A 58803-nucleotide genomic window follows, 5' to 3' on the forward strand; every position below is an offset into this window, starting at 1 on the left:
GGGTAGCCTGGGAGTTCCAAGGGAACAAGACGCTGAGAGGAAACAATAGCACAAGGAAGAAATGATTTGGAGGCAAGAAGCAGGGTCTCTTAAGAAGTAAGGCTGAAGCAGCCTCAAACCTGCCAGCAGCTGCTGCTGGAGCTCCTTCCCGCACAGCTCCCAGGGAGGAAGGGATCACTCACCTGCAGCAGACGCTGCCCACATGCGACAGCCTGGCACACTTCCCTGCTCCAGGCTGGCAGCAGTACTTTTCCCAGGCTTTCCTTCCACTGGATCCAGCTAACGAGGGAGCCCACGGGGAAAATCTCTTCCCTTCCTCTTGCAAGTGCCTGCCAAGACCCAGGTGCGGCTCCCCTTCGCGGTGCCGCGGCAGCACCGAGGTCCGGCGGCAGCGCTCCCCTCCTGCCCGGGCAGGTGCATTCCCCAGCTGGGTGGCGGCTCAGCAATCCTGCTGCTGCTCTTGGAGACGCTCCAGAGCCGCGCCGCTGAGCAGGTGATACCCCTCCCTCCTCGGGCAGGATCTGGCCTCTGGCCACACACCGATCCTGGAAGATGGCTCATTTCCTCCCAGCTGGAGGTGAAGGGGTGCCAGAGCCGGGGAGCAACTCCCAGGCAGTAAGGGACAGTGCTAGGGGACACTTGACACACTCAGCAAGCATTTGGTATTAAATAAAGTAGCTCCTGCTCTACTGTATAGGTTAGGGCCATCCAGTCATATCAGAGCCTCTTCCTGTGGCAGAAGTTCAGGCGAGCACTCAAGTCAGGCCAGATGTCACCGTCACATCTTCCCACCAAAAGCTGCAGAGCCCCCTCCCTGGGAGACAGCAATACCAGCAGAGTGTACCATGCTGCAGAAGAACTGATTTCCTGGTGGGGAAAAAAGGGTAGCTATTTTGAGAGAAATCAGGGAAACAGAAAAGCATTCATTTAAGAGTTGAAGAATAACAAAAGGGAGTAGCAGGAATGCTGAAGTCAGTAGGGGAATAGGATTCCCTGACTGATCAATGTCCCTTCCTTCCTGGCTAGGTTTCATGATAGCAGAAGGGATCATTACCGTTAGTCTGATCAGCTGGAAAATCTCCAGGGAAATGCAGGAAGAAGAGAACGGGACTGAACAACAGCTCTTGCCTGGCTAATGGAAAGGAAGGCTCAGTTATTAAGTCACATGTTACTTTTTTATCAGGCGGTGAGAAGGGAAGCTTAGGATATACTAATCAAATAGAAACCAAGTAGTATGACAGGTTCAGGAGAAAAATCCGATATGTCTTTTGAGACTTGTGAAATATCATCAGTCCAAAGGATGTTGTCCTACATATAAAAAAACAAATGGTATGTGATAGGTTTTCCTATACAAACACCTTTGAACAATGAGCTTAACCCTATCCAGAAAAACCTGGTTTTTTAGTTGGCCCAGTAAGCAAAGAAGTCATCTAAGGGGAAACCTTATTCAGATAGCCATATAGTAATTTTAAAATTAAAGTTGTAGCTTTATAAGAGCATGAAATGCTTACCAGCTCCTCTAGGGAGGTACCAGTAGGAGAAACAGAACAATGAAGGTCAAGAGAGGAGGAAAGCAGAAAATTATTTTGCACCCTGAGAGAATTCAGAAGACTATTAGCACACAAAACAAGAATCCAGTTACAGCTTAGTTCTAAAACATTTATAGAGTTTGTGTGTGGGAGTTTCACCTTGGCCTGCTTTTCCCACTATAGAAGGGGATTGTACATCTATTTTGCTTCCAGCAGGTCTGCTGTAACACTCCGCTGTGCCTGATGTTTAATTTTCCCCTATACAAGCAATGTTTTAGCTGCCCCTTAGCCACTAAGATCAAGTTCACAATCCTCTTCAGCCTAGTCTGGCAGCTGAAGCTACCTATGTTCATCTGACAGGCTGTGTATTGCCTTTAAAATTTGCTAACAAGGGTGACATGGGGCATATTTTTAAGCGTATCAGTCACCATTTAGAAATAATTCACTATCCATATAGGCATATTAGGAAAAAGATTCTTATTCAGAAAAGCTGATTGCATTTCTCTAAACCACAACTATTAAAGCAGTGTGTTGTATGATTCCAGCACTCAATTTGTCCTGACAGAGAGAGGGGAAAATTATACCACACGAGAGCCTAGCCAATTAAAATGGGTGTGTTCTGAAAATTTTAGAGGGAACTAGTTTCTAAAATATTTACTAATTACATTAATTACATCCTATTTCTGTACAGGAAGTATCAAAATAATTATATGGGGAGGGGAGGAGGAAGAAAGGGTGTTAAGCTAGCCCATTAACAGAACATTAACTTCTTCCTTTTGCTCCTGTGAAACCTATGCCCCATACAGGTTAAAGATGCAAAATGAAAAAAAAAAAAAAAAAAAACCACGAAATAAACTTAATTCCACATTCATGGACAAAGCACTCAGCTGAAGTCTCCAAAATCATTGGAGCTCATGGAACCATCTATTTTGCCATGGTATTGCCCTGGAAATGAGTCTAGTATTCCTGATGGTAATGCAGCTTACATGTTACCCAGCCCTGGCACCACCTTCCTCTGTATATTAGGAGTATATTAAAAGCATTTATCACTTTTTGACAACTCAGGATAGGAAATGAAACAGCAATATACTGGCTGCTGTAATACCATATAGTTCCATGCTCAACCAGTAGCTCAAACTTCTGATAGATGTGAAATACTCCTCAGTGGGACAGTGTGTCATGCAGTGACAACAAAAGATGAAAAATTTAGGGGTTCCCCTCCCATTATTAAAGAAATTACTCCCTGCCTTTTTCTATGTATGAGTACTTTGCAGAGTGACTTATTAGGAGAATTTAATGGAAAAACTGAACTAAAGGGATGTTGAAAAAAAAGACAAACACAAATCATTTTATCAAAGTTATAAGAGTTACAACATAAGGTTTGGACTTTATTCCAGATTTTGGGAATTTGAAACTGGGCTGCCTTTTTTGTCCTGATGAAATTATTGTAGCAGATGAGGCAACACATCTCTAGACAGAAAGCCGAGGCCTCTAAAGACTCTAGCTCGGGTGTGCTTGAGTCAAAGGTTGCCCTTACAAGGTAATTGATTGCTAATCTGTGACTGGATACCTGCTTACAATAACGATGTCATTGGTCTTAAGAGCAGCAGTCCTTTGTATGGACATAGGCAGTTTAATACTGGAAAATAAAAGGCTGATGTTGTACTTTGCAGCACAATGACACCAAATTAGAATTCTAGCAGAAAAGGTTTACAGGTTGACCAGCTCTTCTGAGTTAGGACACATTAATTCTCAAGAGAAATATGAGTACCTAGCATGAAGGCACAAAGATTAGTCTTACACTAACATGAATTTATTTTTTTTTCTTCTTGCTACTAAGTCTCATGAAAAGGGCAGATTTCAGGAAAGTAGAAGAAGTGCTTAGAAGACCGATTGTTTCATAAATGCTTCTAGTGGAAGAGTATAGGATCATGTAAGTCTGCTCTATGCTCTTGCATTTCTGATCTTGCCAGGAGGATATAATAATATGAGGCATTCTTGAACCACGTCAGTGTTGCTGTGTCTTGTGGCTTCTTCCCAGATTCAGGTCAGGAAGATTTCGGACTGAAAGAGACTGAACCTGGACAGTTCAGGGCTTGCTCCATCTCCTGGATTTGGTCTCGCAGATACTGAATTTCTAGCTGCTGCATTTCTATGATTTTTTCACTTTCCATCTGTGGATTCAACCTCAGGACAGCTGGGCTGGACAGAAGTTCACTGGAGGGAGCTAGAAGATAAAATAGAGAGGACACAGTGCAGTAACAGAAGTCCAGCTAATGCAGTTCTTTGGCATGGACAAAGGAAAGCATCTTTCAGGGTTGAAGAAGTAGATCTAAATAGTAAGAATCTGCAGAATTTAGCAGGTTCTACAATTAACATTAAAATTAACAGGTACCACCAGGCAGACAAGCTAGAAAGAAACACAAACAGTAACAGAGTTGTTCACCAAGGACAAAAAGAAATTCTGCCATGAGTACTGACAATATGGAAAATACACAAGAACTATTCACCTGTGTCTTGAATTGACTTTTTGTTCTTGTTTAATCTCAGTGCTGACTGGAGGTCGTGCACCTGTGCGTTGGCCACCCTCAGTTCTTGCCTCAAGTCATTAATTTCCTTAATCAGACTCATATTTTCCTGCAAAAACAACATGCTCTATAAGGAAAGGCACAGGTACTATCTGGCTGGGCAATATGAATCTTCGTATCTTTGAGAAAGACACTGGAAAGTTTAGAATCAGTATCACAAGCAGAAGGTACCAGGCAATCAGGAGAGTACACAACATTTCAGGAAAGATCACATTAGATGTGACTCAGAACATGACAGTATTCAAACCACATTAGCTCAAAAAACTAATATTTGTTTTGCTTTTCTGATTGCAGCCGCACTCCAAGGTATTATGTTCCTTGCCAATTCCAAAGGGAAGCTCAGGGCTTTCCTAAATGGATCCAGTTAATTCAGAATTAATGCAAAGAATTCCCATCTCTCCCTCCAGTGTGTATTATTTTGCTTTTCATTTGTCACTGTGTATTTGTTCACTTAAATTATCTTTATCTCCTTGGAATTACTCAAAGCCCTCTTCATTAATTCTGACAGACATTACTTTTCCACACTCCTTCCAAATTATTGGGAAATATATAAAGCATGTGGAGACTTGAGGTACCTACTGCTATCATGCTGTTATAAGGAAAAGTTAGCAATGTATTCATATTTTGTTCTTTCTTTTTTTTCTTAGTCTGTTTTTAGTCTATAAAAGTTCAATCCTCTAACTTTTTAGTAGCCTACCATGAAGCATCTTCCTGAAGGAGCTGTGAAAGTGCCAGTGAATGTAATTTGCCCATTGTTGCAACAGATTTTTAAAGACTTCAGCAAAACCAGTATGGGTTAATACTATTTAAGGATGATAACACTGCTGCTCATGATTTAGAAACAGGAGCACCATTAACTAAATATTTCTTTTCTGTATTCAAGAGAGTGAAGTGGAATTGTATATTTGCCTCTTACAAGGACAGTGAAATACCTTACAACATCAATAACTAGGGCAAATGTTAAATGGCTCCCATCATACTTGAACCAAGAACAGCAACTATTTCAGCTACCTGTGGTGTGTTTTTTAGAACTTTTGGAACACACTTGGCAATATTTAAAAAAGATAGATGTCAAAAAGGCATGTTTAGGGTATCTCACAATACCAGTCTCAAGCAGTAGGGAACCCACTGAAACAACAGGAGATAAGAACAAGGATTAATGAAATTTTCCCATTAAAATCGTGTCTTCAAATCTTGCTTTCTACATTTGTTTTAATGATAATTTTGGTTGATAGAGATAATTATGTTGCCACAAAAGATTGTGCAAAGCATACAGCTCAGTTCTTTTGAGTATACTTATAAAAGTGTTGGCACCACACAGCTGCAGGCTGGTCAGAAGTGAAGTACAAAGCTCACTGCACCTCTCAGTATGTGGCTGCACTCAGAGTGTTCAAGTTGGCAGCAATAGCTCAGGGCATGTGTGTGGAAGGATTATCAAGATTTTACACTAAGGCAAGTGCAGAAGCTGTGCTTTAGTTTCTCCTCAGCTGAAAGTCACTGACTGGAGGAAGAGTGTGGTATTCATTAGGATCTGAACTTGTTGGGCAAGAAGAGTCACTCTTGCAGTGGTTATGTTGGGCTATAAATGCAGCAGGAGTTGGTGTGCTCAGGCAGCTCTGGAACTGTAATATTTTCTTGTGTCTCACTTGTCTAGTGCAAGCCTTTAAATACAGATGAAATTCGACTCTATGCATTTATTCCAGAGCTTGATCCTGAAAGAACACATGAAGAGGGTAACTTCCAATAATCAGTCAAAGTAATTTTCTGTTGACCAGCTTTCAGGGTTGGGTCATAGCATTTGCCTGTAGGTGTACTTTAGTCAGAAGCACCTTCATATGTTCAGTCCAAGAGATTACCTGCTGCTGTCAAATGAAGATCTTGCTTTTGGTCTATCAGAAAATATAATACAGAGTATCTTGTCTGAAGCAATCTGGTCTATGTAGAAATGTCTTGTTTGGTTTGCTTGGTGCTAAAAGACTGTTGGTTGACACTGATAATATTTTCCTGAAGAGGCCTTCTCTCCAGAGAGATTAGCCTTTAATTCAATATTTGCATTCTGACAGAATGCTTGCACTGCAATGCAACATCACAGAATGGATATATAAAATAAATGTTCATGGGAAAGCTCATTGTCACGGGATGTGGCAAAGAACCAATTGTTTCAGAAAAGGGACTGATCAAAGCACAGATAATGAAGCCATCAGGTACAATGACACGTCATATGGATACAATCTACAGTCTAGGAAGTCCCTACAGTGCTGATTGTCAGAGACAGGTAGGACATAGAGAAAATTTAATCCTATATGGGCTTCAACTACTTCAAGGTTATTCAGTGTCTCTGTTTTTATGTATCCAAAGAAGCCATTACATATACAGAAGGCTGGAGGAAAAACTAATAGCTGAATAACAGGCAACTTGTCAACTGGTAAGAATAACTAAAATTATCTTGACAGTTCTAGTCATCTGTTGCAGCAGTGTACCTATGAGTAATCTCTCAAAGAGGAGGGCATAACTCTGAAAATGTAAGCACAACTCAAGAATAATAGGAATACAGAGCTAGAAGACTGTCAAGATGTCATTTGCTTTTTCAAAGCAAATCCTCACAGAAGTTTGTCTAAACTAGTCTTAAAAGCCCCTGTGAAAGACTGGAAGGCCATGATAATTCCTGCTGGTTGTAAAACCTCATTAATCTACTGGACTTCAGAGAACTGCTTTTTCTTTGAAGGAACCAGGCTGGTTAGAATCTTTGATATCTTCATCTTCCAGATGTTTTATTAATTTGGTTTTAATCATCATTTCATGTTAGGCTTACTGATCCAAGACATCATCAAGTATTATCATTATGAACACCATCTGTCACCCTATTCCAGTAAGGAAATTCTTTGGGTTATTTTCTGAACCCATCTCATTTTGTGCCAAAGGAAACATCTAACTCACAGAAAGAGTAAAAAAAAAAAAATTAAAATAGCATCAGGGAAGAAGATTGTTGTCTAGCCCTGAAGAAGCAAATGATGAATAAATAGCAAACAACAGATGACTTAGGAGGAGATGAGATTTAATGATCCTGAGGAAGCATAATAAAGTAACAATGTAGAAAGGGCTATTGAGGGGAAAAGGAAGTGCTGACTGAGCAGAAGGAGAGCATGTTAAGAAGAGACTAGAAAAGCTGTCCTCCTAAGATGTCTGGTGTGGAGCTCTAGGTCCTCCCACTCCAGATAAAAACAAATTGGATCTTTGACCCCAGTAGTCACCAGTTTACTTTGCCTTGTAAGAAACAAGGATTCTGAGCAAAAGATCTTAGTACAAATAGACAAATTCTCCATGTATTTCTGAACTTCCTTGGAAATTTTGGATGTGAAAAGCAGAAAGTTCTTCTGAATTCACACCAGTAGGCATGGGACTGTGTGGACAAAGAATGTTTTTTTTCCTTTTTCTTCCTCCAAAATTACTTCCTAAACATTACTACACAGCAAATACAGCTTGACACCCAAACAAGGGCAAATTGACTATAATGGCATTTATAAATACTGTTTAAAAATAAAAATAGGTACATTAATTTCTTTAAAAGCATCCTTGCAAACAGAAGTTCCCCATCTCCTTTCAGGGAATGGGAAATAAACAAAAGGCATTTCTGACTTCTGAGATCTTGCTCTTTTTGTTCAAAATAGTTAATGGAAACACTTGAAAAATGTAGAAATTTCTGGCAAGAAAGCCAAACAAAAGTATTTCAAAGTCCTAAGAAACCATAACAGAAAGATTAATAAAGTCTCTTTTGTGCAGCCACTTCCTTTGTTTCCATTCCATACCACAAGGAAAAGGCTTATTACCTGCATGATACGCATGTAAGCAGTGTGGTGCATTTCCTTATCCTTCATACCCTTCTTCCTTAAAACTGCCAAATTCCTCTCATTATACTCTTGCTGTTTCTTGTACTGCTGCTGCAAATCTCCATCTTCTGCTTGAGCCTCCACCTGAGAGGGCACAGAATGTTGTCTCAGTTATTCCACTACTTGACAAAGTCATGGGCAAGGAGAAGGCAAGGGTCCTGACTCACCATGCCTGGCTGATGTACATACTTGGTGTAGAGCTCATGGATACCATCTTTCATTTTTTTGGAATCGTTAATGAATCTCACACAATTAAGAAGATCTGCCTTAAATCGTTTGATGAGGGTTTCCATATTTTGTTTCTGCAAGAATGATGTAGTCACATTCTTATTTGGTCCATTAGAACAATCCATCGTGCAATTCTCTAGAAAGTCTAGTGGAACTGGTGAAAACTCTCATATACTTCCTTCCACTTCATTAAAACAAAATTAATTAACAACTCACAGGGAATGTGAGCACTATGTGTTGAACAGCTGTCATAGATTTTAAGAATAATAATAAACCAAGATACTTTTATTAGGTAATATCAGTGACAACCTGCAAAGATGACAACTGAAAAACAGTGGCTCATTCCCAAACACAGAATCACAGAATATGCTAAGTTGGAAGAGACCCACCAGGATCATTGAGTCCAACTCAGCCCTGCACAGGACATCCCCAGGAGCCACATCATGTGTCTGAGAGCATTGTCCAAGTGCTGTCCTGCCTTCTTGTTTAGAAACAACACACCAACAGTTAAGGAGAGAAGGCAAGGGGCAAAACATATCAGACACATGCACAGTTTGCTGATTTCACATCAAGCCTGCCTTCTCATTCTCTCTTGGTTTCTGCAAGGCCTCTCTACCTGTTTCCTCACTTATGCACTGCCTGCTACGCCCCTCCACCTTCACCTGCAGTCCCTTTTCGTCCCTCATGTCTGATATGCCTTCAAACAAGAGGTCCTCGACTCCTCCATTAATGAAACCTTCCTCTCTGCTATCCTGCTAATGTAGGTGGTATCCTACATGCTGCTCCTGTTTAGGCCAAGTGTCCCCAAATTTCAGACTTGGGCAGGAACAAGTAGTTCAGCATTCACCTCACTGTTCTCTTAAATTGTCTCTTCAGGACAATATGTGTTGACTCATAATAACTGGATTTTTTTTTTAATATGAAAGCTCCAAGCTGGTTTCAGGCTTTGAAGTTTGTGTCTTTGTCCCCACTGACCAGAGACTCTCTTGGTCCTTGGACACAGCACCCCTGAAGTAACTGCTTGCTCAGATTAATGCTTCACCAGTGTTCTGTCCCCATCGATGTCATTCTGTAGGATCTGCATGGTGGGAGTATCCCATACCTTTTCCATCTCTTTGTGCACCTCACCAGCAGTTGCCTTCTGTTTCTGTTGCAGTTGTGTGATGGTCAGCTTCAGCTCTACGCTCTCCTTGCGGAATTGTTCCAGCTGCTCCTCCATCTGAAAGGAAGCAGAAGGAGGAAATCAGGGCTAAAAGGAGATGTGAAAAAACAACACATAACAGGAAAACCAGAGGCTGGAAATACAGTCTTGAGGGAATAGGTCCCCCTTCAGGTTGAATGACAACATGAGAAATGTCAATTTTGTAACAAGACTGCCCTCTGGCAGACTATACAGAAACCACACAAATGAATGTGCAACTCCTTTTGAGTCACATTAATTTAAATCATGTGATACCCTCTAAATTCATTGAGCTGAGCGGGAGCTCTACTGCTCCACCTGAATAAAAATGGATGAGGGGGAAATGTACAGCATAAGGGCTACAATAACTAGGCCCTGATACTGAAAAGAAACAAATGGATTGAAAACTGTGGGTATATTTGCAGAAAACACAGGAAAAAACAATAAGGGTACTACAGCATTTACTTATGGCACAAGATGGTGACCAGAAAAGACAACAGAGATTTAATCTTGCTACTCTGAAATACATACAAATTGTTCATTAGTTTGCATTTTATTTAAAAGACTATGTCACCATAGTCCTAGTTTGGTTGAGCTAAGGATACATCTGTGCAGAAATCATAGTAAGCTTCTATCATAAATAAGTCCCTCAAAGAATTTGCTACATGCTAACTATAAATATGTTCAAATTTCCCATTTATCAACTGATGAATATAATTTGTCATGTATCTAACCCCTAGCAGAGCTATATTTGCATAAATCTGCAACATTTCTGAGAGAAGAAATTTACTGTCTTCTGCCAGATCAGTAAAAGCAGTGTCTTGCAAATGCTATAGGGCACATGGAGGGCAACCACATAAGGATAAGATTTATTTTTAAGCAAAATTTAGAATTACATACAGGAACTTAAATAGCTATGTTGATCACTGGTAGTATGTGATAGAAAATTAAATACTTATTTTCTACCGATATTTTTATTAGCTGCACAGACATTGAATCAGTGCTATGAATGCTTGAAAGAAGTCAAGGAACAACCAGGGTGAACTTTCATGGACTTGTTGGGTCATGTTTGTATTTAGACATGGCCACATGAGAGTGTTACTCACCTCATGGATCTGTTTCTTCATTGTCTCAATATCATTTTCACGTGACTCTATTTGCTTCTTAAACTCCTCTATTCTGTTACTCAGTACAAACTTGAAATTTTGCAGTTCCTGATTTTTCATTTTTAGATCATATACATGCTTCTCCTGGAAGAAATGGTTACAGAGATCTGAATCAGATCTAGCACTCTCACATAGATCCCTAGAACAAGACACAAATATGGAAGAGAACAAACCAGCAGTCACAGATCTTGTGGAACTCCAGTAGCAAACCTACAGGTTAGACGTGAAGGGGCAAAAAATGCTGATTCATCTACAGATCCCAGAACAGGGGATGAGAAAGTCAACATCCTGAACTTGAGCTCCCCAAGAAAAGCTTAGAATGCCAAGCAGAAACCAAAATCCCAAACTGGAGATCACAAATTCCTTAAGTTGAAATCGAGTGTCCAGTCATGGGATATTATCACAACATATACTATTAAAATAAATATCTCTATTCAATTAAGGGAGGTGATTTTTACCTCATCCAATTGTCCACTTTCTCACCTTCTCTAGAATAGTTTCAGTTCTCTCTTTAACATCTGTCTTTAGTGCCAAGATGTCCTTTTCCAGTGATTTAATGATGTCTTGCAGCTTCTGCTGTTCCAGTCTCATTTCCTCAATATCCCTGTTTCGGTCCTTGAGCTCTTTCTGTAGGCTGTTCAACTAGAGAGGCAAACTAGTAAGAACTTAACAGTCTCCAAAAGCTTGGTCCTCCTATTCTGTAGGATACTTTGTAGACAGTGTGGGATAAAGGATATCAAATTAAGATATGATGAAGGAGCAGCAAGCACATCAGGTGAATGCCTCTAACTCAAAAGGGGGTTGAGTATCCATTTTTGCTTTTTCTGTATATTCTGACAAGGATACCTGCTGCACTAGAAGGAAGGAAGGAAGGAAATTGCATCCAGCAGCAAGAAGGGTATGGATATTATACCTAAGCATCAGCTGCAGCTAACACTCAGTCCATGGAATATTCTGATGAGGTGAAGGCAATACATCTCTAAAGATGCAAGACTAGAAGGGTGCCCAGTTCATAGCTCTTGGGTACCCTCAAAATCCGTGCCTCAGTACTAAGATCTGCAAAACCAAGGAAGCCGGAACCAATGAATGGCGCTGGACAAACTGTAAGGACACATGCAGAAATACCCAAGGTCTAAAAGACAAACTAAAGACAGTACCATGATAGCAGAGGGTTTGAAAAGAACCTCTGTCTCCAGATAGATACTGGAGAAAATGAAAAAGAAAAAATGTCTCTCTAACATCCTTAGGCAAATGTAATACCCAGAAAATAAAAGAGGTAAAATATTTTATATCTCCTTAAAACTCCCATTAAAGCCAAAAAAAAAGATGATGCAAACAAAACACAGGGATAATTGCATCTAATGAAGCAGTAGAAGTATTTAACTAATAAAGGAAAGTATTCAATGATAGAAAAATTAAAAGTTCATTTCTTTCCTGTCATAGGATGCACAATATTATTTATAGTTTAAAACTATGTAGATCAGATAAAGCGTACTAATAAAAACATACCTCCTTTATCATCTATCTCTAATTATATCAGCAATGCAATCAGCAGACAGCTTCTTCTTCTGCCCAAATACTCTAAACATTCAAATTAACCTATGATGGGGCTATTGTTCTCATATGAAATACCACATATTTACAGACTAGATTAACGGACTAAATTGACATGCCATTAATCACATTCAATCCTCAGTTACAGGTCTTCTTGTGCATGTCTGATACTAGCACAGAATAAAAGATACCCTTTTATTCATGACTCCTATTTCTCCTTTCAGTTGCATGTTGGACTCCTTTTCTTCCAAGAGCTGTTTCTCATACTTGTCTTTGAGTTCTGAGATTTCTTTGTCTCCATCTTCATAAATTTGTTTCTCCATTTCTTCATGTGCTTCAATCTGCTTCCTTATATTCTCCTTTGCCTGCAGTTAAGGAAAACAAACATGAGAGAAGGCAAGTGTAAGAGACCAATAAAGGAGAGAAGTAAAATGTTATTTGTAACTGTGTTTCTCCTGGGAGAATCTATGTTTAATGGAACAATTAATTGCAGCAATATCATCTAAGATAACTTTTTAGTGGATTAAACTAACTTTAGAAATTGGTAACATACACATTGCAGTTCTTTTTTTTTTTTTTTTAATAATTCTTAAGACTTGAAAGCTTCAAGTTAGGAATCTAGCCCAAATACTAACATCAGCAAATTTGTTAGGGCTGTAGAAATCACAAACCAGTATCACTTAGGATCTTTTAAAATTGCTGTTTCTAATGCAATCAAAATTGCTGTTTCTTCCAGGCTGTGTGCAAATCAAGCTTCCTACCTCTTCCAGCAGAACAGATTTATGTTTAAGTTTTTTCTCATAATGTTCTTTCAGCTCTGCCACAGCCCTGATTTTGCTTTCCTCCAACTTGTGCAATTGTTTCTCATATTCCTCCTCCATCTTCTGAGATTTCACCTGAAGCTCCTGGTATTTCTCACTTTCCATTGAGAGTTTCTGACTACTGTCAGATTCTGTTAACAGGAATCATGGAATGGATAAAATTAATAGAAAAGAGGAGTGAATCCTATCCTTCTGCAGCTATCACTGCCTTATTATTTACTATCTTTTTGGCAGCTGGTTGCAATAAATTACAAGTATTTGTAATTTGGAAGTATTTAATCACTTTCTTCATCAGTTATACAGGGACTTTAGACTGTAGCTATGCAAAATTGACAACTAATTTAGGCATTTCCTTGGGATGATAACCATGGCAGAGCTGTATGAGCTCAAGTGCTACAAAGTATGAGTAGGCAATGCAATTATTTATGGAGGGACTCCTTGGTACTAATCTGCAGTATTTTTATCTTGCTTACAAATTTGGAGTCCAGGTATTTCCAGGCTGTACCTTCTTGCTGAATGGAATAACTGCACTGTTATTCCACAGTCAGCTGTGCATAAAATAAATGAAGACATTACTAATGTCAAGAACCTCTAAGATACAAGGCCCACATGCATGTTCTCATCATGGGCATGTGCATGGTGAAGTTTAGACAACCATTTGGTCTGCACCAAATACCTACATGACATACATCCATTTTTCTTTATACTTCTGCTCTAGTAATCCCTCCCTGTCACATCATTTGCTATCAATACAGCATTTTCCTCAGTTTCTATTTACAAACATTTCTTATAGTCTAACCTAGCTGTTGCACCTCCCTGGCCTGTTTATCCATCATCTCAGACAGTTGAACCTCGTATTGTAGCTGCTGTTTTTCTTTCTCTTCCTGTAAAATCTGTGGGAAGAAAAAAAAAGAAAAATACATTTTAATTTGAAACTGGACAAAGCAATGTCGAAATTGTTTGTGCTCTTGCCCCTGGTGAGGCATACACGACAGAAATATGTTTGAAATCTCTTACCAAAACTGAGGTGCCATGTGTTACTAAAACAAGTTTTCCCACATATTAGTTTGTTTTGACAAGTTAAGCTAAGGAAAAGCAGCAAACAGCATTCATATAATACAAGGTACTGATCTTAATCTAAAAAGTTAAGTTTGTGAGCTACAAAAGCCTCCACTCCTTTATGTATGCCTGCCTGAGGAGAATTTGCAGTTCCATAAATTATTGTCCAGATATTAAAGTTCAAGCTGCTTCCTGTCTCACTTGAAGCAATTTTGAGGTCTTAAAATGCTGACATTTGCATAGTATGACATAAACCTATGCAAGAGTGAATTTTAAATGCCATTCACTTGAAATGTCAGCCTACCACTATAAATTACTTAATCTTCTTAAAAAACACAAAGAACTGGAGCAAGAAAACAGCTGAGAAATTTCACAGAGATGCTAGGAATTGTACCATAGTTATATTGTTTTCACCTTCTTATTGCAACAACTGCATGGGTCTTGCATAAGCAGAAATATTCCATTTGTCTGATGAATACAACTAGAAAGTTTAGCCCTTTCAGTCTGAAGTTGTTATTCAGTTTAATCTTAACATGTACTGATACTTGGACAGGCAGTCCAACTTGCCTGCCTAGAGAATTATATTCATCTTCAAAGGCATTTGTTTGTAAGGCTATAATCAACAACTCTAAAGAATTTTCAGTGTAGCTGGGATTATTATAAATCTATAGCCAAGCACTACTTATCAAAAGACCTGAAGAACCACAGAAAAAAAAACAGCAGAGATAAAAAAGAGGTATAGGAATCCACAAGAAATTAAATGGCTTTCTTGTACAAGGTTAGGTTCTACAAAAGAGAGGAAAAGTAGAAAGGTTAGAACTCAGCTTATTTAGATAAAAAAGCCCACAATGAGACAAGCCAAAGAATCTGAATAAATACTTGAAGAAAACATTAAAATGAATAATTAAACCTCCTCAAAAAATGAATATCAAAAACCTACTGAAACAATTGTAGGGCCAAAAAGAGCACTTGAAAATTAGAAACCTGTAAAATACTACAACTAGTAAGTCACTTGGTAAGCTTTCATACTAAACTCCTTTATGTGGAGTCAAACAGAAATACCGTTTGAAGGGACTATGCACAACTTGACAAAATAAGCAGTAACAAATCACCAGAACAGGACAATATTCACCCAAAAGCTCAAAAAGAACATGAGTTTGACAGGATTGAATCATGTGATATATAATCCCTTACTTTTGAGCTGTTTTACTGCCAGAGAAATTACTACTGAATCCCTTGCCTTCTACATCTAAAAGAATTCCAGAAATATAACAAATTACAGGTCAGAAACCCAGTGTGTGCACCAAACAGATGGACAGAATAGCATTATCAGACACAGATAAATAGGACACTGGGAAGAATTATCATAGCCTTTGCTTTTCAGGGGAGCCCTACTTCATAACCACGAAGAAATCAATAAGCACACAAACAGAAGACATGCAGGGAATATATTTTACCTTTCTTTTCAAAAAACATACAAGAAACCTCAGCAGATGTTCTTAAAAATCTAAGCAGACAGGACATAAAGAAGGCAGTATGAAGGAGAATAATTGTTAGATCCTGCAGCAGCTGCAGCCTTATATGGAAAGGAGCTTTTAGGGCACAGTGCCATTTCTACTACTGATCCTCAGGCTCAGGCAGCATTTATTGTGCTGGTTTTATGTGAAGATACTTACAGGCTACCTAGGAGAGCTCTTGCATTCCCTTGTACTATAAGATACTTGACACAAAGATAGTTTCATGCTTTATAAATATCAAGAACATCTTAAATTGGAAAGGAATTATTTTAGATGCTGTATGGCATTTCTACATATGTAATGCAAGCTTGAATTCAACTCTTCAGTGAATGATTTCTTAGTATTTGGTTCTGCAACATGAATCATACCTGGTGCTTAGTTTTAAGGGAGTCTATTTCCTGAGCGAAATTCTCTTCCAATGCTTTTATTTTTCCTTCACAGTACATGTCCTTGAGACGTAGCTCGTAATCACTTTCTGTCTTTAGATCTCTCACAAAAATCTGCAGGTCTAGTATTGCCTGACTCTGTCAGGACAGATGAGAAAACAGTTTTAAGAGAGAGCATATTTGCTGTTAGCAACAGCTTGTTAAGGATGTTTTATTTACATGCACATATTTATGAAAACAGCCTTTACAAAGAATCTTCAGACAGACGACCAAGAACTTCTAGAAGTAAAGTTTCTTTGCTCAGAAGATAGTTTATAGAAATTCATCTTCTGACTTCTCTACTCCATTAGAAGTGTTTTCAAGAGATTGGGGAAAGTATTAGAGAAAAATCTAATCCGCAGTTGCTGTTTGTACAATGCTGTTTGCATATTGACAAGCCACTGCAGCAACTTTCTGTAACATCTTTGACCAAAGCCATATAGGACTGGCTGGTAACAAGCATTATGAAAATGCAATTCACAGAAATCCCGTGGTTTATGTTCACAAGTTGCTCCTCCTACCTTCTCGTCTATATCTGATCTCATGATCAACACTTCCTCAGCATACTCAAATTCCTGCTCTCCTTTAACTGCCCCACCTTCTTTATCATACACTTTCCAGATAAATACACAGCCATCCTCTGAGGCAGTCAGTAGAAATTGGTCATCACTTGTTATTGTCATCTTAGAAGGAAGAGACAACAAAATAATGGATGAGACATGGAAGAATGGAGACACAGTTTTATTTTACACCACATTTTTCTCCCCACCCCCATATTCTCTTTATTTCTACCCCAGAAAGTCAACTGTGGAAATAATAACACAGTCCCACTACCAACATTTTGATTATGTCTCCTACTCCTGTTCCACTCTGGTTGAAACAACAAAGGGAAGGAAAAGAATATATGTAGATACTGGATCTGCTTTTTTTAAAAATCATAGGAGGATTTTTAAAAACCTGAAACAGAAAAGACCTTCTAGACAATTATAGCACAGACAGGCAATTTACATGACAATTCCAAAGGACTCTAGTGTTTTTCTTTGAGAAGTTGCATGAGCACAGATGGCTAAATGCTTTCTTTTGAAGGTACAACTACGCTCAGCAAGAACTATGTAGTAGTAACTGCTGTCACCTCCTCCAGACCTCCTGTGGCTGCCTGATCTGGCATAGGGTACCTGGGAGCTGATACAGCTTACAGCTGAGGTGAAAGTAGAGTTACAGTAACTGAAGTTCATATTTTAATGTTGGACTGTGCAAGGATAAGTCAAGGTGCTGTAGTTGACAGTGGCACTCAAAATACCAAAATTATGACCAGTTTTAACAACACAGAACATGTGGCTTCCTGGAGAATGGGGACCTACCAAAGCACACTGAGGGAGCGGGCAGAAGTGCCCACTGGGCCATTTCAGTCATTTGGCAGCAGTACTGGCTCACTAGAGAAGTCTCAGCTGTCTGGAAATGGGTGAATGTGATGCCCCTCACAAGAGAAAGTGGTGCAGGAACCATCCCTGGAGATATTTAAGAGATGTGTAGATGTGGTGCTTGAGGACATGGTTTACTGTAGACTTGGCAGTGGTGGGTTAACAGTTGCACTTCGTGACCTAAAAGCTCTTTTCCAACCTAAAAGATTCTATGACAAAATTACCTTTCTCTTTCCAAAAGGAGCTGTATCAAAGTTCTCCATCCAATATGCCCTGTTTTGTAATCTGGTGCAAGCCACTTTTTAGTCAACAGCTTATTCTCTGACACATCTAGAGACAGGACTCCTATGAATGCTTTGATATTCATTCTCCATGTGCAGACTCAGCCTTAATTTTAACATATTATGCTATGAATTGAGAAGGAGGAACAGCCCTAAAGGAGCTGGTGGTGCAGCTGGCACCACAGGGAAAAGAAAGAACTCTGTGCTACCTTTGTAACAGCACCTGCATGGGCCTGGAACTCGCTGAAATCCTTCTTCAGAGTTAATGGGTACTTCATAGCTCGAATTGTCCCCAGGGAGGTACCAACAAATATCACGCGCCCAGAACGAGAGACAGCGACAGTCGTATAAACAACGTCGTAGGCAGGCACCTCGTGCTGGATCTACAACACAAACCAACACACAAACCACCACACAAACCCTGTATTACAGTAACTATTCCATTATGTATTGCATGAACAATAGTTATACCACTGCCTGCAGCACATAATGCAGTTAAAAGAATCTATATGTCCATAGAAATATAGCCCCAACAGGAAATAGTATTAAGTTTTATACATTTTTTTAAAAATTTAGATTTAGAAGAAATACTTAGATATAAATCTCTATATTTGTTATAGTTACCAGTGATCTAAAAGATCTAATGGTTATCACAATTTACTACTTTTCTGGAAAAAAATGCATGTAGATATAGTGACAGATGTGATACACTTGCATTTCAGCAGAACAGCTGATACAATATTGCCTAGTTAGTTTGTTAGCTGGATTAGAAGATTTCTAGGTAAATGAAAGTAAAATTACAAAAATATAAAACTATGACAAAATTTTAAGTTTCATTGTAAAGGACATAAGAACACAAAAGTGTCAGTAAATATCACAGCTTTCAAAACCAGACTGATTCCTGGTTACCAAATGGATGCTAAGGAAAGCAAAGCACCAGTACCCTCCCCAGAGAATGTAGCAAAATCCAGGAGTATTTGTTAGCTCACCAAAGATTCTGAAATTTCTTTGAGAGTTTGGTCAGATCCAACAGCAAAGATAATTTTGGCATCATAAGTCAGGGAAATGCTGCTGTACATGCAGGTCTTGAGCACACACTCTGATTCCTTTTTACCTGTCGACAAATTCCACTCATAGACAGCACCATGTGTGTCACAGGAGACAAATTTACTGTCATCTGCACTCCATTTAATTGCATGTACCTGGCAAAAGCAAAACATACCAAGGAGCTTGATATGTAGATCATAGACACACAGGATAGAGTCATTGTAGTGGTAAAGCTATGACAACTTCAGAACCATACTTCAAAGTCTTACTAAAAAACCTCTGGCTATTTCTCAACCAATTCTATTTTAGCATTAGAAAAAACCAAAACCAGTAAGAACTACTTTATGAACACACTATCAGGAAAAAGTTCATTTCAATATGGAGTAGTAGATTTTATTTTTATAATATATTACTGGGATATTTCATTTTCTTCAGCCAGCTGCCAATCGTTCACCTCCAATTTAAGGGGCACGCTTTTCAGGTGTATCTAGTGCATGAACATTTTGCCTTCTGACCAATGAAAACTGAGTTTTCTATTTCTGTTTTTACTTTTTGGGGCCATCTCAAGATCCAAAATTGTACTTTACTTCTTCAAAATGCATTTTATCAACTAGTTAATATGTTAATAAGTTGTACTGTATAAGATTTGTTTACTAACCTTCCCAGTATGTCCTTTTAGATTAGTAACATTCTCAAAGGTGATGCTGGAATAAATTTGAATCACATTTCCATTTACTGCAGCAAAAAGATGGCCTCCATTACTGAACGAGCACTACGAAAAGAACATAACCATCCATTACTCTAGATGGAATGGATAAAAACATTCATGCATTGAATTTCAATTATATCCTTTAATATCAAATTGTTGTATGAAAAGAAAACTCCACGACATAATTAGCCACTTAAGAGTTTTGTTAATCAATGCTTTCCCCTGTAAAATTCAGTTCTGGAGTATTTCTGAGCAAATTATCCCTTCTGCTGCTTCATAGATACACACTTACACATCAGCCTCTGGGCCTGTTCTCCAATAGTCAGAATCAATATCTCTAAGCTTTGATATACAACATCCAATATCCTATTAGGATGTATTGGAGAAGTTTTTATTTTCTGTCATGTTCTTCAGCACTCTGTTCTCCGTAACTCCCCAATTTCATTTTTGCACTGCTCCTTACCTCTCTACACTTTTTCACAGCAAACTCCTTCAAAACATGCATATCCTCATACAGGAGACTTATAAATCGTAGTTTGTCAGAAAACCCAACCAAACAGAAAAGGCCAGTGGGATGAAGTGATACTGTGTATGCTTCCTCCTGATATTCCTTACACAGCTGCAAAGTGCTGAAAGAGAAAACCATTGAGCAGTATGGAACAGAACAAACTCCCCATTGCACACTTGACAGGATATTATCCGGCCCAGCAAGGACGTCTGCAGCTAAAATCAGACTCTGCCTTGCTCTTGAGGAAGTGTGTTGTTATTCAGTTAAGTAATGATCACAGAGATGTTACATGAAACAAAAGAAAATTTGACTTTCTGGTTCACAGAGAAGGTGTGGAAGGTGCAAGAGCAAATCTTTGTGTACTGTAATATAATGAAGAAGGTAAGTGAATTTCTGATTGCAATCCTACACAAGCATCTCTTGAGATTTGTTTTTCCCTCCAGGGAACCTCAAGAGCTGGAGTAATTTTGCTTAAGATCTAGGCCTAAGAAGTGGGATATGGGGCAACAGTATCTTAACACAAAGCTGAATGAAGGAGTTTTTCCCAAAACACAAGAAGTCTGACACAAAAATAACTTAATAGAAAAGGTTTTGTATTCTTTTGGCACCAGTTTTAAAGGCACTGCATATTCACACTCCCCAAATCATGTTAGTAATACCATTTACATCCCACACCACACAAGAATTTTACCAGAACAACACTCTCATTCATATGAGATTGCTGCTGTTGCCTCCTAAATACAATATACAAAAAAGTAAGAGGTAATAACAAATACAAACAACTCTTTACTTTGTCTTGTAATTCCAGATGCGGACAGATCTATCCAGGGAACACGTAGCAAGAATAGGTTTCCAAATACACATGTCCAGACCAGTGACTGAATTAGAATGCAATGGGAAATTCATATATGCAAAATAAGATATCTTCTCCTGAGAAGGAATGAGAACATGAAGAAATCACAAATATTTCATTGCAGGCAGTAAGGCAGATTAAAAAAAAAAAAAAATCTATCATGGGTCTTTGCATACAGTTGTAGAATAGATTTGAGGGAACCACCTAATCCTTTCACTGCACTGGTCTGAACACAACAATGCTAAAAGCCTAACAATGTCAGTTTTAAGTTTATAACTAATAATCAAGAAAAGTGATGCAGGGCAGAGCAGTGAGAGCAGAACATAATTGTAGGTATATAAAAAAAGGCAAATTAGATAAATAAATAAAACTGGACCTGAAAAAATTCAGTTAATACCTTCTGGTCAGGCAGATACTTTAAAAAAATCAAGTGCTAGTGATAGAAAACTTCACTAGGATGTCTAGCTACCACATGCTGGAAGTGAAGCACCAATAAAATTTTAGGCTGCATGTGGAAACAGAACTCCTAACTACAACTCCTATTCCTGTAAAGATTTTTCTGTATGCCTGTACACAGGTTAGGTATACTCAATTACATAAAAGTCTATTTCAAGATAATACATTTTTCACTTATCTTTGTGTTATTTAATTCCTTCAGAGTAGGGAAGGTTTTCATTATGTTTGTATTTCATAGAGAGGTTTCACTTCTAGCTAAGACTTCAATAACTATCATTTTGGAGTAAAAGAAGATTCCCATGGCTGTTCCAGCTTTATCATTGCAATAAAGTTTGTGCATATTACAGTGGAGCATGAACCACAGAGTTACATTGAGGATATCTCAGTTAAAGCCTGAGTGAAGTGGTTCAGCAGTAACAGGCACCCTTTAATGGTCTTAAGTGTTCTCTGTCATTCTGCTGAAAAGCTTCAGATGTTCACAGGGAAAGAGGCTTGAGCAAGGGGCTAAAAAACACTGCCCTCAGAGAAGCACACAGAGCACTTCAGATCTTGAGCTTTAAGGGTCCATTTGAAGGATTTAATGAGAATGCATCACAGAAAACAATACTGACAGGCCTGTATCATTACAATACTGGACATGAAAGCTGTGGAATGAGACTGAACTGCACTTACCCTTATAAGTTTGGTGGAAAACATAGTAAACATGTAGATCTGACTTTTATTTGTGCCAACGACCATCATTTCCTCAGAAGGGCTGAAGCATATACATGCAATGTCCTGTCTGCTTGACTTTTTTGGCTCAGTGCTAAACTGGTCTTGAGGCAGCTGCACAAAAAAGGCATCCCATGGGTTGTGCCAGGTTTCCATATTTTGGTAGTAGGCATGCACACACACAAACTTTTATTGTAATGCTCCTCTAATAAGCACATTCATAATATCAGCAAGACAACTTGGATATTAAATAGCACATAACTACTGCAAGGCATGGAATAGAGGACAAGAGAACAACCTAATGGTATTCATAACATCACAGCTGAAACGAAGTATCAGGGGACACTTCAGCAGTAATGTGAATTACTGCAATAAACAAGAATTAAAATGGTAGTAGAAAAATATCAAGAAAAAAATAACAAGTGTCAGAATGAGAACTGCCTAAAAACTGTGGTTAGAATAAGAGCTCTTTGTAATGTATCATTAAGGTAGATAAGTCTTATTACAGGATCTCATGCATAGGGAAGATATGACCTTTTAGAATGAGAGTATGGAATCTTGACTAGATTGTTAGAGTTAAATATTCTTATACAGAGATTTCAGTAGGTCAATGCATACAGTTTGCTATAGAACAGTTAAACAGTTAGAAGGATTATTTAAGTGTGCACAGGTCTCATGACAGCTGTAATAAATACTTGAGGGGAGAAAAGCTCTCCTTGGAAAAAAAATCAAGTAGCCAGGTTCTTCAAAACTGATCTAAACTACCTCTTAGTCCCCAAAGTCTCCACAAATAAAAGTTTCTTAAAGTTTTCCTAAGGTTTAGCACCCTCAAAGCACATTTTATATGTGGGAAGGAAAGATACAGAACTACCTTTCAAAAGGTCATCAGGCACTGACTTTCAGTGTTACCTCTGGCAACTCCTTTCAACATCACCAGGACAGTTAGCTAATCCTTACAATGCAGTTTAGCAGTGTGCTAAAAATTATTATTCATAACTGAATCAGAAACACAGTTCTCTAAACAGGGCTCTGCTGCATAATTGATTACAAAAGCTTTTTTCCTCCTTACCCAGACTTCTTGTCTCTCCTCATAGACTTCCTTTTCACCAGTCTTTTCAAACAGAAGAACAACTCCTGGGCTAGGTGAACATGCAAAACCTTTGGAATATGCTGCAACTGCAGATATTTGAGGCAAAGAATGCTGTTGTAAATCATTATCTTCAAAGGCCAGTCCACTAGAAACACCAGAAATGCAATTAGGAAATCCATAAAGACTTAAAAATAAAGAAGCACAAATAAAAAAATGCTAAGCAGCAGCTGACAAACTGGACAGGAAGGAAGTAACTAATCCTGCAAAACCATGGGACTATTACTAATAACAGTGAAGAGATTTACCTCTCATATTCATTTGTTGTATCTTCTTGATTCCTGGGTGTTTTTCTGTACTCCAAACTTTTCTCCCAGTGCAGCTCTCCAGTTTCAAACAAGCTAAGTTTGCCTGTGTCAGTGCCACATATAACTTCCTCCTCAGACAGCCAGGCGTGGCACAAGTAGTTTTCTGGCTGTCCCCTTTGTAAATTCATCTGCTTTAAATATCCTTCACTGTACTTGAAAAGTTTAAAAAAGCCATTTCCAGTGATACAAACCTGGGTATTATCTTGAGGATTAAAGCTCACCTGTGGAACAAAAAAGAGAGGAAGTATTTTTTCCAGCTATGTTCATAAATAAGCAATGATTATTCCTGAATACTTTCTGTACCAGATACAGGAAAATAAACAAAGGAAGATGGTTAATAGAATATTGGAATACCAAATATTACCAAATACCAACAGAATACAGGAATACCAAAGAGAGTAAGAATTAGCCACCATAACTCCAGACTGCAGTTTTCCCCCTTTGAAAAGTGTGTCTATTAAAGTTAAATTACTAAAGTAAGGCCAAAATACCTCTTTACTACTGATTAACAAATTTTTCCAGTAACAAGCTTCCTGAAAAGTGGGACCATCTGTTCTCAAAAGGCCAGGAATAAGTTCTGTATACCTGTGTTTCAGGCTAACATGAATTCACATAATTAGGTGTTTATTTGTGAAAATTATGGAATAGCCATCTCAATACTCAACATGAAGGATAGGAAGAGTAGTTTGAAGTAATTTTTTATGCTTAATGGGACTTTACACAGCCAGTCTTTACATTCCCCTCTCTTTAAGAGTTGAGGTCATGAATTCAGTAGGTCAGCCAACCTCTGCTTGTAGCTGTACCCCAGAAAAAATGTCAGCTGGAGTTCAACCAACACATGGACTGAAACTACCAGACCTCCCTACTACATAAAAGAATCTAAAAAGGAGCACCCAAACCTGGATGCAGAAATTATTTGTGCCATCAGCCTGCTCCTAACCACTCATCTCCTCCACTCTGAACACAGAAGACTGCAGGAAGGAAAAGGTGCAGAGCGCTTCCAAGAAGTGTGTTACAACTACTGGGCACAGCCCAGTAGCAGTGGCACCATGACATAGATCTCATGTGATATAAGAGAATCTCATGTGATACAACAGATACAGACATGAGAATGTCTCTTATGGGTCAGTGCAAAACTTTATTTAGCCTAGTGTCCTATTGCTGAGGGAGGCTAACAGCAGATGCAAGAAAAGTCAGAGAAACTATGAAATATACATTGTGGAGCCCTCTCCTCCGGAGTTCGGAGCCGTTACCTGGCAGGGGCCGCCGCCCGCGGCCTGCAGGCGCACGGCCGCCGCCAGCTGCCGCTTCTCCCACAGCCAGCAGGCGAGGTGGCCCTCGGGGGGCGCCGTGGCGGCCGCCAGGAGCCGGCAGTCGGGGGAGAAGGCGAGGGACACGGCCTGCCGCGCCGGCAGCTCCTCGGCCGCCAGCACCTTGCGGCGCCGCGCCCGCTCCGCCGTCAGCTCATAGACCGCCAGCACCGGCTGCTCCCCCGCCGCCTCCGACAGCGCCAGGAACCGCCGGTCGGGACTGACGGCCAGCGCCTGCACGCCCCGGCTCTTCTCCGTGCCTGCGGGGAGCAGAGCGGTCAGCAGTCGGGACCGGGACCGGGACCGGGGTTAGGGTGGGGACCGGGGTCGGCGCCACCTGGGATGAAGTTGTGCCACTTGTGCTCGAGGTGCAGGCGCAGGCAGCCCGCCCCCGCGGCGTGCAGCACCACCTGCTCCTCCAGGAAGCAGACGCCGCCGGCCACCCGCGGCCGGCAGCCGAACACGGCCACGGGCTGCACGGCCGCCGCCGCCATGCCGCCGCCGCTGTCGCCGTGGTGACCGCGGCCCCGGCGGCCCCGGCGCCCGGAAGCGGCGGCGCACGCGGCCGGAAGCGGCGGCGGCGATGGCGGCGGCGGCGGCGCGGCGTGGGTCCTTCTCGGGCTCCGGCTCGGACTCGGAGGATTCCTCGCTCTCGGACTCGGAGGTGAGCCCGTGGCCGCCGTGGCGAGGCCGGTGGGGAAGGGCCCCTCGGTGCCGGCGGCGCGGACTGACCGAACTCTCTCGCAGCTCCAGGAGGCCTTCGCGAAGGGCGCGCTGAAGCCGGGGCTGAACGTGGTGCTGGAGGAGCGGCCGAAGCGGCGCAATGACACGGTGAGCGGGGAGCGCGGGGCCACCAAAAGCCCCGGCGGGCTCGGTGCTCCGCGCTGCGGGGCGGGGGCCGGCTGTGGCCGGGCGGCCCCAGGAGCAGCCACCGGTGCCGCTCGGCCACCGGGCCGGGTCGGGCCGTGCGCTGCTGTGCTGAGCTGTGCTCCTTTCACAGGACGGCCTGAGGCAGTGCCTGGCCGAATTCAGGCAGCAGCTGGCCTGGGTGGAAAGGCTGGACGTGACTCTGGGCCCGGTCGCGGACCCCGTTTCTCAGAGTGCTTCTGCGTCTGATGCCGTTGACCCTGAGAATGATTTCCAGAGAGAGATGAGTTTGTAAGTGTCAAAAGGAGATTTCATGTGGCGTCCCAGTATGTTGCTCCGTTTTTGGAGTTACGTTTCACCAGTGTGCTACAGGTTGCTGCAGGCTGCTACGCTGGCTGTCACTGTGCTACTCTTGGCCATGTTATTTTACATTCGATGGCTCTCAATGTTTTCCAAAATAACTACAAATTAGTGCTAGTATATTCAACTGCTGTGTGACTGAAAATAAATAATTTCCCTCTTCATAGCAGACTTCATCTTTTGCTGAGTTTATTTTAAAAGCTCCTTGATAGCAGGACAAACTAACACAATTTTTCTTTGTGGGTTTGTTTTGGTGCTCTTACAGTTCTCTTGTTTTGCTTTGCCTTTTATATTCCAACAAAAAAAACCCCTATAACTGGAAATAAGATAAATGTTCATGTGCAAGATATAAATGTTAATGTTGTACTGGCACCTAAGCCGCTTTCAGTAGCACTGGACGTCCACAGAATGGTGATATAATTCCAGACCAATGCGTGCTAGATCCCAGCATCAGCCTGCTTGTGTGAGCAGTTTGTGTCAGCACTGTGAGGTGCCTGACATGCAGTGACAGGGCTGCTGCAGTGACAGGCTGCTGCAGTGACAGCACCAGTGCAGTGACAGGGCTGCTGCAGTGACAGGGCTGCTGCAGTGACAGGCTGCTGCAGTGACAGCACCAGTGCAGTGACAGGCTGCTGCAGTGACAGGGCTGCTGCAGTGACAGGCTGCTGCAGTGACAGCACCAGTGCAGTGACAGGCTGCTGCAGTGACAGCTGCTGCTCTGCTCTCTCCCAGCTACCGGCAGGCACAGGCAGCTGTCCTGGAAGCCCTCCCCAGGCTGCATAAGCTGCAAGTTCCCACGAGGAGGCCGGATGATTACTTTGCAGAGATGGCCAAATCAGACCAACAGATGCAGAAGGTACGTGCAATGAGTGGCTTTCTTTCCAGTGTAATGTGAGTGTTTTAGTCTGGGGTAAGGATTAAATTTAAGGTGTGACATATGAGTACTGACCATTGTCGCTTTTCCAATTCCTGTGACAATGATTTGGTTTGAAACTTTGTGACAGGAGATTTCTTTTTATTTAGGTTTTTGGTGCAATGTGCAGAGTTTTATAACAGGTTGGATGATGAAGTAGAAAAACACAATTTCTACTTTGTCCTGGATGTGTTTAATATTAAAAAGGGAGAATTTTTCTTAGTATGTGTAACAGTGGATGTAAAGTTGCCTGTTTTTGCTCTTTGTCATAAAACTTGCAGTTGACTGTGGCTTTAAAGCAATTCTTTTTTTCCTATTTAAGGAAAGACACCTTTTGTTTATTGTCAGTGTGTTCCGGTTTTCTGTGATTTTAAATGGTATGTTATTGAATGAATATGTTTTGGATAGGAGGTTAGATTGGTGTAGGAAATAAGTATTTCACACATTTCCTTTTTGCCTGTAGTCTTTGTTCAAAATTGAACTCTATTTTTTGGTTTACATTTGTTAAAAAGACTACATTGTATAAATTAAAGAAGCATGAGCTGGAGTCTAGTTTGAAGATTAATGTATCATTGGGTCACTATTCTGCTTTCTGATGGAACATTTCTAGATAAGATGAAGAATGATAATTAGCCAATACTAAGGTTTAAGTCAATCCTGCACATCTTTTGCTGACTTGCATTTGAAGAACAGTTTTTATCTCCTGCTGGAGTCACTAGACTGAATCACAAAGATGTGTGTTGAAATTTTTGTAATTCTTCATAAGGCAGCATCCTTATAAAAATGTTTGTCAACAAGGAGGAAACAAAAATTATATTTTCTACAGGATTGTTGTCTTTTCTTCAGTGCTTTACTTTTAATAATGACAAGAAAGAAACTATTAAGTCTTTTTCATACACCCAAATAGACTGACAAGTTACTCTCAGTTCTTTAGAGCCTATTATATGGCTTTGTCTTCTCTCTTGTGTGAGTTTTGTCTTTTTTAGCCAGATTTTGGCTATAGATCAGTACAGAAATTATAAAATTATCTTTTTTTTTATGTGTTACTAATAAATTTCGTTTTTTTCTATTCTCTAATTAGATTCGACAGAAACTTAAGAGTAAACAAGAAGCAATGGAAAGATCTGAGAAAGCAAAACAACTCCGTGCAATGAGAAAATATGGCAAGAAGGTGAGGAGCTACAAAAGGGACATGTGCAAAAGGATCTGTGAAAAGAATTTAGAGCCTGAGTGGGGAGCTGGAAAAGTGTGACCACAGGAGTCTGGCTAAAACACACAGATCTGTCTAGTCTTCCATCTAGCTGCTCTGAAGGAAAACAGAACAAAAGTATGGGACACTGCAAGGAACAACACTAACTTTCTGCTTCTAATCTCAGGTGCAAGTTGAGGTTCTGCAGAGGAGACAAAAGGAGAAGAAAAATATGTTGAATGCAGTCAAGAAATACCAGAAAGGTAAACTCAACTTGTCTAAGGGAACAAATGTGTAAGGGCAGTAGTGGTGTGTGAGCAGTGCAGGGCAGTGTGAAGTGGTCACTGTGTCTGTAGTTCTGGGTCTTGAGTTTGGAAAGCTGCTCCTATGCAGAATTGTGTGCCAGTGGCATGAAAAACCTCCCAAGCAGCTGTTCTTCAGTGAGGATGACCTGTTGTTATTACTTGCTTAGAGTGAAAATTTGTATTTTCTGAGATGTAGCTGTGATGTCTTCACTCCTGCAGGTCTCTCTGACAAGCTGGACTTTCTAGATGAAGAGCAGACGTCATCTCAAGGGAATAAAAAAGGCAATGCAAGTCAACGGACAAAGAAGGGGTGAGACCAGAAATGAAAGATAGTTAAATACAGAATGTCTGATTTTTCAGTCTTTTTAGGGGATAATTTTGGGGAACAAGAAACTGTTCTGTTTAATGTTAAAGTAAGTCCAAGGTGGCTTTCTGTTCCTGAAGAGAAGATGACTATGTCCAAAATGGAACAGAGACTGAAATGTGGTAATTTTTGCATCTTTGTTAAGAGAGGAAAGGTTTATCATGGTAGATGGGAGACCATGAGTGTATATATTTGTGTCTTGAGAGCTTTCTGAAACAAGGAATGTAGGCAGTGATGCTGGTTGGTTGTTTTTCAGACCAAATGCCAAAAGACGATACAAAAACCAAAAGTTTGGTTTTGGTGGGAAGAAGAAGGGCTCAAAGTGGAACACAAAGGAGAGTTTTAATGATGTATCCAGCTTCCAGTCAAAAGTGGCTCACAACAAAGGCCCAGGAAAAGGAGGAAGAGGAGGAAAAGGAGGGAAAAAAGCCCTTAATGTAAGTAAAACGTTGCATGAAAACGATCCTGCTTGGCTAGGAAGTCAGGCTATGTCTGGCAGGGAGAGATGAGTGCATGATAGATGCCTCCAGCCTCTGGAAGTGATGCCTGTCTTTGGGAGCTAAGCATAATTTAGTTACTAACAGAGCTGGGGACAGTGGTTTGGTAGAAAAATAAGAAAGGGAGTTAAAAAGTGCTCTTTGCTACCTGTGTTCCGAAACCTTCCTCTCCGGACGTTCTCATAAATACTCTCTCTTTGGTATCGTCCCCAAGCTATAGAGCTAGAACAAAGATGGAGAACATGAAAATAAAGATCTGAATCTGTCCTTTTTTTTTTTTTTTTTTTTTTTTTGCAGAAGAGACCTGGAAAGAGAGCAAGGCAGAAAATGAAGAACCGAGCCCGCTAAGAGAACTGTGCTCCCCAGTGGGGTTCCTGTGTTTCTTTGTGTTGCAAGATGTGTTTCTGCTGTCATCAAGCAGTACACTGTGGAGTGAGCTGGATGCTTTGCAGTGGCAAGGAAAAAAAGTCAGTGGAAACCAGTGCCTTATCACTAATTTTTTTTTACTGTCTGTTTTGTTGAAGGATTTTTTTCTACTTAAAGCTTTGGTGTGTGAACGCATTAATTGATTTGCACAGAACTATGTGTAACTCATGCTTAACTGTTCAACGAATGGTGGCTGAAGCCTGCCCTTTGTACCCTTCATTCTGACAGATTTTTCCACCACTACTCTTAAGAGGAAGGTTGGTGACCTTCAGTTCTGATTCGTGTTGCCAATGTCTGAAGCTTTTTGAGATGTTAGAGTGTTTTTTTAGACTATTTGTGTAGATGGGTATAGGAACAGCAGTGAGATGAATACAGAGCCTTACAGATAGGTTTATTTGTGTCACTGTTGTCAGGTTGTATATCTTGACAGATTAAAGTTCTCTTTTCTATTGCCTGTCACTAGAAATCTGCCAGGTTTGCTAGATAACGAGCAGGACCTAACACATTAGATGTCATTAACATTCATCTGTGGCCTTCCCCCGTGCTAGTCTTTAGTCTTCTCTCCCCGTGGTGCAGGGTAGCCATGGATGGTAATCTCAGTTGTCTGGCGTGGGAAGTAGAATCTGGTATCATTGCGGTCGAAAGGAACCTGGGAAACAAAAATGACAAACAGTCATGAGCTTTTGCTAAAACCAGTAGTAGTAGTCCCTCCTGGGGGGAGTGACACATGATATTCCACTGCTGAGAAATGTCCAAATGGCAGAAGAGAAGGGTACCACTGTACTGTTCACTGCTTTGTCATGGTCAAGCCTGACAAATAAGGAAAACCTAACAAATTAAACAACATCATCAGTTCTGACTCTAAAAATCAGACTTGCTTCCCTACACACATGTTTTGTTGCCTCAACCCTGCCAGACTAATCCTACCAGCAGTTCCTTAATACCTTAGAGCCCAGCTGGGATGTCTGTCTCTACTCTTGTCATGAGTAACTAGTTTACTTGATATATAATATGAAACGTCAATGAAAATTGTCTTATTTTCTTATTTATCTTAGTTCTCTTTATAACAGGCCAAAATTTGCCTTTCCCAAAACATTAATCTGCAAAGTCAGTCATCAGTACAGCTGTTAGCCAGATATGATTGATGTCTCAACTTGTTAATCATATTTCTTTTCCTTCTGTTTATTCACACTTCCCCAGACAAATCCTCACTGGTGTATCTGCTTTGGGTATACTTACATGATTATTAATTTTATGGTTCTGCTTGCAATTTGTTTGAAAGATGCTGTAAAGCAGCACATTTCTTTTTACAATACTTCTGTACGTCACTTCCCATTGCTCACTACACCATTTCTCATGGCTGAACACTTTAATAAACAGCCCTGAGTACAACTGTGGCATTTGGCAGTGTGCTCTCACTGTCACTGTAGTTGTTTTGCAGTCAGGTTTCTCAGGGGAAGTGTACTGCTTCTCTTTTTACAAGTCTCCGCCAGTGTGAAGAGTCCTCTTAGGTGTAAATTTTGTCAACTTGTTTTCTGTGAACAGCTCTGTTCACTCCCTGTAATTCTTGTTTTCCTTGTTTGTCACAAATTGTTTTCCTGCATGAGTATTTTTCAGTGTGGCAGGCCTAATATCTCTGAATCCTGTAAAGGGCTGAGTCTTTAAGTATCCTACTCACCAAAGGTGTTGTATGCCAGCCAATTTCTTGGCTTTCAGTTTGTGGCTCTGAGTATTTCTTTCTTGGCACTTCTGCTGCACGGTGAAGAAGATTCAGGAATTCATCTGTCATTTTAAGAGACACAAATACAAATGAAAGTGTGTTTAAAAATTAGTCACCTGTGGGCATGTGTTAGAATGGGACATCTTAACACTATCCAAGCAACAACAAGAACAGCAACGGTAGAGGCAGCCTCTGTGCCTCTGTGAATGATACTGTCAGAATGTACGGTGACATTCCTACTCAAATATTTCCTGAGGAAGTTTCAAGATTTGCCTGACAGTACTGTCCTGTTAATTCTGGTATCCCTGTCATTGTACTGCAGCATCTTACTTTTCCTACACCACATCTAGTACGAACCAGTGCTCCATGACAGCTCTCAACTTTCTCAGTTGCCTGAGACCTACAGCCTTTCCCTGGTCTGGTTTGCCACCCTCCCCAGTCTTGAATAGAGCAGGCCAACCTTCCCGGACCCATTAAAGTTTTTTTGACAAAATTAGCACGTTAGAAATAAGGGAGCAGCTGCTATAAGGGCTCTTGTTACCAGTGTTCTAAAGTAAGACTGGGCAGTCATTTCAGCAGTTTAACCTGTGTGGTGGTTGGGTAGAATCTGCAATGGCAGGCAACATGTACATACAGAACATACTCCTAGGTATTTTTGTTTTCCCGAGAGGTTTAGATTCTCAACTAAAAGTTTATAGTATGAATATAAGGAATTGTATATATTTTAAAGGTGATATATATTTTAATTAAAAACAAAAATGAGAGCATAATTGCATGGGTGCAAACTTGTGCTGAAAATGGAAAGTAATGGGAAAGGGCCTTAAAGTGGAAAAAAGCTGCTTTACAAACAAAAATCATAAATGAGTTTAACTTACTTATATGGTCACAGAGGTGTTTCCACATACATGATATTTGAGACTGATAATTATTAAATCTTATGTGTTAATAATTTTCTTATGTAGTTACCACAAGCTTTTCTTACCATTTATCGGTTCCTGTACATTCTCATGCCGAGACATTGGCTTCCTAGCAACCATGTGAACTGGAGAGAAATGAGACAGGTGAATGACTTTAATGTGAATTTGGCATCACAGCCAGGTATAGAATATGTGTTATTGAACTGCACGTGCATAGAAGAAACTGAGTTAGAAATACTGATTAATGGCAACTTCTAGGAAGGGAAGGTCATTAACTGTGATAAAGGCCCTTTAATAGGACGCTGCCTGTGCTTACCATATCAGAGTCCCACCCCAGTCAAGGCATGGCCTGAGTGCCAAGTCTCAGGAAATTATTTTTCTTTGTTGTTTTATTAAAAAAAACTAGACCTGAAAGAATCTATACCTGTGCTATCACAGACTGTGAATTGGCAGGTAGAAAGCAATCAGATCCTGAAGGAACAGGGTGTGGTGTTGGGGCCCGCTACCCTACCTAGGCTCTGTATTTGAACTGAACTTGTAAGCTGCACATCCTAAATAGTTGCCTCACTTCTATGTGGTTACTGAAGGCACCATCGGGGCAAGTGCGTCATGTCTTGGTTCTGTCTCTGAGTGTGCAGATCGGTTCCCTAGGCAAAAGTTGCCCTTTCCATCTTCACCCCTCTCACTGGCCACTGCTGCCCCGCCTGGGCGCAGCTGCGTTCCAGCGTGCAGCTGAGCACTGCGGGCTTGCCTCCGGTCCCCCCGACTCCCCTCACGGCTTTTCATGTCCCCGGGGCTTTACGCGGGTTCCCTGTGGCCGCGAGGCCTCACCGGGGTGGAAGGGGTTCACGGTGTACTGCGTGAAGAGCAGCTGCCAGCGGCGCTCCTTGTTGGCCCGCTCGGTGCGGAGGCGGTTCTGCAGCGCGTCCGGCGGGTCCCTCTCGCCGCGGGGCGCGTCCATGGCCGCGCCGCCGCCGCGCGTCCCTGCCGGCGCGCGTCCCTGGCAACGCCCGCCTGCTGCCGCCGAGGCCGCTGATTGGTCCGCCCGGCGCTCCGCCTCTCGCCCCTCCCTTCCTGCCTCCTATTGGTGGTCGAGTTAAAGCCCAGGGCGCTGATTGGCGGCGGCGCACGCGGCGCGTTTGAACGGCCGGCGGGGCGATGGAGGCGGCGGAGCTGCGCTGCACGGCGGCCGTGGAGCAGCCGCTGCCGGGGGGACTCGCCCCGCGCCGCCGCGTCATGCGGAACGCGACCGTGCTGCTGGGCCGCAACGAGCTGCGGCAGCCCGTGCTGCGGGTGGCCGGCGGCAGCGGCGCGGCGGCGGCGGTGCTGAGCTTCGTGCTGGCCGGTGACGCCGTCCGGCTCTTCACGCGGTTCGCGGGCGAGGGGCGGGCGGCGGTGCGCGTGGGGCCGGACGGCGCCCAGGTGCTGCTGTCCGACTGCCCCCCGGACGCGCTGCGCCGCTTCCTCCGCCTCCTGCGGCTCAAGGTGGCCGCCGGGTCGCGGGACGCGCCGCGCCGCCCCCGCCTGCTGGAGCGGCCGCCGCCGTCCTTCTCCGTCATCAGCCCGGTGCAGGACCGGGACTTGCTGTGCGGCCCCGGCCGCCGCCGCCCCGGCGAAGAGCGGGGGGAGCGCCCGGCGGAGGTGAGTCCCGGGGCGAGGGGCGGCCCCGGGTAGCGGCGCTCCCCGCACAGCGCACCCCCTCCTGTCCCGCAGGTGCCCCGCGCCGAGAGGCGGCCCCCGGCGAGGCTCTCGGCGGAGCAGGAGGCGGTGCTGGGCGCCGTGCGCAGCGGGAAGAGCATCTTCTTCACCGGCTCTGCAGGTAAGAGCTCCCGGCCACTCTCAACTGCTCCCCGGGGATAGTCCTGGCCATTGACCTGTTGCTTCTCTCTCGAAGGGACCGGGAAGTCGTTCCTGCTGAAGAGAATCGTGGGCTCCCTCCCTCCGAACGTCACCTACCCTACAGCCAGCACGGGAGTGGCGGCTTGTCACATCGGTGGCACTACTCTGCATGCCTTTGCAGGTGATGGCCTGCCCGACAGCAAGGGGCTGGGAGCTCTTACTCCCTTCCCAAAGAATCAGGAGCATCGTAAAGCATTGTTTTTTGGTCTTGTGACAGGGATCGGCTCTGGGAAGGCACCACTGGAACAGTGCATTCAGCTTGCAGAGAGGCCAGGGGTGCGCCAGCATTGGCTGGCCTGCCAGCACTTAATTATTGATGAGATTTCAATGGTGGATGGCAAGTTCTTTGACAAGCTGGAAGCAGTGGCAAGGTGAGCAATTGGCAGGTCAAACTAGCAGAAATTAATTTCTCTAAATTTCCAGTCTGCTTACTTTCTTTTGTTTTGTGCATGGATACAAGGCGGCTGCTGGTACAAGACTATAACAAAGCATGAAATCATAGCATCTGGGTTGATCTTTACCATGAGATAAGTTTTGGTCATGTCCACTCCTCACTCACAGCTGTGGCTGTTTGGGTTACTTTCTTCATCTCCTGAGCTATGTGCTGTCTATAGAGCTGAATCCAGAACATATAGCTCCCCCAAAAGGTGGCAAGACAGAAAACAGAAAAGCTGTAAGAAGACAGCTATTTTCTTGGAAGACAGAAATAGCTGTAGTATAACAGCCACTAAAGAACCAACACTGCTAATGATCTCTAGGCTAGGTAAGCAAAGCAAATTTAATGTCTTGTACAAGCACTGCTAAATTATTTGAGCTTTTCTGAGGCAGCTGAGGATAAGCATCTTTCACTGCAGGTTGTCTAGGTTTGAATATACAGACAGAATAAGAAGTAACTTCTGCGACCTGGCTATATCCAGATTCTGGAGGATGTTCAAAACTTCTCTTCTATCCCTTTCAGGGCTGTCAGAAAACGGGATGAGCCTTTTGGAGGAATTCAGCTAATTATCTGTGGGGATTTCTTACAGCTACCCCCAGTCTCCAAGGCTAATGAAGAAACCAAGTTCTGCTTCCAGGTACAGAACTGTCCCTAAACTCATTCTCATACTTCAGTCTGCCTTTTTCTTAACATGAGAATGATATTTCCAGGCAAAATGCTGGAGGAAATGCATCCACATAAACATGGAGCTGACTGAAGTGCGGAGACAGACTGACAAGACCTTTGTCTCAATCCTGAGTGCAATCCGTTTAGGCAGGTGAGGAGAAACCCATCTCTCTTTGTAATCCCTGCTCCCCACTGATGAAGCAGAGGAAAGAGCAGTTTGTCACTTTTCTGTACTCTGTCAGAAATGTGTAGCTGTGAGAAAAAGCTATAAATGCTTTAGTTAATGTAGGCAGGTTTCATATATACTGCTCTGGTAAGGAAGGACCCTTCCTAGGGTCCCTCTGTAATTCCTGTGAACGATTTCAAAGGATCCTGAGCTGGCAGGGCTGGGGCACACACTGGCTCTGCTCTCTGACTTTATGCAGGTATCCTTCTCTGGCCTCTCTGGAGGCCTGTAGCTTGCACAGACTGATTTAGCTGTGTGGAGGTTACTGCTGCTCAAACCTGTTCCTGATCACTTTAAAGAAGAATTCCCTTTTCCTGGCTACCAGGTGCACAGAGGAGGTTACCAGACAACTGATGCAGACAGCTGCTCACAAGTCTGAGCGTGATGGGATCCTGGCTACGAGGCTCTGCACCCATAAAGATGATGTAGACATAACCAATGAGAGACGCTTGCAACAGCTACCAGGTGAACTCGGTGGAGGAAACTCCTGGCTCTGGGGCTGAGCTCTGCAGGGCAGGTACTGGAGTGTCAGGTGGAACTAGTGCTCTGTCATGCACAGCAGCACCATCCAAGTTCTCTGTGTTGGAATTGAGGTGTCTAAGGAAAAAATTTAGTTTTTTGTTTAAAAATCCACAATGTCAGTATTTGGTTTGTAAGAGACAGAAAGCTCATTGCTTGCTGTGAGATAGGTTGGGTAATTTATTGCCTCCACACCCCTACTTTTTCTTTCTATAGCATCTTAAAAAGGCCACAGTCTATCCAGCCATGACTTGAATTCAAGGCTATTTAATTTTTTTGCTTTTTTTGGCTTGCTGGCCCTTCCTTGGATTCTTCCTTAACCTGCTTTGGAGATCTGGTGTTGGTAGTGAGTGAAACTGGTCAAAATGCTGTCTGCTCAGTTCTTATTTACTGCTAACCTTTCAATCCTGTGCCTTTCCATGCTCTGGAAGTTATATAGGGAAGAGAAACAATAGTGAGCTCTCTGCTGTTAGATGTGACTAGGTTTGTGTGAGGATGTCATAACAGCGGAGCAGAATGGGTATTAAAAGAGGAGTTACTATTAGAAATAAATGCTGAACTCCTGAAATGCTGTGTAGAGTATGATCAACATTTGTAAGTTCTGTCTTTCTTTCCTTAACAGGAGAAGTGCATGTGTTTGAGGCTTTAGACAGTGACCCAATGCTAGTGAAGTTAATTGATGCTCAGTGTCCTGTGGGTGGTAGAGTTGAGCTAAAGCTCGGAGCTCAGGTAAGTGTGTGCACATACATGTGTGATAGACCAGAACAAATGGCGTAAGAAAAATGGAGAAATTTCAGATAAATGTATAGAGTAGATTAATATACAGCATGCAAATTCAGTCTAGAATGGCTATGCCAGGCCAACAGAAGATTCTATCCCAGTTTGTGTATCTTTTCTGCTCAGAGTCTTATCCAGACAGAAGATGAGTTCAGGTTCATGTCTTGGGGACAGTGGTGATTGCTGTGACTTTGACAGACATGTCCAATCAAATTTAGAAGCTTTCCAATAGCAGAGAGCATAAGCAGTCCTTGCCTGCAGTCTCAGCTCCAGGTACAGCAGCCCTCCTCACCTGTAAAGGTATGGCACAGCTTGCCGTATTTGCTGGACTGGGTACCTGGATCTGAGCTAGGGCTGTCAAAATGGAAATGACGTAGGATTGTACTTGGTAGTAGCACTGTTTGCTTTGGAAACTTGTTCCTTTGCTGTTCCCAGAATCTGTATATGCATAGGCTGGTGATGCCTGGTGAAGGGGAAACTGCTCCCTAGATCTGAGCTCACAGCTGTGGACAGAAATAGCTCAAGTAAAATGCTGTAAAATCATGTAATTAGGAATCCTAGAAAGGAAAGACTGAAATAATTCCAATCAAATCGGAGATGGTGCTGCAATAGGCAGGATAGGATGATTTGGCCAAATCAGCCTGATGTGCTTATGCTTCCTGGCAAGAAGTTTAGCTGCAGGTAGCTGAACAGGCTGTAGAAGTGCTGCATTAAGGATTTTTCTTTTTCTCCGTAGGTGATGTTAGCAAAGAATCTTGATGTGTCTCAAGGGCTAGTGAATGGGGCACGAGGTGTTGTTGTAGGGTTTGAAAGTGAACAGAAGGGTAAGTAAGCCTTTCGATATTTTGTTGAAGGAAGTGGGAAAATAACAAAACAGTTTGTCCCTGGTGGTTGATGACTTCTTAATTCTGTTTACAGCTTGGTAGTAATTTGAAGGAAAGCAGAGAGATCTCTGCAGGCTTGGGGCTCTCACGAGCTGTGATGTCATGCACTGCATCAGCTACAGCTATCTGTAGGCCTCTTGTATTCTGTATTCTGTATGTAAATGTGTATGCTCATTTGAATTCCCTGTTTGTTCTGTTGAAGCAAGTTTTGATGAATTTTTGTTTGTTTTTCTCAAAGAATAATGTTCTGCTACCTGCAAAATGTATTTTTCTCTGCATCGCAACTGGTAAAATACCTGCCTTTAACTCTTCTGCCTAAGTAGGTGTCAAACATAATTTCAGGACATGCTATTTACTGTCTGTGGATTTAGGTTTGGTTTAGGCAGAAAAAAGGTGTTCTTAAGATGCTGACATCCTGGTTGTTGAGTGTCAGGAATACACCTCTGTTTTTTTCCTGCTTCCATTCCTACAGGGCTGCCTAAGGTGAGGTTTCTTTGTGGGGTCACACAGCTCATAAAAATGGAGAAATGGGTCATTAAAGGAGCATCAGGAGTTCATCTGAGTCGCCAGCAATTACCTTTAAAATTGGCATGGGCCATTTCCATTCACAAGAGTCAGGTGGGTGTTCTTGTACAGCTATCTATAGACTTTTACACCATTATAAACCTTTTTTCCTGGGTGAGCTTGCATTGCTGGTGAAACAGGAGAGAAAGCTGAAAGGCTCTTGCTGGGGAGGGAGCTCCAGAATGTGTCTAGCTGCAGAGAGATAGCATCTCTTTTGGTTGTGGGGCTGTTAGTAGTAGTGGGATTTCCTTAAGGACACTGCCACCTGCAGAGTTGGTGTTGGACTGTAAAGCAGCATTATTTATCACTGTGGGCTGATGAGGGTAGTGCTCCCCTGAGAGAATTAGGGATCTGAGCTCTGCAGGGTAACTGAGGAAGCTGCTGGAGCCACAGCTGTGCTCTTTGGGCTGGACTAGCCCTTTGGTGGTATGCAGCGGGGATTTCTTCAATATAGCTTTCAGTGTAACAGTGTAATATTTTCAAAGTTCCTTCTTTTCCAGAAGACTTTATACTTGATAAATACTGGTCTTGGAGACCTGTGACCTGTGAGTTTATGTCCATGCCACAGTTTAAACTAGGCCATGCTGTAAATTCTGCTGCAAGCCATGACACAGGGCTGGCCAGGCCTTACCCAAATTCTCAGGTCTCCCTAAGGACTGCTTGAGAAAGGTGCCTGTCCCAGTTAACTACTAACAGTGAAACCAGCAGGATTTCTTTCCCTGCTGTGTTGATTAGATGGGATTTATGGAGTTTGACACAACAAGAGCCTCACTGGAGTTAGTTAGTGGATCCTACCATCTACTAGAAATTTCCTGACAGTGGAAAAATGCCTTTGCTTTCTATTGATTCCCTTTTTTTTAAATCAAAACCTTTTACCAAAGATGGTACCTTGGACAGACACACAGGACAGGTTAGTGTTTATACACCACAATGTCCTTGTTTGTTTGCTCTGTAACCAAGCTCTCTGTGCCTTTGATAGGGCATGTCTTTAGACTGTGTGGAAATCTCCCTGTCTCGTGTCTTTGAAAGTGGGCAGGCTTACGTAGCCCTCTCCCGAGCCCGGAGCCTTGCGGGTCTCCGTGTTCTGGATTTTGATCCAAAAGCAGTGAGAGCTGATCCTGCTGTGCTGCAGTTCTACAGACACCTGAGACGTCATCAGCTTCTTGCCCAGGTAAAGAAAAATCTCACACTAGCAAAGGCTGCCTGTGCAACCAGCATGAGAGATGTGGGCACCAAGATGGTTTTTTTTTTTTTCCTTCCTAAGCAGGATCAACACTTGTAGTGGCAGGAGAGATAAAACTGCAGAGAAGGGCATGTAGCAGGGCAGCTCTTGGTGGCAAAATATCCACTGTAGTGTTGGGGTTGTGTAGCACTACCTGGTCCTCTGGGTGAAAGGATGGGTTGGGATTCTTTGATCCTTCTCTTGCAGTAAGGAATGAAGGAGAAGTGGGCACGAAATAAATTTCTGGTATTTTTTTCTTTTTTTTTCTCCTCAAAGGATTCATTACACACCCATTCAGATACTGATGAGAAGGAGAACTGGAAATGCAACTGAGAATGCTCTTCTGGTGTCTGAGAGGTGTCAGCACAGACTGCTGAGATGCAACAATCTTGCTGTGTATATTTGATAACATAGACAAAGTCAAAGGAGATTTTTTTAAGATCTTTGCTTCATCCAGCTGACTCTGAATGCATAGAACTATCCCCATCAGACATCTCTGGAATTTGGAAGGCTTCTGCAGACCCCTTCTGAGCCCCTAGTCTTGACTACTCCTGTGTCACAAATGCAACTCTAGCAAACAAAATGACTGAACAGGGATGTGCCTGAGGGACACTTCTACAGTTTGATCTTGTCTGAGAGACCTTCCTACCCTTCTCTCCTGCCTTCTAATTGTAACTAGTTACCTGCACGTATAGACTGAGACCTGTGTGCCTTTATTCAAGTATACCACTGTTGAGAGACAGACAGTGTGTGTCCTCTTTGCTTGGATGGATTGTTCACAGGAGCTGCTGACACAAGGGAAAGCAGTGCTAAATATCTGGAATACTTGATTTGCCTGCAAGAGACCTGTTCTCGCTGCCTGACTTCAGGAGTCTGCATAACTTCTTCCACAAGCAGAACTGTCAGAGTTGCACATTGCCTGTTATGCTATAGACTTTTGTTAGTCTGTTGATACAATGAGGTGATTTTTTTTTTACCTTTTGAGATGAGCTGGCACTATTTAAAAATGGGAGGAAGTCCTACATCTTATACCCATAATTGTGGTTTTTTTAACCTTTTGAGATGAACTGGCACTATTTAAAAATGGGAGGAAGTCCTACATCTTATACCCATAATCGTGGAACTATAAGAACTATGAAGATTCATTACCCCATGAGCAAGAAGGGGGTCAGAGGAGATGGGTGCTGGTGCCCTCTTGTTTAAACACATGAGGCTCCAATTCAGATGGGAGTTTCTCCTGGAAAAAATGTCTGGCTAAATAAGGTGGAACTTGAGTGTGCAATAGAGTAATGGCTAAGGACACGTGAAATGAGCTGTAACTTCACTCATTTCAGCAAAAGCAGACATGAGCAGAACCAAGGTACTGTCTTCTTAATAAAGGAGAAGTTTTGGTCTTTGTATTTTAGCACTTTGTTTAAAGCTAAAGTAACTTGCATATTTTAAAATGTTTTACATATGGGAATAACATGAAGTAACATTCAGCTGGAACTTGTCTCTTGCAGAGGAATTCTCTAAAAAACCTTTGCAGTGTAAGCAGTTGAAGGCATTTCTTGGCAGCTGCTCTCCTTAAGGCCAGGAAAGAATGTTGACTAGCCAGTGGTTAACAAACAGAAAACAGACTTTTATAGGATTTCAAAATATATTTTTTAGTATTTCTTGTTTTGTTTTGTGTTTCTTTCTTTGGTTTGGGTTTCTTTTCCCCTGGGCTTGAGAAGGTAGAGTCTTGGAGGAAGCAATAGTATAAGGCAGAAATGTGACTATTTTTCAGAGAGGTTCTTAATGTATCAGCACATTGTTTCTTTAAAGAAGTTTGATGGGGAGCGGATGGAAGTACCTAGAGGTGGAGCTGGAGCCTATGGAAGGCAAGTCCCAAACCTTTTGCTTGGCCAGGGGGCTGGTTTCAGTTAGCACTCTTGTGGGTTTTTAAAGATGGGATGCTGCAGTATAATGAGGGATTTGTGCTGTGTTGGACTTTAAAGTGTGGGATCTGAAACACCCAGAATGTTAAAGTGAGTTTTACTGTTGGGGTAGACAGCTATGAAGACTATGCGAGGCAAGTCCATTCATTGACAATAAATCAGTTTCTGGATTGATTATGTAGGAGCAATGAGATAATGCAGGTTCAAATCCTTTAACACCTCTTAAAAAGTTCCTGTACCCCTGTAATTGCAAGAAAATTTAGAGTGTAAGATTGGTGATAATGTACAATGCAAATAAACTTCTAATTATGATCTTGTGAAGTAACTTAACTGTAGATTCATGGACATAGGGACTGAAATCTTCACTGTTGTATTTGGGGGTGTGGGTTGGTGCCAATTTGAGATAAAATGCTAAGCAGAACTTAAAGATGAAAAGGTTATCCATATTTCATTTACTAATTTACGTGAAATGTTGTGGCTGCGTTCTTGATGATGGAACTGTGGAAGCAGAATTGCTGTGGCTTTTGAAGGGCTGGCAGCTGTTGTGAGGCCAAAAGGTGTCCATCTGTGTAAATTTTGGATGTTCTCACTTCCAGCTAGAGCAGATATAGGGACAGATGCTGAGTTTGAAAGCTGTTATTTAAATCCTAAAAGAAGCAGTCAGAACAAATCTGAGCTGTCGGACTCTGTCATGGCTCCTTTTTGGTCAGGATTATGATGAGACCTTTTTTAAATGGAATAATGCTTCACTGTACATGAGCTAAAAAAACTTGTATATTTTTGTATCTTGTATATATATAAATACAATAAATATCCCTTCTTCCATGTTCTCCATAACATTAATTTTTCTTGGAGGCACCATCTAGAGCTAGAACTCAGTACATTGTCATAGGATTTAAAAAAAAATCACAACTTTTCGTTGTGGCAATTGTACTGGAAGAAGAGATGCTCCTCCTCTCTCCATTAATCCGTCAAATGCAGAAGACTGAAGGCCGAGCAGGTTTTTCCAGGGGGCTGCCCCAGGCCCGCCCCAGCCTCTCCATGGGTTACTGCGGGGACAATTCCCGTGGCTCGGGCCGGAGCAAAGCCCGGAGCCAGCTCAGCTCACACAGCTGGCCCGGGACAGGCACAGGATGGGCAGGAGCTGGCCCGGGATGGGGGACAGGGACAGGCAGGAGCTGGCCCGGGACAGGGGACAGGCAGGAGCTGGCCCAGGACAGGGACGGGCAGGAGCTGGTCTGGGACAGGGACAGGGATGGACAGGAGCTGGTCTGGGACAGGGACAGGGATGGACAGGAGCTGGCCTGGGACAGGGGACAGGGACAGGCAGGAGCTGGACAGGGACAGGGATGGACAGGAGCTGGTCTGGGACAGGGATGGGCAGGAGCTGGCCCGGGACAGGGACAGGGATGGACAGGAGCTGGTCTGGGACAGGGACGAGCAGGAGCTGGCCCGGGACAGGGACAGGGATGGACAGGAGCTGGCCTGGGACAGGGGACAGGGACAGGCAGGAGCTGGACAGGGACAGGGATGGACAGGAGCTGGTCTGGGACAGGGACGAGCAGGAGCTGGCCCGGGACAGGGACAGGGATGGACAGGAGCTGGCCTGGGACAGGGGACAGGGACAGGCAGGAGCTGGACAGGGACAGGGATGGACAGGAGGTGGCCCGGGACAGGGACGGGCAGGAGCTGGCCCGGTGCAGCCCAAGCCCAGGGGACAGGACAGGCTCCATGAGGGCACTCGGCTGCATCCCCGTGGAAAAAGAGGCTCCCATAAATAGCGGGAATGAATATTGTCTCCACGAACTGAAGAGAAAGCATTTAAACATCTGCCTTAACTGCAGCTATTATTAAGTGAATTAAACTAAGAGTTTGATTCATAATTGGTATTTCTGCTACCACAAAGCACAGCCATTCTCATTTCAAATACATTAAACCATAAGAAACTTGCTTTATACCAGCTAAAGCTCCATAATATATTTGTGTTATTGGAAGCATAATTCACAAACAGAGCATTATTAAAACCTTACCAGCTTCCAGTTTAAATCTCTGTATGGTGATTTAGCACCCTTCCTCTTCTTTATGTGACATTTTCATTATAATTAAACATGAATGTGTCCTCACAGTCTGTGCCCACAAGTCCTGTGAGCACAGGAAAGGCAGCAATAGTCCTGTTGATCTTGGATGCTATAATAAGATTGTCCAGGAATTGGACCTTCATATCCAGAATTGCTCTGAATAGATAAAAAAATGCTACTCTTAAGTAATGGAACTACAGTACATTATTGGTTGTGCTGTGAATGCTAATAATGTCATTTTTCTTGTAGCTATTACAAGTTTCTCATTTTGTATTAGGCCACTCCGTGACATGTAATTGTCTTCTGCTGTTAAATCTAAGCACTTCTATTATTAGCAGGAGAAAAGACCTGAATTGCTAGAGATTGCATTTAGATGTGTAAATTTTCTATTTTGCTGTTTCCTATATAACTATTTTATGCTTGTTTCTATTACAAATTGTAAGATGTTGTATGGAATATTTTAGCTGAGCTACTGACTCAGTAATATGGAGTACTACTTATAATTTATGAAATCTGGTTATAGAGGCAAAATAAGTTGATAAGAGGTCTAAGAGTAGTTTTTCACTTACAGTTATGGAATACTGCACTATTTGATTTTCTTCTAAATTTGTTATGGTGTTGATACAGGGGGCTGTCAGATGTGACAAAGAATATATGAAAGCCCTCCTTGGGATGGCAGCTCTGTAGGCACCAACAGCTTCCTAACTGGTACCACATGTGGTCAATTTGGTTTCAAGGTAACACATGTTCTTACTAAATTGTTTGTTACAATATTTCCACAATGACAGATATGATGTGTCTGACAGAAATTTAAGATTTTTAATGAAGATTTGTTATTATTATTATATGGACATCACTGGGGCTTTTCCCCCTCTTACTTCTCAAAATATATGTTTTTTTGTCAACAGACAGGTGAATGTATACAGGAACCACACCTTCAATCTACTGCTTCTTAAGCCGTGGGGCTATATATTGGTTTTCTGTAGGACACATGATTTTTTTTTTTTTTTTTAATTACTGTAAACACCCTGAGAATTACAGGGAGATTTGCACAGACTTCCAGTTGGAGGTTAGGAGTTGGTCTGGGTCTTTAGATTTTGGATTTGGTTTTGTTTATTGAAAGATTTGTGATTCCCTCTAATTGAGATTAAAGAGGGTATAACATATTTGAAGACAATGTTAGGCATTAAATTAAAAACATAAGTAAAACTTCTTAAGCTTATTCCAGTAGCTAATAATTCACAAAAACAAGGCATCACATATCTTTTAGTATTTCCAAGTGAAGGCTGGACAAACTTACTGAATGTAACAAATCAAATATGAAAGACATTGATGTGAATTAATGAAAATAACTTGGATTAAAAAACAGCTTCTAAAGGTTGTGATTTATCTGGGAATAGAGTATGTAGTGACCAGACTGTTTTTAAGTTGTTCCATAAGAAAATTACAGGTAAGTTAGCTTTGTGTTTGTGTTGGATTAATAGGACACCTTGTAATAAAATATTTGACCATAATAACACCAGGTCCTTTCAACTGACACTTGGAAACACAAAATAAATTTTAAAAATAGATCTTGAATCTTGAGCAATTAACTAGTAATTCATTGCCAGAATGTCAATGCATAATGTAGAGGGATGTTACAAGATCTAATTTAATAATTAAGAAGGAAGCTTTGAAATTGTTTGGGTTTTGCCTGCTTCCTCTCCAGATGAGAGAGACCTTGCAATAACCTTAACCTTTTCCTTGTGATGGTAGCAAGCTATGGCTATTTTAACATAAAATCCCCACTGAAAATAGAACACATCAGATATTTCACTCAGGTCAAAATGACAAACTTCCATAAAATATTGTCCCTTTGTCTTCATTTAGCCATAATTATTGCTGTCAGTTAAACTTTGGGACAAATACTACGTGTCTTCCTTTTGTTTTAAAAATAAAGGATAAAAATAGCTCTGTAGAGACAATTTTAAGTTCATGTTCAAGATGCAGTAATATTTTTGACAGATTGCTGTGAAGTCTTGTGCACTCTCAGATCTCAAAAAGTACAAGGTCAAAAATATTGTTTGTGATGCCCTATATATTTTAACAGAAATATTGTCAAAACAAATTATAATCAGGTTTTGACACTTGTCCTGAAAGTGTCAAGGCCTCCATAAAATATAATGCCTCAGGAGCTTCAGGCAAAAAGTTTAAGCATCATATTAATTCAATAACTCTGTAAGGTGTAGATCATCTTGCAGTGCTCAGTTTTGGGGTCAGGACACTTAATATGAGAAAGAGTTATCAGCCTCTTAACAACCTTTGCTACGGATTTCATTAGATGTTCTTGGGGAAAAAAAATAAAGGAGGAAAACCCCCCAGCTAAACAGAAAAAGCCCAACCCTCAAAGAAACAAATTCAACAGTGTACCAAGCTCTGACAGCTCCAAGCAGGGTGCTGGGAGTGGGATATCAAGCTGAGGTGAAAGCTATGTCAAAAACTGAGGATGAAGAGGGCCCACAGCATCTGAAGAATTCTGTTTAGAGCCAGAGAAATGGAATTACTAGGAATATGTCGAGATCAAGGTGTGCAGCTGAAGTAAATTTAGAATAGTTACCAAGCATTTTTCCAGATTTGGTAACACCTGTGCGTCTTTGGGATAGTTAAGAGATCCAGTATGGTCCATAAGTGTCTGAAAGAGCAGGGGGAGGCACAAGATCACCCTTTAGCACCTTTGGTGTCACTGTGGAATGGCCAGAATATAAAAATAGAAGTGATGATGTGAGGAAGGAGGGACAGGAGCAGCACCCAGGCAGAGGCTGTTCAGCAGCGCTTGCAATGCTGCGCACAGAAAGGACATAAGCTCAAATTCAAAAGGAGCTGCTGCCTGTTCTCTGCTCCAGAAGAGTTTGTCAGCTCACCTTGGGGCAGCAGATGGACATGCTGTTCAGAAGCCATTAGGAAGCATTATGGTGAAGTTGGTGCTGGGGGCAGACAAATGACTACAACCCTTGTCAGATACATCCCAGTCCAATGAGGAGATGGTATGGTACTCTGAAAAGAAGTTGTGGCTAGGGGCAAATACACTGCACATGTAGACAAGTGCTTGGAACGGTAGGAAACCTAACAGTGTGTTTCAGTAAATCTTTTTTGACTCGCATGAATTATATTTTGCTATGATGGATTCCCTGAAGAGGGGAAGGTGGGTGGAGAAGGCATTTCTAGGACATTTTAGAGATGACAAAAAATATGTGCTACATGTAAGTATATAAATACATAGGATACACAGGCTGGTTATATACAAATATATTTAATCTCAAACAGGTGGAAAAAGACACAAACCCCCCTGTAAATCTTACCAAAAGAGAAGATATTTTATTTCCAGAGCTCAGTGAAGCATATTTTGTCTTTACCTCTCAACTCATAAAGACCTCATCTTGCTCTCACTGAAAATATTTTCTAGAAATCACAGGTAAATTCTCTGCTTAGCATGCTGACAGGGGAGAAAACTGCTTTATGTGTCCTTTTTTTTTCCCCCTTAATCTAGACTTTGGCTGGGGGTTCCTTATTTCAAAGGGAATTTACTTGTGCTAAACCCCTAAATGTGTATGCTTTCTATACTGAAATGAAAACTACACTTTTTTTCTAGTATTTGCTTTGCATACTTTCCAATAACTGAGGGGGAAAATGCTACCTAACACATATATGAATAGAAAAAGCTGCTCAGGAAATAGACTAAAAGCCAGGCTCTTTGTTTGATGGGAAGTTGGTCTGTTGTTACTAAATACTCCAAAGTAAACAGCTCCTGTTCAGTTCACTTTTTAAAGAAATGTGGGATTGTTTTCTGCCTCTAAAACTTGCCGTTTCATTAAAGAGAAGATAATTGACAATAAAAGCAGGGGGAGAGTGTGCATTCTGATCTTAAATGCTATGTAAGTGATATAACATGAGAAGAAAACTGCATTGCCTACTTAGCAGGCTAGAAGCTGCTCTTATTTTCTATCAAACAAGATTTTCAAAAATCACTTTACAGCTTTTAAGTGGTATGCAGGCTTAATTGTTTCCTTATGCTCCATTCTGCAAATATACTAAAAGATAACAACCAATTAGCTATTGGTGTGCCATATGGTTTCTTAATGTGGAGTGCTTGCTGTGCCTTAATTTTTGCCTTGAACAGGTATTTTCATAGAGTTAATTCATAATATTTTACAATGTCAGTATAATCCCAACTAAACATTTTGATACTTAGTCCCATGACTGCCTCTTGGAGTCACGGGATTCCATGGGACAGGTTATTCCATAACCTGTCAGGGAATATGACATGCACCTGGACAAGTGCAGATGCCAGTGTGAGACAAGTCATGTGGAATGCCTGAAGGATGTCATAAATATTGCATGCAATGCACATTCTGTTGACAGAGATATCCAAGGGAAGGTGAAATTCTTATCTGGCTGTTTGGAGGACTTTGTATGGAAATGAACCACTGGTAGTGCTCTAGGAATTGCCATATTCCATCAGACCATCAAGTTTGATTTCTTGCCCTCAGCAATGCCTACTGTTTTATAATCTGGTTATTCAGAAAATGAAGGACAACCCTTCTATGAATATGTCAATCTAAGTCGCTCAGAAAGCAGCTATACTTGTTCAGAGATGAGGGGTAGACTCCTTGTTGATTTTTTTTCTTTTGCAAGCCCTGAGCTTCTTCCCTGAAAGATGAGAGTGCAGCATCCTCAAAACATGTACACATTGACAGGGCTACACCAGGTCTAATTACTGCACTTTAAAGCAAACAAATTCTGCAAACATTTTGTATCCAGTTTCTTTTTAACTGCAATTGGTAGAACTTTTTAACTGCAATTTGTAGAACTTTTTACCTGATATATCTTATCTGATATTTTCCCTATACACCAGCTGAGGAAAAGCATATATTTCTCACATTTCTTTTTCAAGTGCATCTGTTAGAACCCTTTCCTTAAGTTGCTTAATGTAACTGGTGTTTAGAAGACATACATTTTCTTGGGTTTGGCTGATCTCCAGTTTCAGCTGCAGTCTGGGCTACTGGGCAAGGTGGATCAGGCTTATTGAGACTGCAGCTGGGAGCCTGGATGCACAGAGCAAACTGTGTTAGCTTCATTCTGGCCAGACATAACCAATATTTACATTCACTTTGGATATTTCAAGCTAAGCAAGTGTAGTCTCAGGGTATTTTATCAATTTGCTGATTAGGTCCTCTGCAAAATGTGACTGTTATGAGTAAATGACATTAAACATCCCCTGTGGGCCTCAGTGGGAGCTTTGCACAAGGGTTTGCATGCAGCTTTATGATCCACCATAAACATGAGTCACATGCAAACTTTAATGGCACTATTATGTTCTTCTCTATCCTAGAGAAACCGGTTAATTCTAAGTATCTTCACTTATGTTTATTTTCTAATTATTCCACTTCCTTCAATTTCTTACAAGGAATTTTGAAGACATGTAGCACCCATAGTCTATTTTATTCAAATATGTGTCAAAGCATATAAGAAGCTGTATACAGATTTGTGTATATACTATCAGAATATAGGTTTTTTTTCCTTGCAGTTTTCATTAACAGCTGTTGGAAAACAGTTATAGACAGAGAAAATATGGAAAGATGTGAAACTTAGGGCACACTAAATGCAACACTGATTAAATTCATAGCAAGATCATTTCCTGTTTGGCAAAGCTTGCTCAGCCAGCCATGAAAAAACAAGAAGACAGATACTCAACCTGCCTTTATTTTCAGTGCTCAAATCTTGTGCATTTCATCCTCAAGCTTCAACAGTGTGTTTACACTAAAGCTTTAGTCGGATCTGTATTAACTGAAAGCCTATCCTGGCAAGAAGCTCACTACACATTACCACAGAAATCACCCCTGGCAGTGGAAACCAAAATGCTGCTTAATTGCATAAATATAGGCAAAACTCAAGGCATCTGCAGGCTACAGCAGGGGTGGCTTAAAATAACATATTCACAAATTGCTCAGCTCTGGTAACAACTGATAATAAGCATTAGTGCATAACACAGCAAACAAATTATAGACATTTATATCCATCTCCTCTCTACAAAATGCCATAAATATTGTTCTTTCAAAATGTGTTACTGCAATGTGTGAAGCCTGACTTGACATTGGTGTGATGAGATGAACTACTTAATTGGGGTTTTAGCATACTTGCAATGTACTTATCACGTTATTTGACATTCAGTGACTAGGGAGACATGACAGATTATCTTTCCTGAAGAACTAGAAAATGGCACCTCCTTTCCACTTGCTGTCCTCTAAGCCTCTTCTGAATATCCTATTTACCTTTTGGAATTACCTTGTTTTTCTCCGTGTCCAGTTTCCAAGGGGAAGCTTACCTTGGAGTTGTTCTCTCAGGTTAAATGCATTGCCTCCATCTATTTCTCTAGACAGATGAAAGCCTCTACTTATCTAAAGGTGTTTGAGGCTGTATTAACTTGTGCTTTTTCTCTCTCTGCACTATGTTGCAGTTGCCTTCTGAATGCAGGCAATCAGGGTGGCTTTGGGAGTTTATTGTTTGGAAGATTTATGGTGTAGATCACACTGAAAGAAAAGAAAAAGAAGAGAAAAGCTTCATGTGGATGTCCAGTGATTCTCACAGGTTCTGGGAGCATCCTATTTTCCAAATGTGTATATTTCAACTTTTGTTGTTAAGTGATAGGACAGGTGGAGACACTTTTATCTTAAAAATATTGGATGAGCTGCAAAGTAGTTCTCTCTCCCGTTTTTATGTTTTACATCCAACAGAATGAGGTGTTTTTTTTTACTGCTACATACTGGTGTGGTCCAGTTTACTCAGGCTCTCATTTCCAGATGCAGAAAAAATTGATCACAGTCGAGAAACAGCAGCAGGGCACAGGTGAAGGCATTATCTGCTGCTCCATAATCTTGAGGATGAGGAAGGGCAAAGTTAAAAAGAAGGCCAGCACTGAATCTTTCCAGCTTGACAAAACAGTCTGAAATACTTTGCTTCATTTTCACGTTTGTGGACATCATTGATCCAATGCAGAGCTTGCAGTTTGACACAAGTGGGAATGGGTAAATTTAAAAAGTCAAAGCACTTATGTTTCTGGTGTACTCAATTCCTCCTCTGTGGTTACCAAAACCACAAAGCTTTAGTCACGTTTCCTTCTGGTTGGAAAGAGTAGAGTGTGACATAGTTTTAATATTTAACTATATAATGAGTATCACTAGGATCATCTTGATAGAGCTGTAGCTGTCAGTGGGTGAGGCAATTACTAAATGAGGGCATAGAAATACCCTTGAATCAAGATTTTGCAATAAACTGCCATATTTATGGGTACTAGAGAGAATATATTTTGTAGCAAAGTACGATTAATTATATTTATACAGATTTGGAAACTGCTGAACATCTGGGCAGACAAGTCACAGGGCTGGGTATCTGTGTATCTGCTTGTGCTATATTTTCTGCAGAAATACAAGAATTCCTACACCAATGATTTGCAGCGATGGGTTCTAAAAGTTAGAGAACATAAGAGCTTTCCTTTAGGTAGACCCATCAGGAATCTGTCCAGCAGTAACCTTAAAAACTCAGCTACTGCAACACCACTGTTTTCTTCTCCACAGATATTTCTTACCCCCAGATTATTAGAGTGCTGAGTTTTATGCCTTTCTGAGGAGTGAGACACAGATCAAATTATTGTCTTGGCTTCAACTTGTTTTTCCAAAATGCTTGACTCTTTCTGATTGTCATTGTCTTCCATACCTTCATCCCACAGGTAGCCTTTCTGTGTCTCTTTATATCAAAGACCCTGATCTCCTGATGTGCTGATCTCCTCCCATTGCACTTGGCTGCAGCTGGCACTTGTGAGCACTCAGCACTACTGTAAATTAGTCTCCAAGTCTGTAACTGGTAGCATGTGTTCTTTGTAAGCACTGGCTTACTTCAGCTGAGCTGCTGCTTTAGTAGCTTTAAACTTAATCTTAAGTCACTAAAGCACAATTAATTTCCTGTTGGAGTTAATGACTGTATGGGAAAATCTTTATCTTGTGAGAAACAAAGGGAAAGGATGTACTGGGTTTGTATTTTTAACTCTGTTTGCATGATGTCATGCACTGCTCACTAGTATCTGTACAGGTTTATTGAATTTTAATTCACAGGACTAGCTGGAATTGTAATCTTCTTCATCCTATGTTTTCCTAACACATCCTGTTAGGCTGATCACCACCTCATATGACCTGTAACCTAAGGCTGGCAAAGACAATTTCTAAATCATATTGGCTTAAATGCATAACTGCTTACATGAACAAAAATCAATGACTTTCTGCAGTGCACAGACCTAACACATCAAGTCTGTTTTTGCAGTTCTGTGGTCACACAGTTTTCAGCTTATTTAACCTCACTATCTCTAGAGCTGAGCTTCCTGAGCCAGATATGCAAGATTCCCAGGAAAGCTTCCAGCTTGCTTTGAGAAATCTCTTCCTTGCTATTTAAGACACTGAATTTTTGCCTCTGCTCAGGTTGGTAGTCAGGAGTGCTGGCTGCAGGTATTTGTGCTCTTTCCCAGAACACAGCAATGCATTATCAGCCTGCCTAGTTCTCATCAGCAAAGGCTGCTCATGAGCTATGCCAGCTGAGCCTATTTGTCTCACATATATTCCATTGTAATCCAGCTCCATTGTTTCTGCAGGAGTCACTTGTTTTGCATGCTACACAACTGCAGTATTTCAATCACAGCACAGAGGATGTTAACTAATGGGATTTCACATTCTTTCACTAAGGTGTTGCTGAAACTGGATGGTTTCAAAATTGCTGTGGAGCAACTGTTTGAAGCTATATAAAAGAGATGCTGGGATGCACAAAAGCTGCAATGATTGCCTGCTTAGCATACACCAACATAATTCATCCTGACAACAACTTTGTCCCATGGCCAAGGCAGGTTAAATGATGTTGCAAACACTGCTCAGAGAGAGAGATGGCACTGTAGTCGTCCAGCTGGGACTGCCAGTAAAGACAAACCCTCTGTAGAAGCTGGAGGAAGAAAAACAGCATTTAATTGCCAACTCATCCTTTGTATTTATCAATTTCACCTGGGAGCAGTGCCTTCTAATGGAACAAAGTTATTTTCAGAGCAGAATAAAACCAGCATGGACATGAATAGCTAAAAGGCGGGCCGAGATTCCAATACCATAGAAACATATTAGAGGGGGTGGAAATTGAGCATTTTTTTTTTCTTAGTTCCCCCACACATCCTTTATTTGCACTAGAAGAGCTTTCCACTATTGTATTATGTAGTCTGTGATTATCTGTTGAAAGAAAAAGCTACAGAACACTTAAGTCACAATCTAAAATCAATCACCAAGTACAGTGGTCATGCTATTTCTTGTTCTCCATGACTGTTTGTGGTAGTAAATGAGAAGAAAACTTGGCACTTCCAAAGAATTTTAATATCATTTATCTGTTATAAACACAATTAATTAAGCCTCCTTGGTAAAAACATCTGTGCTTTTGCCTCCCACATCTTTCCCTTTTGCAGTCCAGTTTCTAATTCTGCAAAACAGTTTGTATAAAAGAGTTTGGGAGAGATTCTCAGACACAGCAGATACAACTGGCAAGAAGGGCAAAAAAAGATATTGTTGATTTTTCCATTTATATTTTGGCTATTCAATTGATCAAGATAAGGGAAGTTAGGGACTACTCAGTTGTATGAGTGACTCTACAGTGCTTTACTGTGGGTGGCTTTGTGGTTAAGAACAGCATTCATCACTGCAAATGCAGCTCCAGATGTGTGAGCCCTGGGTAGTACTTGACCCTTTCTCTCTGCAGGAGGAACTGAGCAGCTTTGCTTAATCAGCCCTAAACAACTTTATAGAGGACATTTTCCTCCTGTGTGATTGAAGTACTTTTCCAGAGAGACATGTAAGGGAGGGAGATGGTGGCCTTGCCAGGTGCACAAAATTGTTTCTGATAAACTTGGACAGTTTATGAACTGGAAGAGTTTCTCATGCTCTTTATAAGTAAGTGGTCAGCTGATGGCAGTATCAGCATAGTTTGATTACCTAAATGAAATCCCAATTGTCCACCTTGGTTTTATAGCAACTACTTCAAAAATAAATTATATGTGAAATGAGATACCAAGTGGAATCCCAGCAGTAAGCTACAAGTGGGGATCAATTTGAACTATGTAATCTAGCATGAGGGAAAGAAGAAGCCAATACATACCAAGAGAGCCAGGGAAAGGAAGCAAAAATAACCTGATTGGAGAAAGTGACACAAATGAACTGTTTGTGCTAAACAATCAGATTAACTCTAACTGGAGCTGGGAGACAATTGTTTGCACAGAATTAAAGCCTACAGCTGCAGAGAGTTAATTGTCTGACTTTGGCCATAGTAAATGAGTTCAATATCTAAATACCTTTGAAAACCTGGTCTGCAAAATGCTTAAGTGTATGCAGGTGTATACTTGTGTACCTGCTTAAATGTATACAGCTGTGACAGAATTTGTAAACCTCCCACAGTGACTAAAGACCTGAGCAGGCAGGACAAGGCTCTGTTGGCTTTGCTAAAGGGCTGCAGAGCAGCAGCTCTGGCTGGGGCAGTCTCAGCTGCCCAGGAAAGGTGAGGTGGGTGATTGCTGCCCAGGCAGGCTGCTCTCATGGCTGATGTAGCTGTAATCCAGGGCAGGAGCTGCTTTCTGCTCCAGCAGCTTTTCACTCAGGGTTTGCACTCAGGAGACCAAGTTGAGCGTTGTGCTGGGTAACTGTGGAAGGAGTAGGATGTGCTGATAAAAGTTGGTTTGTAAATGAAGCTGGGTTGGTGAGGTGTTCATAGGAGTGTTTTTTTCTTGAGACATTATGTGTGCAGTGCTTGGCTTTCTACTATTAACACACTCCAGAATATCTTCACTTGTGTGGGCTATGCTGTCTCTCAAGCAGCCTAGAGTTTCATATGCGTGTTCAGGATAATGAATGTATATTGTATTTATTTCCCCATTTTGGAATTATTTTTTCTTTGTATTAGAAATCCTTTCACTTTGTTTTAAATAACAACTAATATATATCTCATAGTCATGAGGACTAGCTTAAATAAATATTTTTACTGTGCTAGCTTTGAAGATGTAGACTACTATTCAAGTGCTAAGATTAAATATGGGCTGTGAAGAAAGTGCTGCTGATTGAATTTTTAGAGGCTGTATGTTAGTGAATGCTGAGTTTGTTATTTAAAGGTAAAATGGAAGCCAGGGAGAACTGCTAAGTATGAATAGTAGAGAAAACTTCTTAATGACTTTGTAGAAAACAGTATGTCTCTCTTTTATGGTTGCTTAAAAACCTTTAGGGTTTAATATGGATTAGAATACCTAAGGGATGGTGATGGGAATGGCAGTCAAAGCCCATCTTTTGGCCTGAGACTATCTTATATCGTGTTGGATTACAGATATAATTTATGCTTTATAGTTTTTTTGTTGTTTAAAATTTTGATCCATATATGCAAAGCCAATAGAATAAAGACACAAGAGCTTTACTATGTGCACTACATCTCAAGAGGACAAGGAAATACAGATAAACAGGCTTTAGATGGAAGGTTTGTAATTCTTCCTCTAAATCACACCATTCTGCAGAACAATATGGCACAGATATTAATGGGTTAAAGTATTCTGCTAAATATGATGTTAAGGCTTCAGGAGAAAAAAGAAATCACAGTTTAATTCAAGTTTTCTTCAGGGGATACAAGTATATAGATTGTGGTGTTGTATTCTATACAGCAGATATAAAACCCATATGGCAAATTTTCTTTCATTAACAAAAAATTTAAATAGAAAATTAATAATATATGTGCATATGAGTTGATGTGTTTCTAGTTTTTCTCTTTAAACAGAGAACATTTTAAAGCCTCTCTGAAAAACAGTATTAATGGCTCGTTTGCAGCATATGTAATAAACATTTAAAGTATTTCCTCTGTCAGTGTCTTCTGCAGCCACGTTTCAGTAAGGTAAGATAAAACCTTGAGGTATGAAATGCTGCCTTCTGTTTTGAGCAGGGTTTTTTTTTTGTTTTCTCCCCCAAGAACTGAGAATATTTTTGACTAATTGGAAATGAGTTTTGTGCTCCCCAAGCAGCCTACAATCTCAGTTATTTGCATAGCCTTAGTCTTATTGTGTATCACCTGCTGCTGTGTGTTCTCAGGAAGACAGTACTTCTTGGATGTGCTGGAACATTTCCAAACAGCCTAAGTGGTAGCTTATATCAGTTTGATTCTGTGATTTACAAAATCAGCATGAAGATGGAAGCAAATCTATTTTCCACTTGTTTCAGCAAGCAGCTTTGTTTCACATTACAGTATTTTACTACACTCCATCTGACAGAGAATAATCCTTGTAACACATTCTGAATACGATACTGGAAGGATGTTCTAAAAGAAAGGGAAAAATATGTTCTCAAAGGGACCAGCACTTCTGAAGAGATTAAAAGGCCAATGAATAGTTGGAAGCCTTTTCCTTCACCTTTCTCCAGAGATTTTGCAAATATATTTTGACAGAATACAGCTGTCAGCACTGTAAAACATACAATGCTTGTACCATGCCAAAAATGTGATGCCAAAAATGTGCAGAAACTATCAATAATAAGATGTATTTTCTATTTTAGAGAGCTCCCTAAATCACAAAATGGTCTAAATTTTGATTCCTTGCATGCCTAGGCAGAATTTAAGCACTACTTTTGCTGATTAGTTAAAGAAACTGATGCATTATGTGAGAGTATGCTGGATTTGGAGCACTTGTAACTGAGGTAAGAGGGTTGCAGTATGAAAATATCCAGGGATGGCAGCAGTGGGTAGAGAGCCTTGTAGTGGCCAGGAAAGCCAGGTAGCAAAATCAGATCTATATAGAGCATGTAATTATTGTGTACTTGGTAAGCTGGCCTTGGCTCTTTATGCTGTGTTGGGCATTTTTCTTACAGAAAGGCAGCTCAGACTCTCCTTTGGTTCACTGCAGGGTTTCAGTTTGAAGTTAAGAGTCAATATTGATGTTCTAACTTGGTGTGCTTGGCATCTGGTGGGTAGGTGCACCCTTTATGAGACTTTGACAAAGGAAAACTTGAGGAAGAGGTGGTCAGTGTTGGAAATCCCTTTTATGTGCTGCCAAAAAGCTTATTCAGATGCTGCAGCAGTGACAGGAAGGTACCACTGTGGCACATGGGCAGCACTGAAACTGTGCTGAGGTTTTTTCCCATGGTCTTGCCTGGCATTTATGACCTCAGTATTTGGGTGCTTCCCAGACATTGTGACTTGCATGCAACATCCAGTGCTTTGCCAGCAGCAGCCAACAATTAAAGCTCCTATTGGAAGGAACTGGAGGAGGAGGAGGTGGACACTGCTCAAGCTTCACTGGTGTGTGTGGGTGACTTCTACACCCATCCTAGTTTAACTTTCCAGGGTAAAGCAGGTAAGCTTGAAACTTGCTTGATGATTCCAAAGCCTTTGCCTGCAGGTGGGTACCTTCCCTGGTGTCCACTGGTAACCCTGCCAGCCAGGTTGAGCGTGTGAGATGGAGATGCCCCCCTAGGGTTGTTGTTATGCTGTCTTTGAAGGTTTGCAGAGGTCTCTCTTTCCCTAGTAGATGTTCTGCAGCTGGCTATTGCAGAGGAAGAAGGCAGCAATAACTCTCCCTTGTTTTTAATGAAAGAGATTTTTACCAAAAGAGTTATAAGTATCTACCCTTGGTAGTGTGTGACCACAAAAAGTGCTTGTATGAGATCTTGAAAGACATGGCTTATGGAGTTTTGTGGCAAGCTAAGGGTGGGGAGAGTCACTGAATATGTACAATGGAAGCATGTTAACTTGTGCAATAGTCACTGTCTCCGTCCACCTTCCTTCTGGAGACTGATATCAGTCAATTCAAGGCTGCTTAACACCTCAAAATAACAGAAAGCCAAGTAACTGATAAGGCCATGAAATTCAGCAGTAGAAATGTTAGGGTTGTGTCTGAGGCTTTGCTTTCAGGTAACAGTCACTTGATTACTGAGAAGAATAAGAGCTAGAGTAGGTGAAGGCTGTAATCTTCCTAAAGAAAGAAATCTGTCCAAAGCATCCCTATTAACTCAATTAGTTATATAAGCATATGTGATTATTTTTTTCCTACAGGGAGTATGCTATAAATGGAGTCAATCCAGAATGGCTCAAGGGCTTTTTGGTTTGTTTTGCTTTTATCAGCTTGTAAGGGTTGCTTGTGAACTCATAGCCTCAGAGAACAATCACATGGAGGGTCTCTGGCAAACACTGGGAAGACACAAATACCAAATCTGAAAATGCTCATCAATGACAGTCTCTCATCTGTGCCTTAGAAGGACAGGAATTTTCAACTGATTTGAAATTTCACTCATGAGGGTGTGTGAGGATCAGCTATGGGGAGAGACAGTATTTTTCTCAAAAGTCTTCCATGGAGTATCACAAAAAGATAATTAATTCCAAAGGACAGCAATTCCAGTAAGATAATTCATTTTTCTCATATGTATGTTATGAACTGCTGCCACAGCAGGACTTGGTGATATAAAGTCCAATGACATAATAGATTAACTTACGGGAATTTTGAAAAATGAAATGGAAAACATATGGAGGCAATATGAATGTCTTCTTAGTGTGAGGATTCAGACTAGATCATTACAAAGAGGTGGTGCCTCCTTCCTGTGATCTTGCATCATATTTGGCTAGTCACAGACAGGAGTATTGCCATGATTTGTATCCCCAGTTCTGCAGAAAAGACACTCATTCTTCAGAAACTGAAGGATCCAATTTGAACCATGACTCCAACTATTGAAAACTTATTTTAATTGCATGCATTTTTCTGTGGTTTATCTCCTAATAACTGTGAATACTTTAGTGGAAAACATCAGTTGTTTTCAGCAGTTAATTGAAGTGGGAAATTCAGATAGACAAGCCCATTCTATTATTTAATTCCAACAAGAAATGGTTGGACAAGATTGGCTCTTGGTCCATATACAACATGCTACTGGTGTTTGCCCTAGGATGCCCAATGTCTATTACTCCTTTATTACTCTTTCTCTTGAGACTGATTTTAAAGTAAGATAAGACAGGCCCAGGTGATCCTTTATAACCCCAGGTGATTATAAAGTTTTTGCTTTATAAACTAACTGATGGTGTGGTCCATACCATTGAATGCCAATGTTTAAAAAAATATTTTTTATGTTTAGTTTTTATTAAAAATAAAAATAACCTGGTTGGGCTGCAAGTAACATAGGAATACAACTACAATATTTGATTCAATTTGTTATCTAGACTTCTGGAGCTATTTGAAAATGCAAAAATATATAATATCTGGCTAAATCGGGCTGAGTTCAGATATTCTGTGCTAT

At 41.3% G+C, this 58803-nt stretch overlaps 4 protein-coding genes across 4 annotated transcripts; 2 read left to right on the top strand and 2 right to left on the bottom strand.

Annotated features, from left to right (window-relative positions):
• Positions 1–2876: 2876 nt before the first annotated feature.
• On the bottom strand, positions 2877–25199 carry CFAP57 (cilia and flagella associated protein 57). Its single transcript, XM_021527799.2, has 22 exons — positions 25043–25199; positions 24649–24965; positions 23336–23616; positions 23010–23175; positions 21902–22054; positions 20711–20850; positions 19876–20041; positions 19362–19475; positions 18646–18858; positions 17866–18039; positions 16476–16637; positions 15898–16053; positions 13753–13846; positions 12894–13084; positions 12324–12497; positions 11062–11220; positions 10519–10662; positions 9335–9451; positions 8172–8306; positions 7945–8088; positions 4040–4166; positions 2877–3756 (listed from the first exon to the last, which is right to left on the bottom strand). Exons 1-22 carry the CDS (start codon positions 25197–25199, stop codon positions 3578–3580), a joined length of 3663 nt encoding a protein of 1220 aa, XP_021383474.2. The 3' UTR covers positions 2877–3577.
• Positions 25200–25261: 62 nt separating this feature from the next.
• Positions 25262–32295, top strand: EBNA1BP2 (EBNA1 binding protein 2). The gene is made up of 9 exons (XM_077785392.1): positions 25262–25369; positions 25453–25536; positions 25706–25863; positions 26665–26788; positions 27927–28016; positions 28222–28297; positions 28559–28649; positions 28960–29140; positions 29498–32295. The coding sequence occupies exons 1-9, from the start codon at positions 25289–25291 to the stop codon at positions 29546–29548; spliced, it is 936 nt and encodes a 311-aa protein (XP_077641518.1). The 5' UTR covers positions 25262–25288; the 3' UTR covers positions 29549–32295.
• On the bottom strand, positions 30003–33238 carry CFAP144 (cilia and flagella associated protein 144). The gene is made up of 4 exons (XM_021527775.2): positions 33095–33238; positions 32329–32388; positions 31305–31408; positions 30003–30275 (listed from the first exon to the last, which is right to left on the bottom strand). Exons 1-4 carry the CDS (start codon positions 33222–33224, stop codon positions 30171–30173), a joined length of 399 nt encoding a protein of 132 aa, XP_021383450.1. The 5' UTR covers positions 33225–33238; the 3' UTR covers positions 30003–30170.
• Positions 33239–33421: 183 nt separating this feature from the next.
• Positions 33422–39789, top strand: PIF1 (PIF1 5'-to-3' DNA helicase). The gene is made up of 12 exons (XM_021524828.3): positions 33422–33904; positions 33977–34082; positions 34158–34283; positions 34380–34533; positions 35121–35235; positions 35309–35415; positions 35816–35955; positions 36632–36738; positions 37523–37610; positions 38143–38288; positions 39214–39405; positions 39733–39789. Exons 1-12 carry the CDS (start codon positions 33422–33424, stop codon positions 39787–39789), a joined length of 1821 nt encoding a protein of 606 aa, XP_021380503.2.
• Positions 39790–58803: the final 19014 nt, after the last annotated feature.

Source organism: Lonchura striata, chromosome 9 (genome assembly GCF_046129695.1).
Source record: "Lonchura striata isolate bLonStr1 chromosome 9, bLonStr1.mat, whole genome shotgun sequence".
Classification (NCBI taxonomy): Eukaryota; Metazoa; Chordata; class Aves; order Passeriformes; family Estrildidae; genus Lonchura; species Lonchura striata.

Excerpts from the sequence above, each read along its gene's own strand:
- CFAP57 (XM_021527799.2), bottom strand. The coding sequence starts at position 25,199 with ATGGCGGCGGCGGCCGTGCAGCCCGTGGCCGTGTTCGGCTGCCGGCCG. Across the intron at positions 16,054-16,475 it reads GATCAGATATAGACGAGAAG|AGTCAGGCAATACTAGACCT; the intron begins GTAGGAGGAGCA and ends CTGTCCTGACAG. Across the intron at positions 13,085-13,752 it reads CAGGGAGGTGCAACAGCTAG|AATCTGACAGTAGTCAGAAA; the intron begins GTTAGACTATAA and ends TCCTGTTAACAG.
- EBNA1BP2 (XM_077785392.1), top strand. The coding sequence starts at position 25,289 with ATGGCGGCGGCGGCGGCGCGGCGTGGGTCCTTCTCGGGCTCCGGCTCG. Across the intron at positions 25,370-25,452 it reads CCTCGCTCTCGGACTCGGAG|CTCCAGGAGGCCTTCGCGAA; the intron begins GTGAGCCCGTGG and ends ACTCTCTCGCAG. Across the intron at positions 26,789-27,926 it reads CAGACCAACAGATGCAGAAG|ATTCGACAGAAACTTAAGAG; the intron begins GTACGTGCAATG and ends TTCTCTAATTAG.
- CFAP144 (XM_021527775.2), bottom strand. The coding sequence starts at position 33,224 with ATGGACGCGCCCCGCGGCGAGAGGGACCCGCCGGACGCGCTGCAGAAC. Across the intron at positions 31,409-32,328 it reads TGTACAGGAACCGATAAATG|ATGAATTCCTGAATCTTCTT; the intron begins GTAAGAAAAGCT and ends TTAAAATGACAG. Across the intron at positions 30,276-31,304 it reads GCTGGCATACAACACCTTTG|GTTCCTTTCGACCGCAATGA; the intron begins GTGAGTAGGATA and ends TTTGTTTCCCAG.
- PIF1 (XM_021524828.3), top strand. The coding sequence starts at position 33,422 with ATGGAGGCGGCGGAGCTGCGCTGCACGGCGGCCGTGGAGCAGCCGCTG. Across the intron at positions 33,905-33,976 it reads GGGGGGAGCGCCCGGCGGAG|GTGCCCCGCGCCGAGAGGCG; the intron begins GTGAGTCCCGGG and ends CCTGTCCCGCAG. Across the intron at positions 37,611-38,142 it reads GTTTGAAAGTGAACAGAAGG|GGCTGCCTAAGGTGAGGTTT; the intron begins GTAAGTAAGCCT and ends CCATTCCTACAG.